Source organism: Geospiza fortis, unplaced genomic scaffold (genome assembly GCF_000277835.1).
Source record: "Geospiza fortis unplaced genomic scaffold, GeoFor_1.0 scaffold95, whole genome shotgun sequence".
Taxonomy (NCBI): domain Eukaryota; kingdom Metazoa; phylum Chordata; class Aves; order Passeriformes; family Thraupidae; genus Geospiza; species Geospiza fortis.
In genome coordinates, this window is record NW_005054333.1 from 6,016,146 (window position 1) to 6,088,234 (window position 72,089).

The 72,089-nt window shown below is 38.8% G+C and overlaps 1 protein-coding gene across 1 annotated transcript; it reads right to left on the reverse strand.

Moving 5' to 3' along the window:
• Positions 1 to 9,340: 9,340 nt before the first annotated feature.
• ABCB5 (ATP binding cassette subfamily B member 5) lies at positions 9,341 to 42,787 on the reverse strand. Its single transcript, XM_005421759.2, has 28 exons — positions 42,697 to 42,787; positions 41,585 to 41,672; positions 41,402 to 41,450; positions 40,436 to 40,580; positions 39,933 to 39,999; positions 39,511 to 39,702; positions 38,178 to 38,349; positions 37,074 to 37,198; positions 34,566 to 34,740; positions 34,151 to 34,264; positions 33,168 to 33,278; positions 30,683 to 30,808; positions 29,242 to 29,445; positions 27,854 to 28,024; positions 25,319 to 25,480; positions 24,624 to 24,857; positions 22,538 to 22,684; positions 21,926 to 22,030; positions 21,013 to 21,090; positions 20,425 to 20,508; positions 18,286 to 18,489; positions 17,487 to 17,587; positions 16,055 to 16,195; positions 15,408 to 15,564; positions 12,910 to 13,107; positions 11,787 to 11,993; positions 10,694 to 10,840; positions 9,341 to 10,175 (listed from the first exon to the last, which is right to left on the reverse strand). Exons 1-28 carry the CDS (start codon positions 42,743 to 42,745, stop codon positions 9,978 to 9,980), a joined length of 3,951 nt encoding a protein of 1,316 aa, XP_005421816.1. The 5' UTR covers positions 42,746 to 42,787; the 3' UTR covers positions 9,341 to 9,977.
• Positions 42,788 to 72,089: the final 29,302 nt, after the last annotated feature.

Consider the following 72,089-nt stretch of genomic DNA (forward strand, 5'->3'; position numbering starts at 1 on the left):
AGAAATTTTCAGGGGTTTTTGTTCTCTCACCAGGGGTTTGTTTTCCCTTACTTGCCACATCATTCATCCTGGCCAATTCCTTTTCCGCTGCAGCCCCCAGTCATGCTCCTGCATCCGTGGTTATGTAGCAGGGGAATCACAGAAAATGTTACTATAATTAATGTGCCACTGCAGGATCCTGTCCTGCCTGTGCTCTCATTCTTGACTAGTGACTCAGCCCTTCTTTTATTCCCCCTTATGGCAATCAACACACATCAGTGCCTTTACCCCAAATGGAAATGTTTTGATTAAGGACAGCTGGTGCACCCTTTGCTTGGCAATGCCAGGTAGAGCACAAGCAGTTTTGATACTACCACCACAGCAGAAAATGCTGAGATTTTTCGGCCTCCTGAATTTCCTGTGTCTCATTAGACTGTCCAGTGCACATCTGTAACAGTTCACAACCAAGACTGTCAGCACATGGTTCATTAAAAAGCCAGGGCTGGCAATTTCTTTTGGCTGAAATCCTTCCCTTCAGCAGTAATACAAACACTGCTCTGTGCACTGCATACCTTCCCGGGAGCTTGGAGGGAAGGAAAGCAATCTCTTATCTGACAGTTCACTTCTCTGTGGGGGGTCCGTGTGTGCTCATGTGCAATAGCCTCTGCTCTCCTCAAGAGTGGGGAAGTTGAAAATCCCCAAAGATGAGACTCTGACCTGAGGAAGTTGCCTTGTAAATTACACAAAAATGCCCAATGGGTGAGAGGTCTTGCTCTCCTGAATTTTTTGTTTGTTTTCCTTTTCTTTCCTCTCCCCAGTCATATTCTATTTCATTCAACACACAAGAGATATACTCAAAGATAAAAAAAGGAAAAAAACAGATGAGAATTTAAGTCAGGGCTATTATATCCAATTATCCTTTTCTCAGTCCAAGTTAAAAAAAACCTTTCTGGTAAATCATTGGAATTTAATTCTTAGAGCATGTGAGCTACTAAACTTACATCAGAAGCCAGAATTCCTTAAGCTTAAGCTGCCTTGAAACCTTTCTCATCCCAATAACAAAAGTTGGACATGCAGACTGAGTATCATCACTTTGCTCTGTTAATGCTGCTATTCTTCAGGAAACTCAGATATATCCTGCATTGAGGATCCAGACAATTTCTCATGAAAATGTAGCTCAAGATCTATTTTGGGTAAAAAACATTGATTTATGGCAACTTAAAAATATTTGACTATCTGCTGAAGCATTAAAAAGTACTGAGAGTTCTTGGACCTGTGTTAAGGAAGGAAGAAAGGTGGCACTTCATCAATAAGGGGAAATTGGGTGTTGGTTTTTTAATAGTAAAAATGCTAAAATCAGAAAATCAAAAGGAGTCAGGATGAAAACACAGGTGACAGCCTTCCTCCTCCAGACCAGGGGCCAAGGCTTGCTCAGAAGGTCCATGCAGGCACTGCCAGCAGCCCTGAACCCCAGCGGTCTCCCAAGGGAGAAGGGTGGGGAAGGAGCAGCACTGCAAGTGTTCCCTGGGACAGTGCAGGTGGTGGCTGTGCTGGGCAGGTTCAGAGGGGCACAGAGACCCTCATCATGACAAAACCAGTTTTTGTGTGGTGAGCACCGGGAGAGGCACACTGAGGGTTGTTATTTTGTTTCTTGTGCTTGAAAGCATTCTGACAGGACTGAAGCTGGATGGTGCCATTCGTTTCACAACCTGGGGAAATTCCTCCCCCTCTCTTGACATGCTTGCCATTTATTCTGAAGCAAGATGGGACAAGAGAATATGATGAGCTGAAAGAAGGAAGGCCACGGGAAAGATGGATGGCTAATGTCCTTGTAGAACATAATTTATGCCTCAAGCCTCATGAAATATTTCCAGAAAACACCCACATCTGACTACCATTCAATTCAACCTTGAATGGTTGCCAAGTTTTTTAAAGGTTAAAATAGTGCAGAGTTCTGAGAAGGATTTGAAGACGCTTCTGTTTGTGCGTATTTACCTATCCACGTACTTCAAGTATTTAAGGTTTGGGGTTTTTCCTGTTTTATTTTTTTGTTAGATTGATCTAATTTGGGACAGGATTTTCCTTGCCTCATCAGAACAAGGCTGGTACATTTTATAGGCAATTGTCCAAATAATAAATATGGTAATGATTATAGTAAAGTCCCATCTGACTCTGACTTGCCATCAGACTAGGTTTACATGCAGTAACTGCATCTCAGTACTGGGAGTTCCCAGACATTTCCAGTTCTAACAGTTGATCAGGACATCTTTATCTCCCTGCACAGTAGATAAAACAGAGCAGGTCACTTTTTGTGAGCCTCTGTTTCCAGAGAAACATTATTTCAAGTAATGTCCAACTAAATGGGGCCATGCTAGTCTTAGTGAAGGATGGAGCTACCAGGATACCTTAGTTTCTTCCTGTGTGGCAGCTTTTGCCACTGAAGCACTGACTAAAACCTGGGGCAGTCTGAGAATAAATAGTAGAGATGAAGGAAATTCCATCAGATTTTGGGGAAAACAAATAGAGCTACTGGTATTAAAAAAAACCCCAAACGCCTATGTATGTAATGCAGTAGGTTATTTTTCGCAATGTTCTGCTATTTACAAACCACTTTTAATCAAAGAACACAACCTTTTATATCCAACATTAAAAAATCAATGTCTGTTCCTGTACTTTGTGGTTTTTTTAATTAAAAATCTGAGATTCAGACAAGATATGACTAGTGTTAACACAAGTCTGTTATAAAGACCTGTGGATGTTTATGCAAATATGCCACTCCTAGGAGCATTATGATTGAGTGTACTTAACATGAAAGAGGATAAAATGCAGTTTTATGTGAACTATGCTCCCCATCAAGATGAAAACAATGAAAAGAAGTCACAGAAAAAGCTGAACTTTAATGAAATGCATTTAAAATATCACTACACAACACATTTCTTCACTGGTGCTTGGCAGCACTGTGTGATGATGACCAGGGCGCTGCCATTGGCTTGACACAGTTTTTAAGGACACTCAGTGTGAGGGTGTTGGCCATGGTGGCTGGCACTTCTAGGCTTCTTCTGTGCTGAGTATTTTCTAACATTGAGTGGGGTCCTGAGCAGCAGCAGGGCATTTCTGTTTCCCAATTGTTCAAGAATTATGTGTAACTGTAGGATGGATGGGAAGAATAAAATATGAAGCCTTCACAGGAAAACTATGCTTTCTGGAAGAAAGGAAGCCTCTAGCAAAGCAGAGAGATGAGGAAAGGTTTCATTTTGCTGTAACTATTTTCAGATAAGCTGTTTTGAGTTGTGTAGCATTTTCATAATACTTTCTGTCATGAAAGCCGGGGGCAGCTGGACAGACCCTCTGCTGCTTTCATAGTCTGAGCTGTCTGGGCTTTTCAAGTGCAAGGGGTTTAATTGCTTTCTCAGGAGGCACAGCTAAAAGGCCTAGACATAAAACTAACAATGGTTCATCTACTGAAAAATTGAATAAATACGTGTGAGTCACTGGCATCATGCAGGCAAGTGCAGTATGTGAGTCAAGGGAGAACTTCAGAGTCTGACTAAGCTGAAAAGAGAAATTGCATCATCAAAGCTCGATGAGAGAGATTTGCAGGAGAAAAAGATTGTTTGGACTCTGCAAAATTGAACTAAAATGCTGACAGCAAATGGAATTTTCCCATGATTAATTTGAATTTTTTCCTGGATAATTTTCAAACTTCATATCATAAAGCAATCTACAATGTAGATAAGTATACAGTAATATATATTATATATATAGAACTATATAACCATTTAAGTATGCTCTTGCATATATTTGAAAAATTTCAGCTTTCCTCTTTTTTATAAATGGGGCAGATTAGACATTTTCCTGTTAGAAAAAGCATATTCATAATGGTGTTTATTTGTTAAAAACAATTATGAAGTGATAGATCCAAAGATTAAATGGTGGTGCTGGGTGCAGACAAATTTATCAAAATCAAAATACACTATCACTGTATGCATCTAAATTTATGAGTGTGAATAATTGCAGTGAGGCCCTAAGATATACCCTAAAAAAAGAGAAAGAAAGAAAGATAGATGGAGTGAGAGAGAAAAAGAGAAAAATAAAATAAGTATTAAAACATGACACTGGTTGAGTCCCAAAAGAATTGTCATCATCTCATGGAAGAAGTTTTCCCAGGTCTCAAAGTACGTGTGATATAAGAAATTGAAGAAATAATGTAAGCTTATATTGGGAATCCTATTTATTCCAACTAAAACTACATTACTGAATACTGAAAAGTAGACCAAATTACAGATATCTCTTCATATTGCTCTGGAATAATAAAAGTCACCCATTATAATTTTGTTTCCATATTCAACGTTGCTGATATACACTTCATTTGTAATAAACACATATAGTGGGTTTATAACCACTATTAGTGCTGTATAAAGTGATAGTTTTTTGGTTGAGTTTGAAGAAACATGCATACTGCATTGTCGGGGATATGTTCATATGAGTAACAGATGTGAAAATGGGAACTCTACTTATCATTTTTAGTGTGATTTCATAAAAGGCATTATATGTAGATGTTGGTGACATCAACTATTTTGATTCCTGAAAATGTTAACTCCTTGTTTAAAATTTTCCACATGCCATGCAAGAGGGAAACAATGCAGATTCTCCTAATTCAGTCATGGTTAAAAGCTGGTTTGGGTTCTTCTGCAACCTCTATGCTTCCTTTCCATTTTTACACATTCTGAACAAATATTTCCTGGTTCCTGAATGTTCTTCCTTCACTCCAAAGCTTCTTGCACACCTAATATCTAGATGAAGAAAACCTGGCCGTGTTTACTGCATTTTTGCTCAAAGCACTTGGCTGCAAGACTGGGCTCCCCAGTGCCTATCTGGAGAGGCCTGGAGATCCCAGGTAAGGATCTCCAAGAATTATTTGCAGGACTGATAAACTAACCGAGTGATCTCTTTAAGAAAGATAAAACATTTGGAGTTGAACTCCCTTCACATGACAGAAATGTAAATGCATACTCTGACTAAAAACTGATACTCTTCTTTTCAATTATGGTAAGAAATAGGCACTTCCCTGACATAGTTCACTGTCTGTTCAGGCAGACATTTGGAAACAGAAGAGTCATGTACTAGAAGGGCTTTAAAGGCAATCTGACTGATTGCTTCAGACCCAGATGTCTGCAGTTAAGTGGTAAGTGCCCCACAGCCATGTCCCTTCCCCCTTGTTGTCCTCTTGGATAACATGTGTATTCTCCATGAATGCTGGTCACATTGGATCAAATACTGAGAGGATCCTTTTCTCCTTGGGGTGAATTTGAACAATTATTTCCACAAAAATGGCCATATTCATATGGTCGTTCTTTCAGACTTCAAGGACCATAACAAAAGGGACTCTTCCAGTGGTGATTGACTGCAAGGTGGTTTTGCTTTGGATAACACAAGAGAGAGAGGGCAGTAAAAACACATTCTGTTCATAAGGACTAGAAAGAAATGAGAATGTTACTCCTATGGAAAGAACAGTGCCATGAAAAGTATATTGGTCAATTTAAACAAGTCCACAAAATCTATTTGTTGAGCAAACATGACTTAAAAACATCTTTCTGTGAAAGCATCCAGTAAAGACTGGCATCATCAGGAGAAATACAGGAAGGCTCAGCAAGTTTGCTTTGGACCTTGTGATACTGATGTCACTGAGCAGGCTGGGGATAATTCCAGCGGATGTGTGAGCTTCCATAAGGGCAAAAAAAAATATTTCCAAATGGAAAGATACACTTCAGAAAATAGTTCCTGGACTTAACTGCTGATGAACCAGGTAGGCAGTAAAATGCTAAAATGAGCTAATTGCTCGAGTTTCAGATAGGTGGGAGCTGCTTGCACTCTGGATAACAGAGCACAGCACAGAGGCAGATGAAAGCAATCCAGTGTAAGTGATTAATTTACTGAATGCAGTGACTAGTTTTCTGCTGAGAAATTTTTGTTAATTTTAGAAAGTAATCCTTTAGCTTTGCTATTGTTTTTGACACTTCCCCTCTCAGTCTCTCTCTGTGTTTTGCACATGGTGCAGCATCTGTTGTGTGTGCTAGGCAAGGTGCTTGAGGAGGAAAAGCAGTCCAGGCAACAGGAAGAGAACAGTCAGGGAGAGCCATAACTCTGGAAAATGTCAGGGCGATGGGCAATGTGTGCTGAAGCTTATATATAGGGCAGCTGGAAGGTGATAAGCCATAACAAGGCAACTGGATTTTTCCACCTTTACATCTAAAACTACCAGTCATTTACAAGTACCTAAGGATTAAGACTAAAAAATATAAACTCTTCAAGTACATTTTGTAAGCAGAAACTACACAGATGCTGTTTGTGACCTTGCTGCCCATCTGTTTCTCTTCATTACTATGTTGATGATCTTAGAAACACTTTAATGCCTCAGACATGGAGAAGATGTGTTTTACAGAAGTCTGGTTTGTTTACATGCAGCAGCAGGGACACACAGAAAGAGCTAAAGCACAGGCTTTTATCCATTGTTTTGTCCAGTTTATTTGCAATTTGGATATAGTTCTAGTGATGGCCAGACCACATTCCTCTAATATTATCCAAATCCATTAAGAAACAGAAGAGTTCGGAAATACCTTGGAAAAGCTGCCACTGTATTTCCTGCTTCAGCAAGACGTCCAGATAAACTGTGGTAATTTTTCTGCTCTCCATGGAATCACAAGTTGGTTTGGGTTGGAAGGGACATGGAAGATCATCCAGTCCCAGCCTCCCCACCATGGGCAGGAACACCTTCCACAGACCACTTTGTTCACAGCCCCATCTACCTTGGCCTTGAACACCTCCAGGAGAGGGGCATCCATTCTTCTCTGGGCAGCCCATGTCAGTGCTTTATCACCCCCATAGTAAAGAATTTCTTCCTAATATCTGCTCTGAATCTACTCTCTCAGTTTAAAGCCATCACCCCTTGGCCTACCACTGCATGTCCTTGTAAAAAGTCCCTCTCTAGCTTTCTTGTTGGTCTCCCTTAGGTAAGCTGTTTGTTTCTCCCTGGGCAGAAGCTGTTTGCTTCTCCCTGGTTTCTCCCTGGAACCAGAGTTCCTCCCATGGTTGCAGGCAGCAGATGAGCCCTAAATGGGGGCCATCTAAAGAGCTGGAGCATTGCTAAAACAAAACCAGTTACTTGTCCAAAAAGAACCCCTTCTTCCCAGAAGAAACTGTTTGCCCCACACCCAGCAATGATGATGAGGTGGTAAAGAATACCTTTTGGGTCCTGGCCAGGCCCCCTCCTTGCTGCTGCAAAAACTAACCCTTTCCTGGACAGAACCAGGACATGTTCATAATGACATTTTTTTTCTGAAATGTTTGCTCTGTGCTGCTTTACATTCCAGCTCAGAATTCAAAGTCTCCCCTAACCTTGCACAAGTGTTGGTGTTCTCCAAATGTGCCCATAATATGGTGAGTCACTGCTGGTGTCACTGGGGATTTTATCCCTAAAATGACTGCCACAAGGATAGGGGTGAATGGAACATATTGGCCTGTGCTTGTCAAGGAACACCAAAGGCTTCATTCATGAAGAAGAGAAGCACTTAGCTCAGAAACTTGCTTATTGCCAGCACTGACCTAAGTCTTCTATGGAATTATTAAGATACAACTTCCCAGAAAAGATAATGAAGACTTTAGAGAAAGCATTCAGACGGGTTTTTGAAGGAAAAATTGAGTGTCTACTTAGTGGCACCAACAAATCCTCTGTCAGGGTTGATTCTTTTGATATCTATATCATATATAGGCCCTGGTGCTGAAATAGGTGCTTTTGACGTACATTTCTCTCTTAATTTAGGTCTGCTTTTAATGAGTTTGCAAGCTCTATGGGCATACCAAACCTTAAAGGTGATTTGGATGGTCTGAAATCAACTATCAGAGCATAGAGTTTGCTATTAGTGCCTACAGCTGAACATATTTATCTCTTTAGATCTCATGTTGTCAGTAAAGTCACCCAGCTCAATCTGTGTGCCAGTGGGCAGGCACAGCAGTGTCCAGGGCCTGGGTGTGTGCGCTGGTCCTGCACCAGGGAGAGGGTTCCTTTCATGGCATCAAGGGTGCTCTCTGCTCATGGTGTCCCCGAGGCAGAACAAAAGAGCTATCAAAGCAGTTTACACCTCCTCAGCCCTTTGGCCATCGATGCAGCATCCTCAGATCCCTGAGGATCAGGCTGGCTATTACAGAGGTTGAGGCCTGGTAAGAGCCTCAGAGTGGGGAGCTGTTTCCAACCTCCACTACTGGAAAGCTCCAAAAAAATGGAGACTGGTAATGGAAAAGGGAATTGAACAAAAATTACCCACTGCTAAGAAAAGTAATGGTTACTTCCCGTTTTTATTTTCAAAACTGAGAATCAAAATCTAGTTAACTGCAGTGTAGGAAAAAAAAACAGGGCAAAGGGAATTAATTGGAGCCCACATTAGGTAACTGGAAATGTAATAAGGGCAGCAGTTCCATAGTATGTGCCTATCACAAGAAAATTAAGAGATCACACAAGAGGGATGCCTGAATGAGTAAAAATTCCTCTTGAAACAGTCTCTGAGAAAAACTCTTAGGGAGAACAACTGAATTTATTTTGGCAAATCTGAGATCAGATTTTTTTGTGTGTGTGTTTTATTCCCCTTGCAGGTCCTGATACCGGAAAATAATTGAAATGACCAAAGGAGATGGTAATTACTGTAAGTTTGTCTGCTGCAATCTGGAAATTATAAAGTAGTGCAGGTTGCTCCAGGCTATAAATCCTAACCCAAAGCCACGTGCAAAACCTTGGAAAATTGAAATGCTGCAATTGGGTTTAACCAGCCAAAAAACCCCAGCTGCTGAGTCACTCTGACTACATAGTACATATTCTTCAACAGTTAAAGGAGGATGTCTTGCAGCAGCCTGAGGAATATATCAGAGGACTAAAAAATTATTAGAGCACATGTATAAACAAGCTTTGCCAACACTTAAATTTTTTTTTGAAATTATTCATAGGATAATAAACTCATTTAGAATGGCAAAGACCCTTTAAATTATCAAGTCCAAATGTTAACCTAACACTATCAGGTCCGCTACTAAACCATCACCCTAAGTATTATGCCTATTAAAAAGAAAGGAACTTATATTGAAAACAACTTTTCCTTTTTTCTTTATTTTAAAGAAAAGCTGTTTACATGGCTGACAGGATTCCACTCCAATAGATGCCATCCTAGCTCCCCACAAAACTTTTGAAATTATCTTGATGGATACAAAGAATGACTAAATTCTGTTAGGTCAGCATTTGAAAAATACTAAACAAAACAATGGTATCTTTTATGAAGTTTATTTTGATATGGAAAGGTTGTAACTATTGTAATTATTGTCTGAATTAGAGTATTGAACAACTAAGAAGTGTGTGAAGCACAGTAATATGAGAAATGTGGCATAAAGTAGGGGAAAAACCAAACCCATGCATCAATATCTTTTTCTTTAATGTAATTATTTTTGGAATCTCAGTTTTCAGTGATAATCATCTTTAACTAAAGAAGACTTTATGACTTCATCTGGCTGATGAAGCAACCCAAAGAGCAATCACAAACATCAGCTTTTTGTTTATCCATGATGCTTAACTGCTCCCATACTCTGTTATCACCGTGGCCTATGGCAGCTGCTATGGGCCAGGGTTTGGGGGGACAGGGAGAGCAGGGTACCCACCTGAGCTGTGGCTGAGACTACACCAGGTATGACACCCTGCAGAGCATGTCACACACCAAACTGCTCAACACATTCAGTCCCTAGGACTCCTCTGTGCCCCTTCTGTGACCCAGCACCAGGAACGTACTGCTCATCCCCATGGATATGTGGGCCAAGGGCTACACTGGATACAGCAACCAGGCTGCAACACAGGTCCTGCTCAGTCAGCACAAGTACAGCCACAGTAATCCTCTGTAGAGATTTTAACATCTTCCCATAAAAAAACCAAAACAAAATAAAAAACCCCAACAATTCAGCAAGTAGTACTAATTAGAAACTTGTGCGTTTACAAGGGCATAGTAGTGTCCTTCCTTGGCCAGCAGCTGGCTGTGGGTGCCCTGCTCGACCACCCTGCCGTTCTTGATCACCACGATGATGTCGGCTGTCTGCACGGTGGACAGGCGATGGGCAATGACGATGCAGGTCCGACCTTGCCGGGCGTTATCCAGCGCTTTCTGGACAATCTGTCCATAGAGAACACAGCAATACTGTTAGCACCTGAAAAGCCTTCCCTTGTCCTAGGAACTACCTTTGATTTCCTCACTCTCTTATCACATGCCCCACAGATATATAGGTCAGTGCACATGGGAGACCTTTTCTCAACAGGATTTCTCGCTGAGGTCAGTGAGCCTGATCAAACAAACGTGAAACATGGAGAAGTGGGTTCTTGGGCTCCCAGCTTGGGTCAGAAGACAAATTCAGTATTTTCTATCAAACACATCTGATAGGAAGAAAACTGACATGTATCAGATTAATGTGGAGTTTTATACTTAAAGTTTCAGGTTTTTTCTACTTTTTATTCAGTAAATATAAACATCTTTCTACTAGAGTTCAATTCAAACCTTTCAGGTGAAAAAGCTACTGTGATACACCTGACTTGTTTCACAATTGAGCATTTGTAGCATGTTTGCTTTAATTTTATTCTACAGAGAGCAACTAGCCATGTACATAGGCATAAGCATTTCACATAACAATCACTCACCTTTTCACTTTCAGTGTCAAGAGCAGAGGTAGCTTCATCCAGAAGCAGAACAGCAGGATTACGAACCAAAGCACGGGCAATTGCTATTCTTTGTTTTTGACCTCCAGAAAGTTGTGTCCCTTTCTCACCCACCCGTGTATTATATTTCTGGATATTAAAAAAAAAAAAAAGATCACCAGGGAATACTTTTAGAGAAGGAAGATTAGAGAAATAAAATTTATTCCCGGCTATAAAAGTTAAGCATTTTCATCTTGAAAGAAAGAATAGTGCAAGTGGTTTTAAGAAAGCTAAGGCTTTATAAACATCTCTAGTACAAGCAGTTATATATACAGCCACACATACTCATAGCCAGTCTGAAAATTTACTCCCTCAAAGGCTGGAATAGGTTTTGAATGGTACCAGAGTGAGGCATCCAAAGAGCGTATGTTCATAAGATTAACTAACGATTTAATTCTTACTGACATATTCACAAAGAATTTGAAGTTGCATTGCCTGTGAATTAAGAATCTCAAACATTATTAGTAGTAATGAAAATGAAATATTTTTCAGCATTATTGCCTCAGTTTCAGGTACCTAGAACTACAGTGAAAACAAGCTATCAAAGCATTTTTCCTTGTTAGAACCAAATTCTTGTCAAACATGAAGGTCAAACGCCATGCTATTCACTTTTGATTTACTGCCCCTTTGTATTTATTAAGAAAGACTCTCTATGCATATCCATTCAGTTAGAAATAGACTATTTTACTAAATTTTTTTAGAAAAATAAGATGTCTTTATCAGAGTAACTTGAAGAGTTTCTGCTGTCAAAGGAAAAATATGGAAAAAAATTATTATGAGCACTTACTTATACATAGAACATCCTCTCATTTCCCTCTCCTCACTTCCTCAAATATTGTGGGCTGTATACCACTGTAATTATGAAAACATTGGCTTTTTTTTCAACAAACTAAAAAGGATTTTAAGCTTGAAACACTGACATTTAAAAACATAAAGGTTATTATATTAGGGAAAACAAAAGTGAGCACTGCCTTGATATCTCTATATTATTTCAAGTATATGATCTCACTGTGAAGAGAAGATCACTGTCTCTTACCTCTGGCAGTTTTTCAATGAAGGCATGAATATTTGCTGCTTTAGCTGCTTCTTCAATTTCCTCCTGACTAACCACCCTACTGTTGTCTCCATATTGGATATTTTCAGCAATGCTGCAGTCAAACAAAATGGGCTCCTGTGACACCAGGCCCAGCCTGGACCTCAGCCATTGTAAATGTAGAGATTTGGTATCAAATCCATCTGCTAGCTAGAAAAAGCAACAGAAACATTATGCCAAGCTGGCTACTGAGCTCATCCACACATATCTGCTGTAAACAGGAAGTGTAAATTCTAAGACAAAGCCCATTATGTGTTATTTTACCAGATGTAATCAGGTAAAATTTTGCATGCTAAATGAAAATGAACCAGCGGAATAGACAAAATAGTTTCCTGCATTAGTTTTTAATTTTGTGTTTTGCTTCCATTTGCTAGCAAGCAGAAACAACCTGCAGATAACAGGTGGTTCTTGTGGTTCTTCCAGCCCTACTGACCACAAGGAGCACCAGGAAGCTCATGGGAAATGCTGCCTCTTGCCCCTTAAGGAGCTGAGCACAACAATAAATATCCTCAGCTGTAGGCCTTTCGATCTTGCAACCTCCAAAGGAGGTTTCTTTCCACTTTTTTATACCCATTAACAAGGGTTGTATCAAAAAGCCCATTGGGACCTCCTGATGATGAAACAATGACATCTATTACATTTGTGTTATCTGAAGCATATATCTGTCCCTAATGTGTTAGTTCATATCAGCAAGAAAACTTACACACTGACAAGCAAGATACATTAGTGTTATGCCCCTGTCTGACCAGGGTGTGAGGAGCCTTGGGGAAGAAATGCAGTCAGACCTGGTCATTCCTTTCCCAGGCAAGATCTGTGACCTGAGGATGCACCCTGTGCCAGCATGGATGCCACTGCTGGTACATGCGGCAAATGCCCAGGCCAGGCAATGACAGCGGTTTGGGGATCATCTACAGATCCACTGGAGGCACAGCCTCTAACTCACACCTCTAAAAAAAGGCATCTCAACAGAGGGACTGACAGGCTTGTCAAAAGCCTCGGAAACCTTGGCACATAAAGAGCTCTGTAGATCTAATTACTATTAATAGCCACACAAATCTATTCTTACCACTTGTCCTTCCACAGGGTCATAAAATCTCTCCAAGAGCTGAATGGATGTACTTTTGCCACAGCCGCTGCTTCCTACTAATGCCAGAGTCTGTCCTTTTTTAACTTTCACATTAAGTCCTTGCAAAACCTGAACTTCTGGCCTTGTTGGATATACAAAATGGATGTTTCTGAATTCAATGTTGCCTTCAAAATGGCTCTGAAAAGGAGTAGAGAGTTCACATGCTCATATTAACATTATTAGCCTTAACTATAACAACACTTGTTAAGACTTGGTTATTAAAGTGAGAGATCCAAAAAAGTTTGGGAAGGTGTTTTCAAAAGTGCTTTTGAAATTCTTTTAAATGACATATTGGACTGAGCATAGTATCACTAGTTATAGGATGATCTTCAAGTCACAGCATTCTTCTGGAGAAGTTTTCTGCATCTCTTGTGTCTATTTTTTCACTTAATCTTTGAAAAGAGTATCACAGAAGCACAGAATAAACTGAGGTGGAAGGGACTCTCCAGGATCAGAGTCCATCTCCTGGCCCTGCACAGCACCATTCCCAAGAATCACACCATGTGCCAGAGAGCATTGTCCAAACACTTCTTGAATTCTGTCAGGCTTGGTGCTGTGACAGCTTCCCTGGGGAGCCTGTTCCAGTGCTCAACCACCTTCTTAAGAAGATTAGAAAATATCCAGATTTTTCATTTCTAATAGATTTATTTGAGATACTTCTTGTGACATAAACTGTATCATTTGCTTTCCTGATCTTGCCCTGCAGGTAGCACAATTTGAACAAATGTAACACATGGTCAAAATTAGAGATTAAGATAGCACAGCTAAGTTCTTCAGTAGGTTATTCACGAGCACAAAGGACAAGCTGTGTTTAAAAAAGCAGTGATAGTTAATTAGACATCCTAGGCAGGTTGATATTTAAGCACAAGTAGAAGAAAGGGGGAACACGCCAAGGCTGTCCTGTTCTTTGGGGTATGAGCCAGCCCCCTGTACATGCCAGCAATACTACTAACATGATGTTCTCACAGCAGGTATTAACCTAATTTGATGGACTCAAACATTTTCTTTGCTAAGTCATAGTCATCACTGGCAGTTAAGTCCAGTCTACAATAAAAATGTTTTCACTTCAGTTTTATTTTACTGGAGACCTTCTGCCAAATCTTTCAATGTCTGTGTCAGAGAAGCCTGGTTCAAGAAAATATGCAAGCATGCTCAGAACTTTAAAGGCTGAAAATCCTGTATATGAGCTTGAAGTTATAGAAAACTGGATTATGTCTTCCTGAGTAGGAGCTACCTTCTAAAACTGCATGAGAGGTTAATTTTAAATTTAGATGAACCTGGATATGCCATTGTAATCCTTCTAGAACATGTAATTTGAAAGCATTACATGCAGAAATTTGACAAGTGCTGAGGTCAGGCCCCCTAATGACAATTTTGGTTTAGAGGCAAGGCTCACTGGGGATTTTTGAGTATTTTCTGATTTTCACTTTTTATTGGTTTTTGATTGTTGTCTTTCCTCCCCCAACTTTAGAGCAAACTAAATTATTCATTAAGCTTATTTTGACTTCACAAGAGCATATTTTTAATTGTAAAAGTTTCCACAGATGGAATAGGATGGCTTTTGGCAAAGTGCCTGTCTGTAAAGGAACTAATCTATCTTATTTACATAATAGTTAGGAAAATGCATTAGTATTTTATTTCTCCTATAAACTCTTACAAAGACAACAAAACTTTTTATTGGAAGTAACATTATCAGTGTTTTCCTGAAGCCATTTATACTGTGAGTCAGTAGAATGAAAAATATTTTTTTAATCATTTAGAGAAAAACTACCTTAAAGGCCATACACTTTTGTCTAAAACCCAGAAATAATATGGTCCCTAAATAAGTCAGTGCCACTATATAGTGTCTGCCTTTTGACAGAACCATAGAATGGTTTGGATTGGATGGGGCCTTAAAGAACATCTAGTTCCAACCCCCCCTGCCATGGGCAACGACAGCTTTCATTGGACCAGATTGCTCAGAGATCCATCCAACCTGGCCTTGAACACCTCCAGGGATGGGATATCTGCAGCTTCTCTGTGCAACTCATCCCGTCCTCACAGGAAAGAATGATTTTCTAGTATCTCATCTGAGTCTACTGTCTTTCAGTTTGAAGCCATTCCCCCTTGTCCCGTCACTACATGCTCTTGTAACAAGTCCCTCTTCATCTTTCTTGTAGGCTCCTTTCAAGTCACAAGTAGGTCAGCCTAATTCAGAATCCTTTTGTGACACCCTAAGAAATAGAGGTGCCTATTTCTTAAGGTGTCATGAAAGGTGCCAGTTTCTTAGGGTGTAACCTGTGAATACAATTCCTGACAATAATTGCTAATTTAGTTTGTTACAACATTTTTTCCTGTGAAATAAAGAACACTCCTTCCAAAAAAATTCACCCCAAACCCCAAAGGAACAGATCTCCAATATCCTGCCAAGCTCCCATGCAAAATAACACAACCCTTACCAATTTTTCACCTTGTTCACTGTAACTGTCAATTAGAGGTTTTCTGTCCAAAAGCTGAAAGATTCTTTGAGCTGACACTCGAGCTTTGCCGTAGTCTGGTGCCATGGAAGAAGACTGCCCAACATTCATAGCTGCAAATATGACAGAAGAGAAGACTCTAAAAAGCAAAGGACAAAGCATGATTCATTCCAGGTGGAACAATGCATTCGCTTTCCACTGCATAAAACATACCTTCAGAATAAAGCTTTTTAGCATCTTTAGGTTATGATGTTTCTGGAGTTCCTCACACTCCAAGATGTCATCCAGTACTAGGAAGGTCAGCTTGCTCCCATAGCTACTGTATAGCTGGACAGCAGTATCATATCACTTTTCTTTTCAACACCCTCTGCCTGCAAGGGACGTCAAAGGGCAAAGGCTTCTCCAGAGTAGATATGCTGATCTTGCTGCTCACTTTTGCTGTTTCGCTGTCCAAAGGAGCACCTTTCCCCAAAACAGCCCTTATGCCCAAAGAAATCTTCCAACCAGACTGAATTCCTGGATTCCCATACCCCATTACCTCTGTAATTTGATAAAATAATCTGCATGCATTGAAATCACTACACTGCGTACTAATTTTGATCTTTTTTTGTTTTATAAAGTATACTCACATAAAGACATTTTCAAAGTTGGTCAGACCATTAGCAATGAGCCATGCTCCAAATCTGAAGACTGCTGCATTAATAAAGTACTCTGAACATTGAGCTATTCCATAGGTAAATCCATAGAAAGGAGCTTTTCTCAGAGATTTTCTGATAAAAGAAGAGACTTTCCATAAATGACTTGTAAAAGAGAAACAACAGACACTGGTTGGGGGATAGCCAGACTTCTGGAATAAAATCTTCAAGCAATCCAGCTCACCCCCAAAACCACAACAAATCAGCCCACAACACACACACTCACAAACAATCCTTGCCAGACCCTAAGAGCCCCTGGCTTCAGGACATAGAACCACCCTTAGGACAGAAAGCAATGAAAACCTTGATCCTCAGTCATGTTAAATTGAATCCCCTTCCTTTGCTTTTATAGCAGGACAGGTCACTAGAGCAGTTAGTTAAAATGAAATAAGTTAATAACTACCCCATATGACCCATTTTATTAAGAAAACAATTAGGCTTAAGCCTGGCCTGAGAGCTGCCTGCAGGCTTCCATCAGCTCATCCCATCTGAGCGGAGCACAGATACATTGCTGGGTATCCCCACTAGAATTCAGACTATACCATGATTTCTCAATCTATCCCTCTGGAAGCATTTCATTCTGTGTAGCTAATTGAAAACACACCAAATAACAATCTGGTGAACTCTCTGTCCTCATTGTTTAGGATGCTCTCAGAGGAAGAGGAAATCTCCTTTCTAGTTTGAGCTGTAAATCAGACCTGTGACAGTCCAAGCAAGCATCCTGCCCAAATCTGGGCTCTTAGCAGCTCACCAGACATTGAATTTTAACACTATTTTGGTCGAGGACAGATTGTGCAATACATCACTTTCAATTCCTTCTTTTACATTAGAAGCAATTTCGATTTTGGGGTATTTTATTTAAATAAAATGGAGCTAGAAACATCTGGCAACTGTAATGATTCAAATGCATTTCAGCAGAGAAAAGACAGTGGGATGTAGTGGATCAAACAAGGGAAATGTATGAAGTTCTTTTTAAGGTTTCAAAGTCATATGAGGGGAATAAAACTTATTTATGCTATAAAGGGTGTGATGGAACTGTTAGTTCCTAAGTTAAGTAGCATCAGTGCAATACACTGACATAGAGTGAACATATATCCCATATTGTAGGCAAACACAATATTCTATAACACATGTGCAGAGAATGCAGCTTCTTAAGTGTTTGCATAATAAAAGACAAATCCTGCAAATATTTTTTTCACTCTACACTTAATAATGTATATTAAAAGATAGAGATTATACAAATTCCAAAGATATGTGAACAGCTGTTGATATTCTTCCCAGTCTTTTGGGTATTGGCTAGGTTCCAAGAAAGGTATTTACAGTAAATCTGAAAGACTAAAGTGCACTGTAAAGAAAAAAACCCCACCTATATGTATGATTCAAACAAGCAACATATCTTTCATAAAATGCTTCTTCCTTGGTCAGTGAAGCTACAGTTCTTATGTTTTCAACGGATTCTGTTGAAATCTAAACAAAGAGATTAAACAAATAAGAGGTAGTCTCTTACAACTGCAATCTTCAAGCTATCTTCTGAACACTAGATTTCTTCTCTAGCATTTATTATTTTAGATCAGAATGTGCTTGTTTAAGAGTAGTGATGAAGATGAAGAAAAGTCCTAAGCAATGAAAGTATTCTTCAGCAGTGTCTTTATTAACCATGGGTTGTGGCCCTCAAGAATTAAACCAAATTTAATAACATGGGGACAAGCACTAGTAATCTGGACACAGCTTGCTCTTTTGCACGGACTATTTCTGTCTCCTAGAAGAGCACTATCAGGTGAGTGAAGGCAGTGCCCTGAAACTCTTGAGCACATTAATGGCTTGCCTTTATGACAGAATAGAAAGGTATCAATGCTGCAAACACTTCTGGCTGCAGCAGAACAGTGCAGAGCCACATTGCTCACCCTAGGCACCAGTGCTGGGGCTGCTTCTGCTGCATCTGCCACGGCCCAGAAATCCACTACTGAGGCTTTCAAATACATTTTTATATTCTAATTTGCAGATGGTTTGTGTTATCTGTATTTTGCTGTTCTTGAAGATATATTAATATTCCTCTCAACACCCTTCATTTATCTTGGACAATTGAGTCAGCTATAGTATAACTACAGTGTTGTCCTTATAGGTGATCTCACACAGTACTCTGTAGTTAAAACTGAAGAACTTACTCTTCCAGCCTCTTCCAAAGCTTTTTGGTCTTCTGCAGCATGACCAGACATAGAGCTGGCACTCACAGCATTTGCACCAACAATAAAAGGAATGCAGGCCAAGACAAGCAAAGTTAGCTGCCAGCCGTATGCAAATGCAATAATGATGGCAGTCACAAGGGTAAAGACAGTCATAGTCATCAGTGCAAGTCGGCTTCCAGTTGCCTAAGAAAACCCCAGAAACCCCCCAAATATATGTAATTAGATTTTTTCATTTTTGTTGCTTAAATTACAACTTCAAATTGCTGTAATCGAGGCCAAAGGTTGGGCTGAGAAATGAAGCCATGTGCAATCACGTGTGTGGGCATTATGCACCAACTTCTGTAACCATTCCTAGGGATTCCTCACACCTGCCAGCATTCAGGCCTTCAGGAGGTATTGTAGTCTGGAGAGTTGGACATGACAGTTGTTTAATGAAATGCATCTGGGACTTCACACTCTACCCAAGGTAGAGAAAATTGTGACCACTGTGAGAGTAGGGCGAGTTGGCAGTTCGATGTCCAGCAGTAGGCAAGAGTGGCTTGGTTCTAACAGCAGCCAACCACTGAGACCCTCCACACTTACAGTGGTGAAAAATTCATCCTCAGCTTCTTACATTGCTGCACTTGAGGTTGTGTTCTTAGAGCAAAGAAATCCGAATTTGGGCACCCTGCAGAAATGTTTTATCTCAGGGGGGAAATGAGTAGGAAAGACTAACTCCGACTGAAGAATTTTCACCTCCTCCCAGCCTGTATAACCTTTTCACCAAAACCTTTTTTAAATGAGCATTGATTAGCATCCAGCATCCAGGTGGGCTCTGATCTGCAGAAAGAACTTCTGCAAATAGTCCTGTGGAAATAGTTCATCTTCCAGACCTTGGCATGGTGGTAAAAACAAAAACTCTTGGGTAGGAAGCAAATATTCTTCTTTCTTTTGCCAAAGGGTTTCCTGCCCTTAAAAGACTTTTCTTGTTCCATAAATTTAAAATATTATCAATTAAACCAATGCCAAGGTGAATTGTTGCCATATGTTCTAGGGGTTGCACATAAAGATGGATTTGGAAACATCAACCAGTGCGGCATGAGGCATGGTACTGACTTACTGATGTCTGGTATTCCAGACATCACAATAGCTCTGGAGATCCATTCATGCCTTAGTTGTTTTTTGTAGTTAGGGAGCTGTGTGCACCCCTCCTTTTTACTGCCCTGACAGGGTGATAGACTTCATTGCCACTGAAGCAAACAATCTTTAAAGATGAAGATGACTAAATTTTGTCAAAGACTATTTCATTCCTGCAAGCCCACAATGAAGGAGGGCTGGAGAGAAACAAAAACCTATGGACACTGAAAAGTGCAAGGATTAAAGGATTAGTGATGTACAAATATGAAGGGGAAAAAAATACACTAGTAAACCTTTCCCCACAAGTCTTGCAGTGATTTGCTTTTCCCCACAAAGAGACAGAAAGAAAGAGAAATGTTTGGCAGATTGTCAGGTTCTGTGGGTGAGGTGAGAAGTTGAAGGAACTGTGCAGAATTTGCCATATTCTCTCAGCAGTGTCCAGTGGCCACCTGTCTTACACCAGCTTCTTGAGTAGTTCCCTTCCTTGGCCATTGTCCTCTGTGGTATTTTTAAATTGTGCTAGTCTATTTCTTACTGTTTGTGAAGCACATTTTGTGGCAATGGGAAGAAGAATTCTCTTCACTCACCTTCAGGTGAGTAAGGGTTTGTATCCTTTGCAAATGCAACCTCTTTGTGGCATTCAGGGGACACTCATAAGATGATGTAAAAACCTAGGGTCCAGTGACTGTGGTCCAAGCATATATATGCAGATTTCACTTTGCACAGTGAAATGCTCTACAGTTGTTATATATTTAGCTTAAAGACTTGCAGGGAGGTACATGAAAGGTACATGAACATCAGCTGGATTTTTGATAGTTGTAAATTATCAATGAGAAACCATTTCCATTGTGTCTGTAGCATGCTGTGTAAAGGCATTTACCAGTCTGTGGGGTAGATTTCCTACTTTGTTTTCTGAAATAATCTTGGAGTTCCTTGCCAATTGCAATTAATATTTGTAAGGAAAAAGACATTTGAAAAATACACATAAAAGAATCAACATACGCCTTTAACTTGGGAAGCATCTGTAGCAAGACGAGTTAGCAGAACACCAACAGCATTTTTCTGGTCATCATACCATCCAATCTCCTGCAAGAAAAGATATTGATTTTTGTTTCAAAAAATTACATGAAAATACAAAACAGGATGTCTAATTGAATATTCTGTCTGTGTAATCAGCATTTCCAAATAAATTAAAAGAAAAAGCTTAAAAATATTATTATTTTGTGGACATCGAATTGGTTGTAATCAAAGTGTTCTTGGCTATGATATTTTCCTGAACATACCTATTAAGAAACTTTTATTATAACCTCCATTTACTTAGACATTCCTTGGTCCTGAAGAGGTTAACTATTCTCTTACAAATTACCTATCCATCAGCTACAGAATCATAGAATATCCTGAGTTGGAAGGGACCCTCAAGGATTTGTACATACAGAAAGGAAAAGAAGATTTTTTATTTGCAAAGGCTATGGTAGGGTTCTTTTTTCTTCCAGTCACCAATTTACCAGTCCCTTTCATATGTTTCTACAAACACACAGGTTCTTGTCCACACCCATTTCTCTCTTGATATCGTAACTGCCTAATTCATACCTGCTGAAGTAATGCTCTGAAGCACAAAGAGCGCAGTCTCATTGTTAGGGTTTCCCCAGACTTCCCAAACATGAATCCCTGGGGGAGGAAAACCAGTCACATTTTCTTATCTGATGCTGTAACTGTTTATAAATCTGCACAACAAAAGCAATCATACCAAGAAGCTCAACAAAAGCCATCACACCTGCAACCCCCTGTGAATATGTATGTCCTGGGAAAAGCGTCATTCACATTCCTGAACCTGAAACTTGATTTTCTCACAAGAAGGAAGCAACATAGCAAAGAAGGCATCTATATATTACATTCTTGTATCACAACCACCCCAAGCAAAGGGAGATTAAACTTTTCTGGTCAATCATGCACACACAGACAGCAGCACTACAGTATAAATCAACCTGTCTAGTGATTGGCTTCCCTATCCTGTCTGTGACCAGAAACATTCACTCACAGCAGTCATTCCGATGGATTTTTATGATGTGGACATCAGAGAGCACGCAGTGCTTTCTGCAAGCTTTAAGAGTGCAGGAAATGATGGAATTTACTCAATGGTATGAAAAGCACTGTCTGCAATGGAAAGATTGAGTCTGCTTTATACTTGCTTTGGCAAGACCCTATAGACTAGTCAGTGAGAAATATCAGTATTAACTTTGACTTTTAAGGCTGGACCCTCAACTTTGATTTCAATCATGTTGAATTAACATTTCCTTCAGTGGATTATTTAAACCATGAGCAAATATAGATCTATGTCTTTAGGTAAATATTAATCCTACGTATCTCAGGAAGACCCTGGCACTTGTGCATATTTTTGTAAGCTCTGATTGGTTTTTTACTTCTCAGATTGTGTTGATATGAGTTATACCTGCAGCCTGCTGGAAGGTCAGAGCTTTTAAGATTTCAGTGTAGTGACACTTACTTGGATTATGTACGCTGCTAAGATAATCACTCCAAGTAAAAGAAATATTAAAGAAAGCAATACAGTGTTTTTACTCCTTTTTTCTGGATCTCTTTCTTGAAAAGCCTATGAAAAGAAAAAACCCACAAAAATGAGTACATAGACAAGCATCCATTACATAAGCCAGCCTTCATCTCAAGAAGCTTGTCTGCCTACTTTAATTTCTTTTAGCAAGTATCCTGGATTCTAAAATCAGTCTGCAGTCAACTTTCTGCTGAGGACCCAAAAGATAGTCCAACTTTCCATTTAACCTACATTGCACTAATTTGTTCTCCCAGATCCATCAACGTGCCTCCTTTCCCCAGCTAGTTAGACGCAGTTCCACCATCCTCTGCTTCTAGAGTCCCTTCAACATTTTTCAATGGATGTATTTATACGAGTTAATCCCACTCAGAGACTAACATGGAAAGAAGTGAATGGTTGAGCATGAAGAAAGCTCAGGACTGCAACTTCTAGTTGCAAAAAACACCCCACCCAAACAAAAAAGAACAAAAACAAAAACCACCCCCCACCCAAAAACCCCCAAAAGAAAGAAACAAAAAAAACCCCAAAACCCGCAACTAAAAAACTTACCCCAATGATTTTTCCAAATATAACAGCAAATGTAGGGTGGACTGCACCTATGACAGCAGCAGCAATCACTCCCAGCAGTACATAGAACCACTCAGGTTTGTTCAGAGCCAAGATTTTTAAGTAAGGCACAGCAGGGAGATTTTCTTCCTACAGGAGAAAGTTGTGAGTTTTCCTTGGAAAGAGAAAATAAAATTCTCCAGACAGTGGGTGTTCATTAGGCCTTGAGCAGTGAACAGTCTTCGTAAAATACTGAAAGCCCTCTCTGTGCACTCAGATCAAGCAAACATGCTGGAGATTTGCTGCTTTGCTGTTTCATGTCCTAGAACACAAACTGCACTGTAAAAATGTGTAGGCAAAAAACTTAACAAAAGGCTAAGTCATGAGGGGAGAGGGGCCAGGACAGTTCACTGAAAGTCAGAAGGACTGGTCACCATGAATGGTAACTAATATTTCAATCATTATAAAGAACTGAACATCTCACAGTTCAGAGGACAGAAAAGGCCCCTCCAGTTCAGCTAAATACCAGTGGGCTGGCAGTAGAACAATTGGGTAGAGAGGTCATTTTTCTCTTTGGCAAACTATATCCAATGAATCATTACCAAAGCCAGGAACGAGGCATTTGTTAGAGTCAGTTAGCCTGTTTGTGTTTTCAAGGCACAAAAAATGTTCTGTCTTGCTCTACCACTTTATTTAAGTGCTTATGCCTCCAAAGGGATATTTCTGGAAAAGTAAATAATGAAAGCATCAGAAATGAGGCAAAATATTAGTCAGGATTATAAGCAATTTGCTCTTGCTTCCTGGTTATTTTATCTTGCTTTTTAGATGCTGAATGAAGGTGGCTAAATCTCAACTCTAAAAGTGGGCTGATTTTTTTCTGAAATAATTACAGCTGCTGGATGTTTGACTTCATTTCTTCTGAATGTGATGAATATTGTATTCTTGAGCATGAACACCCACTATTTCCTCTAAGGTCTTAAGCAGTATTAATATACAGCCAAAAAGTATCTTTTGAAGTTATACAACATTTTATATGATAATGGGAATGGGTCCAGCTTGTTCTTGCTATTTGAAATATTCATTAGCTGGAAGATGAATTTTAGAGAGGAGGAAAATCTACAGATAAAATCATACTAAGAATTTAATAATTATTTAAAATATTTATTACAGATGAGATCCTAACTACCACAGACTTAGAAGAATTAATGCTTTTACTTTGGAATTTATATTTTAGTTCTTCACTGCAAAGGTCTTGAAATCAGGCAAAAACCCCCAAAAACTAAACAAAAAATGCAAGCAACGTTAATATATCAAATCACTCTTCCAATATGTTTAATGAAAAAAGTACTACAAAATAGAAAACAAAATCAAGTTTCTGTTGAGCTGCTCATCTCAAGTCTGTTCCAGAATGCACTAGAAATCTGCTCTTTTTGACGCTATGAGCAAGTTTTATTCAACTTTGAAATAAAATAATTTTTCTTAACCCCAAACTTCCTACATGACTTTTATTGATTATGTCAATCAAGTTGTTTTATCTGTAAATACCCTGCAAAACTGAAGCATATACTAAACCAGAAGGAGAAACATCTCTTTTAATGGAAATGTTCTTCAAAATGACAGGGGTTCAATTCTTTTTTGTTTTTTTGCTTGACATAAATGTAATATGATACTCGAAAGTGCCCTCAATTTGGGTACGCACACTCCAGGGATTATATTATCCAACATATTTGCAACAGTAAGTACCAGGGAGTAAAGAATCTTGCAAATGAAATCTCATAACTAGCTTCAATTAGATAGAATTAAAATAAAGAACTAAAAAAAATCTGTACCACTGAAATAATTCTCTTAAAATGTACAAAGCAATGTACAAACCAATAGCAATTTTTTTCAAGTTCCACATTAACTCAGTAGCATTAAAATAAGGTCTTTGTTAAGACAAATTATCCTCAGTCTGGTGAGTACTGACTGCAATATCACATGAGTAAATGTTGCAGAAAAGACAGCTATCTAAATGTAATCCAAGTTATGTGGGTTTTGTTTATGCTTACATCTTATAATTAAAATTCTAAACTGAAGTTCTAATACCAACCTCCACCTCCTTTTTTTTCTTCTTTTGTCCAAAGGGATTTTTAGATGAACTCCTCTTGCTCTTGTATCGGCTGGATCTTCTTCGTATGCTGCCTTTCTCTGGCATCACAGAGATTTCAAAATGATTTTGAAGACTCAACTCTTCTACAGGATTTATGTTTTCCTCATATTCCTCAGCTCCTGAGCCTTCACTATCTTCTGATGTGCCACCATCCTGAACATCACTGTTATAACCCTAGTGAGAATTCAGGATATACATTTACAAGGCATTTTGACTAGAAAAAAGACTTTTTTTTTCTCCTGAATACTACTGTTTCAATTGTGTAACTGTAGTTGTCTATAGGCCACATATATTTCAGTCTACAATTGCAGAGCAGTAGACTATTTGATTTTGTCCCCCTCTTTTCCTTTAAAGCCATCTATGGAATCCACCTGGAATCTAACACCTCTATGGTTATGCCATAAATATGCAGTCTGTGCCCTAAACTCACTTATGTTTTTGTCATATTGGATTGCATAAATATGAAACATTATGGGTAAAACCCCCAAGAATTCCAAGCCTGTGCCCATGCCCAGACTAGAGTAACTGAGCAGCTGCCAGCTGGATAACATGCAGGAACTAGAGAGAAAATTACTCCACCAACCATTTGACAGCTTTGTGAAATGGAGAAAGAAAGTAAATAAATTTGCCTTTACCTGCTGCATTACAAGGGAATAGTAGACTCCTTTCTGTAGCATCAGTTCACTGTGTGTCCCTTGTTCAACCACGACACCTTTCTCAAATCCGGCGATAGTGTCAGCAGTCCTGATGGTAGACAGTCTGTGAGCAATCACGATGGTGGTACGTCCAGCCCGAGCCTACAGAAACACACAAAACCCAGTTACAGTTAAGTTGTGCAAGAAAATAGCACAGAAATAAAGTTATTTTAGTCAACTGTAATACATAGTAAATTGAAACTTTAAAAATACTTTTCTTTCTTTTAAAAGCAAAGATTGTTATTTTTGCCTGGCTTCGTGTCCTTGTTTAGCAGTGCAAGGACAGTTTTATTTGACTAATTTAGACAAAGAAAGCCACATTAGTCTTTTAGACAGGCAACAAAAATTAAAGACCATAATTAAAGTTTATTTATTATTTGACTTTTATAATATTTGACCTGTTTGAGCTAAAGTTGCTCACAAAGTGTTTCCATGTGCATGCAAGCATGATGGGGAAATGCCATAAGAATAGTTAGATCTTTCTGAAAATAAAGCTTGGATCACAAATATATAAAGAGCAGATATTTTCTTTGTCCCTGCAAACTTTTGGAAGTACAACATCAGCATAATTTCTGACCAGACTTAGCAGGAAAGCATAGAGGAGCAAACTTGCATCAAAAATGGGTTTGAGCCACTCCCTTCTGAAACAAATTTATCTGACAATAATTCTACTGGGATTTGGCAGGAGGAGCTGCTGAATTCTCAGTCAGCAGGTTACATGCTCCACCTCTCTCCAGCGCCCTCACACAGACCAGAGGCATACACAGCCTTCATGCAGCAAATGAACACAGGACCCCTTGTGACTGCTGGAGAGGCTGGCTTCCCTCCACCCTAATGCCTGGAGCAGATGGCAGCTTGGCAGGAGGAGAGATCCAAGGGAACCTCAAGTATGTTCTGTGAACCTGGAACCTGCTGGAAGTTTCTTGCTACAGAAGTTGTACATCATATGGGCACAGGAACAGGGACATGAAGATAATGAGGCCATCTGCAGTAGGGGACTGCTACCATGGAGGTTTGAATTCTTCCCCCCCAAGCAAGTCACTCCCAGGAAGTTTGCCACAACGCGGTTTTATGCCTCTGGCCTAACACACAAAGCCTCACCACTGCAGCTGGGAGCTCTGATCAGAACTAGCAAAATGCTTTATAGGGTGCAAAGTTATCTAAAAACAGCTGGCTACAAGGAGCTGCACATGAATGCCTTGAAACAGTGAGTGTTCATGAGGTTAGTATCTCTGCTCCTCAGCTGTAAAAATAATGAACAATAGTAGCACCACTTTTTCCACTCAGGGATGTTGAAATGAAATTTGGAAATCTCATTAGGGGACTGCACTGATAGACATCAAAATGCTGTGAAAACATGACTAAGTTATGATTCAGGGCTCATTTTGGTGTGTTCTGAGAATATGAAGGATGAGAAAGAGTTCACTTAATTGAGTGACCTCCCTCTGTTATGCACTCAATGAAACAATAAGCTTCTGGGAAAGCTAAGTACTTGATTACAAAATTAAAAAAAAAACAAACAAACAAAAAACAAAACCAAAACATGCAGAAGAAAGATAATATTAATATTATTTTTGCATTCTACATGTTACCTTAATATTAATCACCAGAATTACATGGCTATAACAAAGAGCTGCACTCTACCTCAGATTTAAGCTCACTAATAAGTGAAGATGACAAATTCTGTGTTTCCCTTGAGCCGTAATGGGAATTCATATTTCTCTGCATAACTACTGAAATGAAAGGCAGGATTTTTCACCTCATTTAAAAAAATATATTAAAATAAATATTAGACAAAAGAAAAAACATTCAAGCCAAGCCATGAAGATGTTTTTCAATCAAAGCCTATGAGTTCTACTGTATGTTGATGGGAACAGATGATGAAGAAGGTGGGCTGTGAGGAAGGTATCATGTGCTGATCAGAGACATGGGTACAAGATCTGACAGCCCTGCTCTGCAGTAGCACCCACCCTAGAGCTGTGGGGCTGCTAAAAGCAGGAAAAGAATGAAAATTGCTAAATATCAAAAGCTTTCTTAAAATTATGAAGCAACTATTCTGTAAAGAAAAAATACTAGGGATATCAATAACATATACTTTTCTATTAATCCACCTGGAAAAAGCCATTCTGTCCTCATACCTTGCTTTGATAAGATGCCATCAATTTACCAGCAAATGAACAATTATGATTGGAGAAAGGGAGTGCAGGAGACCTAAGTTACAGTTCCACATGACTAAGTGTCTTCTTGATTATTAGTAAGGCAAAACCAAAACCCCTAAAAAATTAAACCAAATTTTCACATAAATTTTTGATGGTTCAAACTCCTTGTTAAAACACTGAAATTAAGCATCCATCCAAATTTTATTTTCCAGTGTTCTCGATTCTGATGGAAGCTTGCACTGAAAATTGTACACTAAGTTTCCTTAAGTGCTTGTTGCACTTTTTCATGGCAGCTGCTAGCTTCAGTGAGTCCTACCTTATCAAGAGCTGCTTGCACTATGGATTCACTCTGAGTATCTAATGCAGATGTAGCTTCATCCAGAAGAAGAATCTTGGGATTTCTTGCTAGGGCACGGGCAATAGCTATTCGTTGCTTCTGTCCTCCACTCAGCTGAGCCCCTCTTTCACCCACCATGGTGTTAAATTTCTGATAAATGAGACAACAAAACAGAAGTTGTGAGACACCTCAAATCCTCACTTCTCAGTGCAACCCTAAGTACTCATCTTCTAGAAGATATATCTTCTGGCAGCTGACTTGAGCCCAAGCAGAGCAAACATGGAAGGATGTCCATCCGACCAGCCCTTAGCCAAACCCTCCTGCCCCCACATGTTATGCCTGTTCAACTTTGAACTTATGGCTCTTTAAAGATCTTTATTGCTCACACAGTGCTCCAAACCCTAGGGTTTCTCAAGGCAAGCCTGTAAAAGGGATCTCTATATTTTCCGAGGATTGCCTATCTTTCCAAAAGGGCTGGAATTATAGGGACACACCAATAGGGTGCCTCCTTTGAATCTGAGACACTCCCCCTTGGAGCCATGGTTTAGTTCCTACTGACCATATCACTTACTGCAAAGTCACAAGTCTCAAAGTCCACTGTAGTTTTTTATTACATAGCTATTTAAGAGTAAATATGAACAAATCACTCTTCCTGAGAACAAGGAACCTTGGAACAGATTGACATGTTTGAAATGGCGCATGCTTGAGTGATGGGGCCAAGCTCTCTAAAGTAGTAAAAGGTTTTGAAATCAAATCCCAGGTGGGCACTTTTCCCACATTTTTAACTTCAGGAGCAAAGACAAAGACATATTATCCATTTATGAGGATGTGTTTAGAATTCTTGACCTCGCTTCTCAGTCACATCCTGAAAGGAGTAACACACCTACTGCTAAGAGAGGGCTCAAAGCTGTGAATCTCAGGCAGAGGAAGATCTTTGTAGCTGCTAAAAGGGCATACTTATTTACTTCAGGGCATATTTATTTACCTCCACCCACTCCCCGCTATTTCCTGTGAATGTACAGTTAGCTCCTGACAAAGGGCTCTGGATTTCTGGTTCTTCTTTCTAAAAGCCAACTCCTCTATGCCTCATGGGATGGGTAGGGATGGCAATACAGCTGTGAAGCTTCCTTTCTCCCTAGTTAAGCCATTGACATTTTTTCCCAGACTCCATCACAAGTCCTTTGAGAGCAACCAAAGGCACAATATTTAGTTGAAAAACTCTCTACTGGAGGCAATAAGGTGCTGGAGGCAATAAGTGTATTTTGAGAAGTTGTAGTATAACTTTCATTCCCATGCTCTGCCTCTCAGAAACAGGACACCAGCGTAAATGGATCTTTCATTCTTACACTCAAAGTTCAGGAACTTACATCAGGCAGTCTAGATATAAAGTCAAAAGCATTGGCTTCCTTGGCTGCTTGCTCAATTTCAGCATCAGAAATGTCTTCTCTGCCATAGCGAATATTCTCAGCTATTGTGGTTGCAAACAAAACAGGCTCTTGGCTCACAATGCCAATATTTTCTCGTAGCCACTTTGTATTAAGGGTCCGAATATCCCGACCATCTAAGGTAATCTGAGAGGAAAAGAATGTGTCAAAGAAGTCAAGTAAATGCACTCTATTCATAATAAAGCAATTAATTACTCTTACTTGAATGAAGTATCAGCCACAAGGTCAAGGAAAAAAAAATTCTTTAATAGAGAGCTATGTTGGGGGAGAAGCTACAACTGCAGTTTTTCCATTTGTTGCACAGGATGGAAAACTATGATGAGTGGCATAAACAGAGAAGACATCAGGGGCTTTTTTTCCCCCCTGTTTGTTATCCCCCAATCACCATTACGTCTGAGTTGGCTTAAGAATTTCACAGCTTCCTTGCACACTTTGCACATGATTCTCGTGCCCCTGTGCCAGTTTATTGTCCTCATAGTTGCGGCTACACAATCACCTCTCTGGCTGCGCTTAACACCAGATCAAAGAGAGTCCAAGTTGACTAAAAGGAAAGTTATTTTTTAACGTAGGTAATTTGCAGTGTGGTCTTATGAACATTGGCGTTGACACAGCAAATGAGGCATGGGGGCAGGAATGAACAGCCACAGGAAAGCTAAATTTAAGAAAGAACTGTGTTGAAAACAGCTGCCTTGATACCTTAAATACTGATAGTTCAATTTTTCATATTTGAAATGTTTACCTACTTTCAACTAGCAGTAGTAACTATTAAGTAGCATCCTTCAAATATCAAATTTTCTTAAAAATACATTGTTTCATTTACCTAATTTTTTTCCTTTGGAAATTTCATGTGGGACATATTTGCCATTTACCAACTGGATTTATTGTTTAGTGGTAAAACACATACAATGCGTAATGATGGAAACTTCTGTGCGTTAGCGGACAGTGAAAAACAAGCCAAGAAATCAACCATTTAAAATAGGAAAACTCTCTTCAGGTTTTAGCTTACATTCAATGAAAAGGCAGCAAAATACAGCAGGACTCTGTTGCATTATGCTTTGCCCAAAAATGTTTAGGGAATTTAAAAAATGAACAGTTAATAATTATTTTAAATTCAGATCTTGCAAGTCTACTCCAAGACTTGTGTCATTTGCTATTTGTGATGTAGTACTGTAAGAAGGAGCAGAATAATGAAGTCAAGCCAACAAGAGGAGATAGTTCATTTGAAATTTAAATTGTGGAAATATGAACTATACAGATATATGGTGAAATTCAGCCAAAATGGAAAACAAGGTTCAGTCAATATGGGAAACTCATGCATGTCCTAATAGCTCTGAGTTTTTACAATTCCTTTGCAGACACTCACTTCTCCCTGGTCAGGGTCATAGAATCTCTGCAGCAACTGAACAGTAGTGCTTTTTCCGCAGCCACTGGCACCAACTAAAGCAATGGTCTTCCCAGTTTGCACTTTCAAGTTTAGACCTTTGAGGATCTGGAAATAAATAAATAAATAAATATATATATATATCTTAGTTTTACAAGTTTGATTAGAGAACAGTCTGTCAAAGTAAGTGTAGCTGTTGCTATCAAGGTCGTAGTGAGTGCCACAGTTTGAAGGTATGGCAACATTAATAATATAATTATATTGTATTATTGACAACAATAATATAATAATTTTACCTGGGAATATCCTGGAGCACTGATAGGAAAAACTCTTCACCTATGCTTGTGACATGTATTAGCCTTTGAAGCAGGATGGCTGCATGCAACCTGCCTTTTGGGAATGGCCCCTAGATCCTTCTGGCTACCAAAACAAGCCTGGGAAATTTTTGAGAAGATTGATAACTGGAACAGGCCAAGTTCATGCCAAGAAACATTTTAAGAGTTCCCTTGCATAGACCATTGCATTCCATTGCCTGGGAAAATTCCCCAGCACACTCAAACTAATATAGACACAGCCACACTACTCTGAACTTCATAGCTAATTTTCTCCAATTTGTGTGATTTAGTAGGAGGCTTGGGGTTTTAAATTATCCTGCTGTCCTCCATTTTCCAGAGCATAATTATTACGAATCTCACAGAAAATTATTTTCAGGTGCTAAAAGGTATCACTGAACCCAAGCCTGCTTTCCTCTATTTTTAAAATATAAATGGCTGTTTTGATGAAGTAATTGCTGGGAAGCCCTTAATAAGTCCCATTCCTTATTTTTAACAGTCTCAGCAACCTGGAGAGTAGCTGCAGTTAATGATATAATTTTTGCTATTTTCACATTTAGAGAACATCTTACCTCAAAAGATGTCCATGTCATTACAAGTAATGCTGTGTAGTTGCCAAAATATTTAGCTGCTATGGGAACTCTTCTTGTTTATACCAGGCTGATTTATAAGTTTGCCTACACATGTTTTTGCAATGAGAGATTAAAATAGCTGCAATATTCCTCTCCTCTCGCATTATTACATCCACGCAGCTTTACATCCCCAGGAAGCTGATATCCTGGTGCCTGCATTAGCAAGAATGAACTTTATTCTAGATACCACAATATTTACAGATGCAACTAATTACTACCACACACTAGGCCAGTTCTAACTCTCTTTCATCAGGCAACGTATTGCCAAGATTAAACTAATAGAAACTGTACTCCTTAGCTCTCTTTGATTTGGTTTAACCTGGACAGGGAAGATTATAATATGTTGCATTGACTGCTTGAGAGATTGTGGGTAACTTCTACACAGCTTTGCTGATTCCTTTGGCTCTACTAAATAACATTGATGCTCTTAGTAGGGAGAGCTGCTGACTCAGATTTGGGAAGGATGAGAAATATTTCTTATTTCCCTCCCATCTGGTGTGCTGACCCACAACATAACTCAGCAGCCTGAATAGGATTTTTAGGAAGAAAAATGAAGACTCTGCTCTGCGCCTTCTGATTTCTGAGCCAAGAGGGATAGAAAATGCCTTGTAAAAAAATCAGTTAAGGAGAAAGCCCAGCTCTGAATCTGCCCTCCAGATATCCCAGTGTCCTAGAAACAGATTTGATGCACAATGGGACAGACATCAGATGACTGAGTTGGGAACAGCCACCTGAAGAAACAGCCAGAGAGGTATAAACATTCCCATGCTCACCACTTAATCAGCATGTCAAGTTCTTAATTGTTGACATTTGAAATCTCTATTTCCACCTTGTTCTTCACCAAGGAAGAAAGGACAGCAGCAAATTCCTTTCTCTTTCACTTTCATCAAGGTGTTTAAAAGATTGTAAGCAAATACTGTAAGCAGAGAGGTCAAACCAACGGTGTCACCACAAAAGTAATCACTATAACATGATGTACACAGGTCATTAATGGGAACTGAACTAGCAAAGAGCAGGCACAACTGTTTCTTGAAGAGCAATTTTAACATATTTCCAAAACAATGTTTGACTTCCAAATGTACATTTAGGATGATATGCCCACAAAAATACACTATCAATGTATCGAAAGTTTTTCTCTGATAATTTTTCACACAGGATGTCGTAACTCCAAAGAGCCAAGAAACTGGAAAAAAGTAATTTTCTGGTTTAACTGCTTAAAGTCTGGAAGCCTTAAGGAAAGATTTTGAAAAATCTTATTTGATTTATCAAAATTCTTTTTCATAAAAATTCAGATGAGAGGCAACACATATTATATTTGTCCCGCAGAAGAGACTGAGATACACAGTGACAGAAGATCTAGAGCTTTGTCTTTATGTGTCACTGGGGGGGAAATTATGCCCCATCCCCCAAAACAGGAATGCATTACACATTCAAGAACAAAATTAGACAAACAATATGGACACAAGTTGAATAAGATCAGTAGTAGAAACAGTAGAAACTTACTTTAACATCAGGTCTGGAAGGGTAACTGAAATGGATGTTTCTGAATTCAATTTCTCCTACGAGTTTGTCTGGCTTGTAACCTTCCTTAGAACTGCTATCTATGAGCCGTTTCTGGAAAGAGGTTTATAAAATATATTGGTGGTTATTTCACTTTTGGAACTGTTATTTCTGCTACATGCATTGTTCTTTACTTTCTCAGATGCTGGTTTACACTGCATTTTACATCATAGCAGAACTGCTGCATTTTACCTGCAGAATGCTGAATATCAAGGAACATCAAATTGTGAATTTTACTTGACAAATATAGTGAATTTCAAAAGCAACAAAATCCATAGCAGAAAATCTATAATTGAAGAACTTAGCTGCATCCTCTTGCAACCAAAACATGGGCCTCAGTAATCTGTATTGGAGGGTTTTATACTCACATCAAAAAGAATGATGTAGCCATTTCTTCATGAACTTTTGATTCCTACTTTAAAATATTTTATATACACAGATATGCAATTGCTGCATAGCACAGCAAAATCAAGATAATGATATGGAAAACCTTTTTTATAGCAACATCAGCATCACAGATTATTATTGTTATAACTTTCAATAGTGATATTAATCCCCTCTTCACCAATTCCCCCTCCCCAGTAAACCCCATCTCAGCTGAATTTGTGCATACATGCATTTTTAAAAATTAGAATAGTGCCATACTACTTTCCTTCTGGTGCTGAAAGTCTAATATTAGAGAAAAACCTCAACCATATATCTCAGACACACATGCCAGGTTTTCCAGCTTTCACTGTAACAAAGAAGCTGGGTTTTTTTAGATCAATGAAAATATTATGGGTTTCTGTAGTAAACATCTATAGAGTTGATGATTTGGGGCTTTAGAGTGCTTTTGTTACATTTCTCAAGAGAAAAAAAATAAAAAGGAGAAGGAGTGGAAGCTAAGTTGGTTGAAAGGCTTCTATCCTATATAGTTAGATGTTTACCTTATTGATAATCTTATATACTTCATAGGCAGCCCCACGTGCATTGGCCATACTCTCCAGGTTAGGAGCTGCCTGGCCCAGGGAGAAAGCTCCGACAATCACAGAGAAGAACACCTGTGGGAGACAGAAAGGAGCATTGCAATTAATTATTACAGTGCCACCAGTGCCTACATGGGCACTAGAAAGACTTAAGCACCAGCTCTAAGTTATTCACCCCACCTTACATAAATAGAGTCGAAGACAATCGAACTTGTTTTATTGAAAGCTGGGCAAGATGACTACCATTCAGTTGTTTTATACTAAGTGAGTCTCTAACAGCTAATTTAGCAAGCATGTGGCAGAAAACAGACACATCACTTACATAACTTTCCCTGAAGATACAGAGCATTTTTCAAAGCTGCATTGCTGTACTTACAATTAACACACGGCCAATGTCATAATGTGGATCCTCAGCAGTGAGCTTGGTCCCATACCAAAATGCAAGGGCATAGGATCCAAAGATAAAAAATTGTGAAAGGCCTAGGCATGTGTTAGTGGTAATGGATTTTTTCATTCCAACACGTTTAGCCATCTCTAAGTTAGCATCATATCTGAAAGTGAGTGAAGAAACCATTAATTTGACAGGTACCACATGCCATTCTGGTTAACACTTCCCAGGGCCCTTTTCTTAATTAACAGGATTTATGTAAGAAAAACAATTAAAATCTCAAAGGGAATACAGGGGTTTTTTGTTAGTTTGTTTGTTTGTTTTTTAACAGACTATTAGGGAGGCAATTAATTTGAATAAATCTGCTCTGACATATGCCAACAATATTGCCATACTGTTACCAAAGACATTCAGAAAACAATGAAGCATCACAACTTTGTTATCACAATGGAAGACATAATAGCACTCTTGAACTCATTGTTTCCATTAACCCTGAAACGAAACCTTGAAAAAGTTTTAGCAGCACTGTTCATCACGAAGGTAAAGGTTAGTTGTCCACATTTAAAACAAGCAAAATAAAAAAAAAATCCTCCAAAAACCCCAGGCAATAGGGAAGGAGGTAAATGAGAGCTCCCTCCAAATGCAAAGTCGTTCCCTTACTGGCCATTTTGGGATGTCAAGTATTTTTCCCTTCGGTCAGTTTACTTATTAACATATATAACCAGTGAACACAGAAGATCAGTGTAGAGACTAACAAGATCAACTAGAGAATTATTTTTTCCAAGGATGGTTCAAATTCGTTCCATAGTTTTCAACAAATAGTTTTCATTTACTCAAGCTCTTTATGCAAATTGTAGCCTAGGAATAGTGTAACTTTCTACCCATAATATCCATAATCAGCATGGTCAGTAGCTTGCATTCTTTTCCCAGTACGTATTTTCAATAAAGTACCACCCTGTTACAGGAAGACATGCAATTCATTCAGCTGGGAAGCAATCTTAAAAAAAAACTGCATTCATTTTGTTCATGTAAATTTCTAAGATGCCACCAGTGCTGTATTTGTTAGTCAAACATATTGAAATATTTTGACTTGATTGTACTCTTAAAACCAGGCCCTAACTTTGAGTCAGCGGCATCATAGGTTTTCCAGGGAAATCGGTACTGCATTTAAGTAGTGTGATAAATACAGGTGATCACTCAAATGTTGAGGAAAAGCCAAGCTACTGCCAGAAACTAAAGGTGATTGAAGATCCCTTACAAGAGTAAACTTTTGCTGTCAGTGGAAGCACTGTGCAGTGAAAGGATGCTTTTCCTAACTCTGAGTTCAGCACTCCCTGGTAGGAGCTTGTCCCTAGTAGAAGATATTCCTAGGGGAGCCACTATGTTTGTTTGGGGTTTTTAGATTAAATGGAAGTAGAACTGTAGAAGAGGCTGACTGGTCAATCATAAAAAGGAAAGGCCTTACTTGACTCAGGTATCAGTTATTTTGTCTGTAGACAAAGTATTTTGAATGAATATTGACAGCTCCTGTCATTTAATTTTCAGACACTGGTAATTGCAGAATATGGGGAGAAGGGCAGAGGGCAACTTATCTGGGTCATCCTAGGGCTTTTTTTTTGCCTTTACTGTGCAAACACGAACAGTCCAAATACTGTTACATGTTAAAAACAAATTCCAGTAAGCACAAGATAGGGCTATAAGATAGTCAGAGCTCAGTCCCTGAAAGCAAATATAGGAGCAGGCCGTAGGATCCTAAATTAGGGTTGACACCACCTTAAAAATTCTGCACAAGACAAAGGCAAACATGAATTGAAAAAGATAGAAGAGTTTCATGGGGCATATGGATCGGGTCATCTGCTTTGCATTTCCCAGCTGCATGGAATCAGTGATGCCTGGTATTTGTATAAAAAATTTATTGCTTATGCTTGTTGAGTTATCTGATATGCATGTCAAAAAAGTTTGTGGCCAGTCACAATCATTCCATCTTGTATGTATGACTGCAGCCAACACTGGGCAGCTACACATGTTGTTTGCAAATCATTAAAGCTGCAAATCATTGTAAAAGCCAGTAATGTGTTTTTACCCAAGGCTGTTATCCAGTGTAGCTTAAAAATAAGCTCAGTAATTAAAGATCAGAGCAGCAGCACAAATGCTCTAGAAGATAAGCCACTGATTGCATGCTTTGCTGCATCTGACTCATGGGTAAAGGTAACCTTCCCACCACTTTCACATTCAGTTCAACTCTAGATCTCAATCAAAGGAGAAATTTTCATCTCCGCTGCAGTGAAAACACCAAGTAGTCTGTATTCACTGACTAGGCCTATTTGCACACCTTCATTTTCAGCTGATTTGTCCACTTATAGAAAGACAAAATGACACAAAGGAGAATCTCATCCCTCTGCCCCTCCAAAAAAAATCCCCACAAAAGAAATCCCCACAATCCACAAATAAATGTCCTTGCCATATTTTAAATATAGTTATTAATTTTAAACTTACTTCTCTAATGCCTTTTGCTGTCCATTGAAAGCCACAACAGTCTTGATTGCTGTCAAAATTTCTTCTGCCACAGCTCCTGCTTTGGCATAAGCAGACAGCTCTTTAGCAGTAAGGGATGCCAGGAGCTGAAAAGTTGGAAAACAGCTGTTATTGCAGCCTACTGAAAGAATACTCACACAATCTTGGTGAATAACAACAATCCCACAAGGTGCACAAGACCAGACTGAGCAATGTGGGGGTCAGCTCCTCCCCATGTCCTGAATTTCCCTCAAATAGAGTTCAATTTATCACTGTCTCCTCATTACAGTCAAAGGCTACACAAACATCAGGTGAGCTTCCTGACTGATCTGCTTTCCTCCCAAGCCTACAAACTACACTGGGAAGAGTGAAGCAGGGAGTGCTGTGGCTGCTCTGACTTTCTGAGGTGTTCAGACACTAGAACACCAGCTGATATTGAAGTAAGCAAGAAAATCACATTACAGCCTCTAACATTCTTTTTCTTGGCTTATGTGTAATGCTTCAGGTTGGAAAAACCCCATAAGATCATATAAATAGCCATTCAGGAGTAAAAGCCATACACATTAATGTGGAAAATAGTGCATAAGGGGAAAGTTTTCCTATCTGAAAGGGAAACTTCTCCAGCCATTTCACTGATTTATATCACTTCAGTTTTCAGCAGCTGTTTGTATCTGCATAGTTGTATAGATTTATTCTGTACACAGCATGAAACCTGGTAAATTATTTGCAAGAGATGTGGTACAGGCATGTGCAGATGGAAAGAGGTTGAAAGGTATTTGTGCTAGGAGGGAAAAACGAGGGCTTGCCATGAGGAAATTGCTGCGCCAGAAAGATGCTCTGATGGAGATTACCCTCATGCAACATGGCATGAGGACAGGATATGCAGACAGAAGGAACACAACTTACAAGAGTGTGCTTGGGAACCCAGAAAAAGGCTGCAGGAGGAGTAGAAATCAAAGTAAGAGTGGGGCCAACCTCCCAACTTAAAAATCACATTAGGTCTCTCCCATTCTCTGCCCCTTTTAGTGCGCATAAGAATTGTAAGGTTTTTCTGGTCTCTTAGTTTAAAAATCCCCACACACTTACAGTTGACCAAATTGCTGCTGATGCAGCAAGAAGTGGGCTGACTGACATAACCACCAGAGTCAGCTTCCACCCATAGATGAATCCTATAATAAGCCCTGACACAAATGTGGACAAAAACTGCAGAAATATACTGATCTTGTCTCCGATGCCTTCACGGATGGTGTTGATGTCACTTTAAATAACAATAATAAAAAAAAAAGATTTGTTAGTATAGAATGAGTCTCATTTTGCCTCCCTCCCCCTTTTCTTGCTGTGTGGCCTCATCTCAGGAGTTTTGCCATTTCCTAACCAGCAAAAGAAAATTTCTGACCACAGCTACTGAACTGTACCATTAGGCTCTTCTGTAGCCAAAACACAGCAGAAACCTCCTGTTTTTAAAGATTCATTTTCTGTATTCTCAACATTCTCTGCTGTTTCTGTGCCATGTCACTAGGCCACCAATGACCTAGTTTCCTCATCTGGCATCCAAATGGAGGAATATAAGTAAACAATCAAGCAGCCTCTTAATCCAACCTGACCATCTATAAATGATTTCTTCTGCTCAGCTCTCTGATGCATTTCATGTTTGTAATTTTGGCTACTGACTCAGATGAAGAGCTACCTCCATTCCATCATACCATTTTTTGGAATAACCTCAATTTTTCTTACTAATTTCCTTCCTTATTTTCTCTTCCCAGAACACACAGATGTTAGAGTTGAGAGTGGTTTCATTCAAGCTTCTCATACGCTTTTCAGGGCAGATCTGTGTCCAAAGCTACTATAAAATCCAGAAGAAAAGTACTAATAAAAAAAACTGTAGTGTTCACACATATAATCCCATAGCACAAGGGCATTACAGTCCTCACCCCTAAATCTATTTAAGTTTATGGAATAACTCCAAAGACTTTAACTGGCTAGATAGAATACTGCCTGAGATACAAGTACAAGCCGTACTTGTACAAGTACTGATACTGAAGTCCAGGCTCATCTCCATTTAATTAAGCATCAGCTTTTGGTGTGTATAAACTAGGTGGAGACAGTAGAGCTGTTTGTTTAGCAGTGGCTGAACATGTACTTCATGGACTTCAGAAAGCCAGTGTCAGGCATTTCATGAAAAAAACTCCTTCCAATGCACATACCACAAACAGTACAAATGAAGCTGAAAAGGATAATGAATTTCTCACTTTGAGATGTAATATGTCACACTTTACGTTTGGTGGATTTTTTTTGGTTTTGTTTTTTTTTTTTTAACTCTCTATAGGCTATTCTGCTGAGATAAATTGTCAGTTTACTTTTAAGTGCCATACTTGGGGGTGTGTGTATGTGTGTAAAAGAACCAAAACAGAACCCTCACTCCGTCAGTCTGGTGTTCAATGCTCCTATTTGGGTAGTATCAAACCAAGCCATCTCTTGATGGAGCACTGCAAAGAAGAACTTCTGCCGGATCCTTGTGGTTTGTCTTGTAGCAGTAACCAAAAATGTCCACACTTGGATGATGCTCAGGATCAACACAGCAAAGCCAATTCCCACGTAGTAGTAGGCAAACCTGGGATAAGGGAACAAAAGCTCATGTGATCCCACTGTAGCTCATGAGAGCAGTTAGACACACAGAGCAGCAACTAGTCTTCATTAATCACACCAAAGTAATCAGCTTCAGCAAATACTGAAGCTTGTGGTACATTATTGGGAAGGCAAATAAGGCTTCTGCTCAAACAGATAACACAGTAAAAGAAAACCCTCTAATACATTATTAACAGGATAACTACAGACCCTTACTTTGTCATGTCACCTTCTATATCCACACCTGGATCTGATGGGGAGCTGGAATTGTTTACTGAAGTATCTGTGAAGAGGAAATAAAAAGTAGGAATATTTGTGGAAGTGCTATATAGAGGAACTGATTCATGGCAATATGGGGCCATCAAGTTTGGGAATGTTTTGTATTTTGCAAGTGGAGTCTTGCAATACAAACTTAAATACAAAATTATTTGGCAAATACACATTTATTTTTAAGCAATTAGTGATAACTAAGGTTGATCGTACTCCCTACTATCTCAACAAAGTACATTTATAAAGTGCACATCCAATGCTTTGGTTTTGCCCTGGTCTAGTCATTAAAGATGGATTGAAATGACTGGGTTATTTCCAGCAGGATGCGTGTTGCTCATAATATGCTCCCTTAGATATGTACCAGTGAATAGTCTGGGGAGAAAAAAGAATCTTAGCCTCAGTAGCAAAGCACAGCCAATATGTAGAGAAATTTAGTTTAAACGTTTTACCATTGGGTTGCACGCCACTTAGCACAAAGCTGTTTGTCATCTCTCCAAAGATAATGATCAAAAGTGGCATTCCAGTACCATTTGCAGCCGCTGCAACCAAACCAACTATCATCAGCAGGAGATCCAACCCATCAGCATAGCGAAACTATGTAAGCATTAGAAAGAAAAAGAGAGAAAAGTGACATTACACCTGACAGTTCATGCATTTGCTACAGTACAGCAGACTTGCAGAACATGCTCCATCCACATATTCTAAGTAGCAGCACGCCAGTTGAAGGTAAACTCAGTACATAAGGATTTTTGTGGTAGTGCAACACATCTTTAAATTAGTACCCAGGCTGCTAAGAGAACACTGGCAGGACGCAGATTCTTAGTCTGGGAAAAAACTACACGCTTGCAAGCGAGGATGACCTTTGTAGAATATATTGTGTTTTGTGTTCCATTGAGTTACATATTTACTAAGATAATGCCTCTACTATGTAAACAAAAGCGAGTTATTGACCAGCACCTGGCTTATACCTACCAGTAGAAAATGTTTTCAGCAGAGATAGATTGTACCTTAAGACTTGCCTACCTCTGAAGCTTTGTTTTGTTTGACGAAGGGTGTGTATTTAAACTGCTATAGATACCCTAGGATGTGGTTAATCTGAAATCGGAGCATCTTATTCCTGACTGGTCTGACCATCTCATAAAGTGTAAACATACATAGAATAAACCACAGAAGAATAAAACTTCTCTTGTTCCAGAGTAATCAAGTCCACATGCAAGAGCTATTTTGTTTGGGAATAGCTGTCCTACAGAAAACTGCCACAAAACCATTATCACTGGTTCTCGGAGAGCAGGTGTAGAATCAGTAGTCCTCAAGATTCTTCTCCAATGTTTGGTTGCCTATGAATTGTCATTCATAACAAACTCACAATGTCAAATAAAGAAAGTATAAAGCAGATCATTAGACAGGACACTAACCAACTCAAAAATGCCAACCATTCGTTTCTCTGCCTTCTCATCTTCCTTCCTAGAATAAAGTACAAAAGACTAATTAAGATGAGGGTTTTTTTTAGCAAACCTGTATTAAGCTCTTCTCCTCCTTCCCCTGCCCTTCTGACATCCCCATACACCCAGGTAACTTTAAGCTAAAAAAATACCTACATTTCCTTCTTGGGCTTTGACTGGTCAATTCGTTCTACATGTTCTTCATGCTGGAAAGAAGGATCATCACACCCCTTGCGTCCAGATTCTGTGAAATAAAAAGATTTTCTTAGCATATTAATCCATCTATTGTACTACCTTCTTGTGTCTTTCACAGCGGATTCTTTTGCACTTAAAGACTAGTTTTCTCATGTTCTTGGGAGGAAATTTCAAGAAAAATTCACCAGGCTCTTTCTCTTCAGTTCATCTTTATTCCCAGGAAAAGCTTCCATTTCTGAGATGGAAACAACATTTTTATAATTACAATGTAATTATACGGAAAGATTATCAAAGACTAAAAGAAAAAGAAAGTTAATTCTTCCTTCATATATCTGCACAACTCAATGCAAATTAGTAGAAGTCCTCACAAAATTGCTTATAGTGAAGGTTATAATCGCTGTAGGTAACACAGAATAGGTGGCAGTTAACTAAAGTATCATGTCCTTGACTCTAATAACCATCTTCACTATTCGATTGCAGTAGTTGTTACACGTCCCACTTCCTTTGTGCTGGCTGGGAGCTCAAGAAAGTTGGATGAAAGCATAATCCTACCCATGAAGCTTATAGTTCTAAATGCATCAAATAAGAAATAAAAATATATCTAAAGAAACAGATGAGTAACCACAGTGGGGAGCCACCTATAAAACAAAAAAGAGACAAGGTGCTTCCCATACCAACCACTCCCAATTTACATTTATCTTAACTTTTGCTGCTGACTCACAATGAATAGAATTTTTTACCCACTGTGTTAAGGTTAGTTGGCCTTCAATGGCTGTTTGAGCCAACAATTTGAAAGCAATAACTTTCTTCCAGCTTACCTCAGGAGAATTTTCATGCCCGGGCTAGGACACTCCTGAATAGTTTTACAAATGCAAATCTATTTTGTTGAACTTGATGGAATGATTCATACAAAAAATATTGTATAGGTGTGGCTTCAATTCACTCATTCATAGGAAACTCATCATGTTATCACCTACAAAATCACTATGGCAATCAGGAGAGCTTTACAACATTCTTCAGATTCAAATCTGTGGAACATATTCTTCAAAGACACATGTGGTGTTCCTTCTTACCAGGATCAGAGAGGTTCTGTTCTGTGGAATTTGCAGAATAGTCCTTCATTGTTCTTTTTATTGTGTGCTTATGAGAGAGTCACATTAGAACCTGCAATAAGCACCCCCCCCCAACAAAACACTTTGATTTAGTAAATATTTAAAGACTTCATACCTGTGGGTTTTTCCATTACTCATCACATTTTGGTCTAAACATGATTCTACTTAAATAGAAAGACTAGGAAAAAAAAAGGTAACAGCATGAAAAAATAAGTACTATTAGTGAGATATTAAGAACAGAGCACAGTATTACTAAGCAACCTAGGTCAGTAGCCTGTTTTAGTAGTCTTTTATGATAAATCCTGAAATTACTAATATAAAAGTTACTGAAAACAATCTATTTCAGAATAGATGATTTCCCTCATTACCTTATGTTTGATTAGAACTAAATGAAGAGCTATAACATGGTCACAAGTACAATGATAATACACGCACTTGTTATGCCATGTTATGCTAGGATGCATTTAGAGGCAGTAAAGAACTGATGCTCTTAGTTCCCCCCAGGCTTTTCTCCCCAATCTATCAAAAATACTGGTTAAAAAGAAAAAAAAAAAAAAAAAGAACAACAGCAATAAAATCCCTAGCAAGAAGCTGCACATGAATCCGATGAAGCCTAAAATAACATTGATAAGAAAATGCGTAATCAATCTCAGATAAAGTGGGAAAAAAAAGAGAGGAAAAAAAAAAAACCCAAAACCGACAACAAACACCTGTTCGATTTCTGACTGTGCGTTTCCCCTCTCGTTATTTCAGCTCACCTTCACAGCCCAGGAAGATTCCCGCCCGCTTGGGTGGCTGCGGCCCCGACGGCGCGGTCCCCGCAGGGCGGGTCCGCAGCGCCCGTCCCGGGCTTTATAGCGGGCGAAGTGCGCACGGAGAGCCCATCAGCCCCTTGCCGCAGCACCGCTTCTGTCCTGACTCTCACAGAATAGTTAGAAGGGGACCACTGGATGTCACCCGGCCCAACCTCCCTGCTCCAGTGGTCATCTAGAGGACATAACGTAGAATTGATTGGTACAGACATATTTTGAATATTCTCAGTGAAGGTGGACTCCACAGCCTCTCTGGGAAACCTGTTAGAGTCCTTGGTCACCTGCACAATGCAGAAGTTCTTCCACATGTTCAGTGGAACTTTTAGGTGTTCCACTTTCTGCTTGTTGCCCTTTATTGCCTGGCATCACTGAGAAGAGATGCTCTGTCCTCTTGGCACCAGACACTCATAGGCAGTGATGAGATCCCTCTCAGGCTAAACAGGACCAGCTTCCTCAGCCTTTCCTCATAAATGAGGTGCCCAAGCACTCTCATCATCCTCATAGCCTTACGCTGGACCTGCTCCAGAAGCTCCATGTCTCTCTTATGCTGACAAACCCAGAACTGGACACAGTCTCTCAGCATTACTAAAACTAGATGAATTTAAATCTAGAAAACTCAGCTGCTAAGAAGAGATGAAGGGGTATTTGGAGAGCTGCTTGTCCAGGGAAACATTCAGATTTGGGAAAGTTATCTGCAAGGTCCTGTCACGTTTGTGAAATTGTATCACTGCACTTGGAGAATTTCAAATAAGACTGAAGATATGCTGGTGAATTTCAACTAAGAATTGTTATTAAATAAAGGCTTTTCTGTTCCACTTCTAAATGACATGACAACTGAAACCGGCTAAATTCAAAATTGTTTTTAGAGAAACTAAGCAATGTCTTTTGCTCATTTGGTTCTCATCTCTTCCCCACAATTTGACTTGATTTGGGTTAGTTGAGAGGGTGGTGGTTGGCTTTGTTGATGTCATTTATTTCTGCCTTCTGAAGATATCAGATAAAGAAATCAGGTTTTCTGCACAAGCTTAAAAAATAACGGTTTTTCAGCTCCCCTGCTGGTACATATTATAATCCATACAATTTGCTTTCAGTAATGCCTCTAGGGTTTACGGTATATAAACTCCTAGTTGTTCTTCCATCCACCAAATGCCGGTATCCCAGAGAAGACTCCCAGACATTTAAACTAGTTACTCAGTTGAAATTTTTCTCAAGTAACAAGTTCAAGACTTGGCCTAATTTAAATTTCTCTTGGCTATCTCCCACTAAGTATTCAGATTATGTTTGTGTTACGTTCATTGGTCATGATGCTCTGAAAGAACCTCAGAAGAAAATGTGTTATTGGGTATTATTGTCTCCTGCCCACTGGAACCCTGTATGTTTAGGCAGAGTCAAACTCCTGCATGTCAGACCTATGCCTGTTTCTGTACTTTCTTATCTCATTAGAATTACCTAGGATTTATATTACTTATATTTTATATTACTTGCATGTATATGTATGTAATTTATATTAGCCTGAAGAAAAGGAAGTGCAGGGGAGCATTGTCTTTCTCTACCTGAAAGGAGGCTGTGGCAGGTGTGCATCTGCCTCATTTCCCAAATAACAAGTGACAGGATGAGGAAGTGGCCTTCAGGCGTGCCAGAGGAGGTTTAGTTTGGATATTATGAAAAAAGATCTTCACCAATGTTGTCAAGCATTGGAATAGGCCGCCCAGGGAAGTTGTTTTGTCACCATCCCTGACAGCATTTAAGATGTGTGCAGCTGTGGCACTTAGGAGCATCGTTTAGTGGTGGACTTGACATTGCTGGGTTAATAGTCTGACTCAATGATCTTAGAGGTCTTTAGGTCTTTTCAAACCTAAATGGTTCTGTGATCCTATGGCTCAATGTTAAGCCTACATTACGCACATACATATCTGTTCTCTGCTTCAAAAAATTAAGAAGGCCTTTGGCTTCTGCTGCCATGAAGAACAAGAATTTACAGATTTTTGGAAGAGACAGAAACACCAAGGTGAAATTACTTTACTGTCCCAGCCTCAGGCTTCACAATTTTATGGAGTATTTCCTTCACCAAAGGTAACAAGTTTTCTTGTTACTCGCCTCAACGAGAGCGACAACATCTCCTTACCACATCTCAGATTTTTATTTAAACTGGTCACAAACTATTATCTTCAGAAGAAGATAATAGTTCAGAAGAAGATCTTTGCACATAAAATTTTTGACAGAGGGACATCCCACCTGGAAAGCAAACTCCTGGTGTGTGACTGAGAGCACATAGATAGCAAAGTAGATGAATGGAGGTAGCATGAACCCAAACAAATCACTAGGACTCTATTTCAGAGCTTTGCAATACTCACAGATGGTACTCAGCTCACTGGCACCTAGGGAGTGTTTAATACCTCCAAAACACAGACACTTTCACTTTTCAAAGCTTCATTACTAGTTATTCACACACAGTAACAACAAAGTTGTTACAATCACAATTCAGATCCATTGCTCTGTACTCCACAGGCCTGGCAAGAAAGAGTCCGAGTTCCCCTGCATAGAAAAGTTGGTCCAAAAAGGGGGTGGGAGAAGAGCAAAGAACTGATCATGCAGAAAAAAGAATCACAGGGTCTTGAGCAGGCATTTGTTTCCTTCTCTCTCCCTCCTCTCCCCGTTTCTTTCTTTGGAAGGGATAATATGCTCTATGCAAGTTAATGAGCATCTTCAAAGGGGGAAAAACCCCACCCAAGCTATAAAAAAAGAGATTAAATAGAAAATTAAAAAAGGAAGGAATAAGAAATGCTCTGCTGGAAATATATTCTCCATCAAACCTACTGAGAAACATAAGCTTGTAGTCTCGTTACAGCTAACCCCTCTATGCTTAAGTTAAAAACAAATCAGTGTATTGTAATATCTTTGCTGAAGCAAAAATTTGGACTAAAATGCACATGTAAAACAGAGAAGACTCCCATCAATAGAAGGGAGAGGAGCAACACAAAAAATTGCAGCTTACAATTTTGCCTTTGTAATTTTGAGATGAACACATGATGATAAAAATATTATAATGCAATTTGGAGAAGAAATACTATTCTTCCTTTACCCAAAAATATTTTCTATCTTTGGAAAGTAATATATGCATCTGAAAAATATTCTATCCCAAATAGCCAATATACACCCATGTCTCCATGTGTTTGGTCCATGTGTTTGGTTAGTCTGTCCAAACATTGTCACTGACAGAAAGCGCAACATTAAACACAATTAAATATAATCAATTAACACAACCCATAACAGACTAGAAAATGTATCTACTTAAAAAAACTATTATCCATAAGAACATCTTTAAAAACAGGCAAACCAAACACCCCACCAGAAACACCCTGTTACACAAGTTGAAAACGAGGACTTGTTTCCCCAAGAAAACCATTAACCCTGAAAAGAATGCAACATATGGTGTGCAAAACCAGATGACACCCAGCTCTTCTGAAATATTTCCTCAAAATGACAGTCAAGTACAAAGGTGTACTTTATTATGCAGGTATCATAAGCACTCCTAACCCCTCCTAACCACAGTGGCTCCTAGCCACTTTGTGATTTCTCCAACAGACCAGAAGAACACCAGCAAGACATCTCTCTGCACTCAGAAACCACTACCTTAATCACAGCTGATTACCTTCATATTTCGTTCTTGTAATTCACAGGCAGGACCTATAAAAGACTGTGTTGCACTTTGGTTTTTGTTGCTTTGTGACTTTTGTTTATATGACCTGAGATTCAGCCAGAAAGGACTTGACAGAATCACTTTAAGATAAGAAAGTCCTGGTTTCTCATTTATTTGATGCCAATCAGACTAAAAATAGAAAATTGTTATTGTAGGGTTTGGGGATAATTTGACATAATCCCCTCCCACATATCCACAGCAGTACAGTGACATTTGTATTGTGCTGACGCTCAACAGTAAAACTATTAGTAATCACTGGGAGTAGCTGTAGTCATGGCACAGTGCTTGGAATTAGGAGACTGGATTTTGGTGGGCATAAATGGAGTGTTTTAATTAAGGGAGCAGCCGGCGAAATGTTGTAATTCTCCAAACTGAAACAATGTTGCAGTTATTCTGTCACACTGGCAACTGCTGAGCTATTGGAGATTTGATGCAGTGAAGGGAGAAGTTCTGGGTAGAGGTGAATGTCGGAAGGACGAAAAATCAGATAAAGAAATATGTCCCAACACTTGAACTTTACTGAAAAAAACTGAGCTATGTTATCCAAAAGTCCTAATGGTGTAACCAAGCAAAACTATTATTTGTGGTTTCCCAGAAACTGGGGAGCAGGAACACATCTGATTCTTTTAACTAAACATTAACATCAAAGATAGCTATTTATTTATAACAGTTTCTAAACAGAACAACTTGCAAGAATTCATTAATGCTGAAATAGTTTTACAAGTTCTCTAGTGCATATTTTCTCAAAGAATAAAAACAAGGAAACGCATTTTATTCTCGCCCGTGAAGTTTGTAGGTCTGTTTTAGGTGACATTTAAGTGATAAGTGTCAGAATTTGGCAGGATTACTATAATTCCTCTTGCCTTAAAAAGAAAGTCAAGCCAGTGTGATTCATTACTTTTTATAAAATAGAGATGTTTTATTCTTTTTTCCTTCTAAGTAATAGAGTGAGATAAGCAGTAAGATCATATCAAGCAAAGAAGGCGGTCATTCTGCTGAAAACTTTGTATGCAAACTTTGTATGCTCTGAGCAAGACAATTTCATACATTATGGAAAGGTGACTTAAGTTGGTAAAGATCTGTGGAGATAGCTGAGGGGACTGGATGTTGTTATATTTCAGAAAGACAGGGAGGAAAGAAAGGGAAAGGGAGGAGGAACTGCCTTGTATAAGCAGGTAATTAATTCTAGGGCCTTCCATCCTGTATTAGGAGAAAGACAAAACAATGAGCTATCAGTTCAGGAGTATTAAGGTGGCAACAGAGACCAGAGGTAAAAAAATGCCCCTTAAATTCTTGGAAAGTGCCAGGAACAGAATTTTCTTTCAAGAGTCAAAAGAAGTAACTGGAGATGGGCATTTCTTAATTTAATCCTGAGAAATTGAATGAGATCAAGGAAGGAGATTTCCATAAAAGAGATGGTGATATTCTATAGTTCATTAGAAGTAGCAGTACTAGTAGTATTCAGAGAATAGTAGTTCATATTTAGTAAAAAAGAAAGGAATAATAACAGAATAAATGAAAGCTTGAATATAAGATTATTTTTACTCAATAGGATTATTGTTGCTCATGGAAAGGCAGCCTAAATGCAAAAAGGATAAAAAGAGTTGGTAATTAATAGAAACTTGTTATGAACTTGAAACACAAATAAGAGAACATTTCATGTAGAAGCATGAGATTTTTGTGTAAGAATAATCTATCAATAAGCAGAAGCTGGGAAGGAGTTTACAGGAAGCTTTTCTACAAAATAGCACCTGGGAGGTGTACTGGAAGGAAAACTGAATAGAAACCAATGCTGTCAAACTGGGATGAAAAAAACCAAAATTCTCAAAAGCTCAGAAGAGTCACATGTGAAACATATGGAGTAGTCTTTTCTCTGCGTAGCACTGTCAAGTCCTGAGCTGGAATGCTGTGTCTAATTTTGGTTTTTTCAAGACAGATGTGGTTGATAGGAATTAAGGAAGAAAGTGAAACTGGAGGCATATGAAAGATATGACCCTTGAGGAAAGACAGATGCAATTTGGTTTAGTATAGTGGAAAATATGCAATGAATTCTAGGAAAATATGAAAGGCTTTTGCAAAACCAGTATTATCCAGTGTCTTCAGTATCTACTGTGTTACCGAATTACAATAAGAAAGAAAAAATTAAAATGTGCTGGGCCAGATAACTAATGAACCTCTTGGTGTCTAGATTTTTGATTCATTTATTTTGGTGTTTCTTTTTCTTTTAAAGCCAAGCTATTTTGTCTATGAGGAAAAAACTGGTATAGATTATTTTGTCTTGAAGATTGGGAAAAGATGAAATTGTCTTCTGAGATCTTCATCAGCTCCATTTTCTCTGTGGTGCTGATAAACATAATGCAGGGCAAAACAAAATGAAAGTGGTATAATCAGAAACAATTTGCATTGTAATTAAAGACATGAGTTTAGTAACAAACTGAGCCTGTGGAACAGTTTTGGTGAAGGTTTCTTTGGCAAAAGATGGGAAAGTGGACAAATGGCAGTGACTTCACAACCCAGTCTGTACCCTGGGGAGGGTCATTGACATGGCCCATTGAAATTAAAACAAATTTTCAGTCTTCTTTTTGGAGGGCCTCAGTTATTTCACTTTCAGATGAAAAGCAGGGTTGGGTTTTGGGAATATTTATTTCTGAGTTTAATCCCAAGAGTTTATTTCTATAGAATACTTTTTGTTCTTTTCATCTTCTGCCATCCTGGAACACTGTCCTTGTGGCTTCATTTCTGCACAGACATGATACATTCTAGGGAATGCAATGTATATCCTTAGCTTTGGCCAACAAAAATGCTTTTCTGTGTTTTTTCTTTCCATATAACATCACAGCCAAGATGCCAAGGAAACTCAGCCTAAGCGGTATTCCATAGAAATGTGGCCATTCAGAGGCCACATTTCTGAGCAAAATGGATAAAAGCTGTTAAAACCATGAAGTCCATGGACCTTTTCTGCAGGTAATGGATATATTTTCAGCAGTGTAGACAAAATTCCTGATGCAATTTTTTCACTGGTACAATTTCCTAGTGTTTCATGAATATAAACCCAGGATGACCAAAGCTCTGTGAAATGAAATCTTTCTGGGTCTGAAAGGTCTTATTCAAGCACTCTATACCATCTCATACAAAAAGATAGGTGATAGTGAATTATCAACAGTTCATAATAGAAAAAATGTGAAGAAAATATCAGATGTCTTTACTACAGGGATGGCACCAGCCAAGCTCCTGTCTTTGAATGTGCTACATATTGCTGGAAAGGATGTAAGCAGCACAGAGAAAGTTCACTTTTTAGTCTGAGACTCTCAAAGGAAATTACCAAGTGAGAATTACTTGTCACTTTCTTTTAAATATTTGTATTTCTCAACATAATGTCAAATCTTGAGGGCAAGGACCTCTGTCTTTTACTTTACCATTTCACCCTCCAATAATAGAGTGTTTTGTACATATATATAATTTAAATTACATAACTGAATCAAATGGGTGTTATTGATACATGTACCATGTGTTTACTACTGGAAGATGTTCTGATTAAATATTTATATACTCCCAAGGGTCAGTGAATGTGGTAATTTTCATCTAAAGCAATCATTGTAAACATCTCTTCTCTCTGAGCATGCTCTTCATGAATCACTGAATCTTTGCCTTGTTAGGACAGGCCATGATAAAAATTAAGATTTTAAAAAAAATTTAAAGATGTAAGCAGAGAGTGACCTTCCACTGATACTATTTAATCCAGGAAAAAGAAATTTAAAATGCAGAGGCAGGAAATAAGTGATGAAGACACATCTAAAACATTTAACCCTACCTAAAATATAACTCTTAAGACAAATAAGTGTGTGTTTCATATTTAAATAATATATATGGACAAGTCTTGACTAAGAGTGCCTGTCTCTGGATTGATCTGGTGCTGAAGTTTGGGAGCATAGTTTTTTCTAAATCATGGTTTTTCCTATTTGCTCCACCACCCAGCTCTGCACCCCAGCTGTCCCCTCTTCTGAGAGACACAGCAGCTGCCTGTGCAGCTGGTATCACCACTTCCCTCACTTCAAACCCACATTTTTCCTTTGTTTGAAAGTTCCCATTTCTTTTGGCATGCCTCAGGTGTTGAAAATTTCAGCTATCCCCCAGTTTTACATTTCATAGTCACCTCCAAGATATATGGTCCCTGAGGACATGAATGGGAAAAGCACCCTAGAAGTAATAAGAAATTGTCTCAGAGCAGAGGAGATGGGGAAAATTTCCAAAGGCACCTGCCTTGTACTACTTGCATGCAAATTACAATTGATCAACAGAATTAATTTGGTTTTTTACCCTAATTATAGACTTGGCTTAAATCTTTCAGATTAGAGAAGTTGTAGTTTCTGCTCATAAAGTTGTGTTATGTGGTCACAATATTGTTTTGCCTTGGGGTAGTTAGGTTTTTTGCATGACAGACCATTCACATGTACTTGGTTGCATTCTCTTCTGAGGAAAAATGTTTTGGCATTTCAGAAAAAAGCAGTAGGATTCCTGCCAGCTGATGGTTCCTGCATTTCAGACTGCAGTGTCTGGTGGCTAGTTTTGATGCTGGCTAGGATGGCACTGATTTCTGGTTCAGAGGTAGCAAGACTGACAGGGCTGAGGGGAGGAACAAAGTATCACGCCTGTCTGTCACATAGGTAGGTAAATTGTGGTGAGAGGCGGAGTGAGAGCTCCATGTCCCAAAGCTGCCTTAGTCAAACTCCGGTGCTTAAAAGGATGATGCTGGCATCTTCTGAATTTCCTTTCCTTTTGAGTAGGTATTCTCTCAGGTATCACTACAATCTTCCTTTCCTACTTCTTCCTTCTTCTGCTTTGAGAAGTGACAGTATTCACTGACCTTGGTTGTTTGCATACTCTGCAAACTGGGATCTAAAACTACCTCTGTTTCCCATAAGTTCCTGATCCAGTCCTTCAGCTGACAGGTGAATAGGGTTTAGGAGTATGTTTTGTCCAGTGTAATCTTTAGCAATTTACACTCCCAAGAGTGAAGGAAGCCCTTTACATGGACCAAGGAGTCCTCAGGTGACTAAAGGAGCTAGTGAGATACAGATCCTAGTTCCTGTTGTGATGTAAACTCTAGATCAGGACTCTGTGCTGTTTTCATGCAGGGCTGAACTTTTAGCTCTAAATGTGTTTGCAATATTAAACTAGTTATGTAAGTGTACATTTTTGTATGCATCACTGCACAGTCATGTCTGGGCTCTCATTAAACTTTCCTTCTGTTGTACCACTTTCTAAACAGACTACAAGAACTCTAAAGAACTTCTGGTTGGACCGAAATTAACATGGCTGACAAAAAGGTCTGATGAAAGATATTTCCTTTAAAGTAGAATTCAATGCATCCAAGGCATGCACAAGAACATGCCTGAATAGCTCTCAAAGATTCAGGAAATGATTAGCCTTTTCAAATTAGCAACAGCATAAATCAGTTTTAATATGGTTGCTACTTAAATATTGCTTTGATTTATTTAGGGATACAAATTTGTTTAGGTAAACAAAAAAGAAAAAAAGACCTTTTCCTCTTGTTCCCCCTTATAACAATCTGTGTCATTCACTATGATCCAGTTGTACTGTTCTGATGAACTAATACTTATGGAAATAATTAGAAGATCCCAGCAGCATGCACTACGCATTACCAAATATCCCTGAAGTCAATATGTGCTGTGTATCCCTTTCTAAAGTCATTCAGAAAAGATCTTAATGAATTACAAGGAAATTCTTACCATATGCCCAAGACAGCAATCAGGAGGAACTTTCAGCCAGTAACACTGTAAAAGCACTGGATTTTTTTTTTATGTTTGTATTGGATTCTATCCTATTACCAATAAGAAGACACAATCTGAACATTCATCACTTTTACACCTCCAAGGCATTTGTACTGTAATGCCATGCAATACAACATTCTGCAATGTTGCCCTAGCTATACACACGATAAAAATGAATAGGCTCAGAACCCAGATATTTCTCCTGAGATCATTAAGATTTATGTATTTTTTAATCAAGAAAACTATTATTGTGTCTTTTCCAGCCAAAGACCCCAGAATAACCTATTATAGCCTTAACCAGAATCCAACAGGGAATAATCCCTCTCTTGCCAAAAGCACATAAAAGTTCAACCGTGGAACAAGACAAAGCCAAAAATTACTGAAGTGCTAAAAAAAGTCGCGACTGAGGGCAAGAAGCTCTTATCCACCAGAAGCCCAGCATTCTGTGGGGCGCACAACATTTAAATTGCTGCTCTGCTGGATGCAGGTCGTGAGTGTGGCTCTGGGATTGGGACATCCCTACAAGCAGACATCTGAAGTGACGTGTCTGAAGGTGGGAAAGGTGTCCCTTGGTGAATGGAAGTGAAGATCACTGTGTTTTTGCAAGTGTTAATACATTTTTCTCCAGGGGAAAGCCTGAAAAGATGATGGTTCAGGATGGTCAAAACTTTCAGTAAGCATGTTTTTTTGTTTAAATAAACCAAAATCCATAATCCATTCTGCTCTACCATCCCCTTGAAATGTTACTCTGGAGGAATCCCAGTAATCCTAGTTGTTATTCTCTTGGAGAACAAAAAATTAAGTTGAGCTTAGGATAACTGTGTTTCTTGCTGTCTGATACTTGGTGTATAAGGCTCACTCCTTCAGAAAAAAAGAACATCTGACTTGGTTAAACCTTCCATTATAAAAAGCTGTGCTTATGGGGGTTTCCTGCTGATGATTTTCATTTTATGTGCCAGCGTGTTCTGAAAATAATGTGAGGTTAAAGTAAACAACAACATTGAAAAATATTTGTGGTATTGATAAATATTATGTACTTATATTTAGTGATTTGAGTTTTACATGCAGAAAAACGATGTGGTTTGTTGTGAGAATGGTCACAGACATGAAAAGAGATTAGCTAAGTCCATAGTTTAAAAAAAAACACATTAAATTGTCTGCTTTGATGACCTCTTTTATAATAAGCCAGAAATGTTACTGTTTTTGGATAAAATTTGGTGTCTTCAATAACATATCCTCATTGAAAGACTGCACTATTACAGTCAAGACTTATCCTACCCATTAAGAAAGATTTAATACAAGAAATGAAATAATGAAGTTTATCTACACCAATATAGCATAATATTTCCACTGTAACTGCCAAGAAAGAGTTACTCATTGAGCAGAGTCAGGGTATATCTTGCTTTTCTTTGCTTTATTTCTAAGTATCACAGGGACAGTATAAAGCATGATATAACTTTAAAATCCCATACGAGTGAATTGTAGGAGTGAGAATCCATGAAGTGTTTCTCAAATGATGCTGTCATGACAAACTTAATATTTCTCTGATGTGAAATAATGCTCGGGTTATTTCCTGACAGTTCTTGCTTTATGAAGAAGGAATCTCTTCCTGTGGATTTTGGTCAGAAGAGCACCTCGCGCTAAATGCAGAATTCAGGGAAATTTTCAAAATGTATTTAAAATTAGTTTGTGGGCAAAATACAATTTATATAGCTACAAAAGGCAATATTTAAAGGAAAAATTAATATTCTCCAAGTGGCTATATTATTTTTTTTATGCTCTTCAAATTACCCCATTGCATAAGCTTTCCTAAAGATATTGCAAAACAAAGGTTCAAAGTAGCTTCCAAAAGATAGTATTTTAAACTTTGGGTACTGAGGATACATGAACATGTAAATTAAGAAGTATTATTTTATTACCAACCATCTACTTTTATGTGCATAACCTTCACCATGGAGCCAGAAGGTTCGCAGGAGAGGCAAATCAGACATTGAAGGGGTTGATTGAACCTTGATTCAAGAATACTGATATGGGGAATTAAACTGGAACTCCACAGAAAACTTTTCTTATGTGATATCTCTTATTCCTGTAATGATATAACTCCCCTGGGCTTAGAGCAATAAAAACTTTGCTCTAAATATTTAAGAAAATTATTTTTAGACATGAAATAGTCCAGAAAGTGGTGATTTGTTTTCTTTTTTAGCTCTTCAACCTCTAATTTGTGTGATCTTGGGCAGATAATTTTCACCTATTTATGTAAAAAAAAAAACAAAAGGAGAGCTTTTACTGAAGTTTTAAATTATTTATATATTTATGGAATGGAATTTATGAAATACACCTTTCCTGATCCACGGAAGTGATCAAAGGGTGAAAGTCCCAAATTCTACAGACAGAAAGGTCAGATATGTACATAGTACTAAAGATCAGTCAGCAGATGAAAACCAAAATCCAATAAAACTTTATTTTCTTCTGAGAGGAACAACTGTGTGGGCTAGAGATCAGAAATTAGGAATGGCATTTGCCCACAAACGAGGAGCTAGGATTTCTGTGGCATTAGCAGATGTGCTAAAGCCAAGCTTTCAATTTTGCAGAAGAACTTATATATTAATACGAGTCATACCTGTTCAGGTTTTGCTTATTTTTATGGTGTATGAAAGAAACTGATGACCTTTCTTAAGGAAGAACAGAATGGTACCAGGCTGGTCAGGAAATCTTGGCAAACCTGGAAGGCCACAGCAGGACATACCTTCTGTTTAAAGCTCAGATATTTTGTAAAGCATTGTGTGGGCTGTAAGCAGAAGAGGTACTACTGCATTTTATGAAAACATCACGTATCTTTTATTTACTCTCCTGCGTGACTTATTTAAAAGAGAGGGAAAATATCTCAGTAGCTGAAGCTGTATCTTAGCTCAGTGACCATGCAAGCAGTAAGGATACACTGGGGGGAAGATCGTGAGAAACGGCTGAAGAAGTTGGTGAATTATCAGTATGCAGGGTCACGCACATGTACAAGCCTGCTCAGCCAGCATTCACAGGCAGGGCTCTTGCTGAAGCACATGATAAAGAAGTGAAGGGCATTGTAATTAAAAACTTGAAATGCTATGCTGAGGCCATTCCTGTTTAGCTCCCACTATAAAAGACGTGCCCTCTGTTGCGCGCTACACAGTAATAAGCAACCCTATAGAAAGGCACTGTGGCAAACAGGATACCTCCTGCTCTGCTTCCCAGGGCTGTTCTTTCTCCCCTCTGTCCTTGACCTTAAATAACTCCTGCTTTCCTCCACCACTGGCCTCACCAGCCCTCCTGGGCACTCCTGGGCCCTCAGCTGTGCTCGTCCCTGCCACGTGCCTCCCACAGGTCACCAAGGACCGGTGCCCTGCTGCTGCTCTGTGTGCTGCCAGTGAGTAAAGGCAACAAAGTCCCAGTCCTGGCTCTGTAAGAACTTGCAGAACTAAATGAAGAATCCCAGGACATCAAAGGAAAATCCAGATGTTTCCCTCCCATCTCTGGTCATGCTTAGGATTCATCCATTACCACCTCACAGCAGGAACAATTTTATTCTTGGAGCAGTTATTATTTAAGAGCCCTGAATTAGTAATACCTTGAGTTTGATAGTGGCTGTCATCTGAGACTAAGGATGTTTTGGAACAATATTACAGCATTGACTTGATTTCAGCTTCCTAGTGAAACAGCAAGACCTTTTATCTCCTTTACTTTTCATTAAAGAAAAAGGGAAACATGGAAGCATATTTGAGTAAATGATCAGTTAAGTTGATCATAGTAAAGCAAACCTAGCCAAGACTGGCTGACTGTTAGCCCTGAGCTCCAGCTACAAAACCAGGCATTAAAATCTGAAACGTTGTGGTAAAAACGTAATTTCTAAGAGACAAGTGAAATGTTGAGACATTTGACCCTTGTGAGTGTTATAGAAGAGATATAATCAGTGATCAGTTCAATCAATTCTTACCTTGAACTTTGTCACTAAATCTGGTCTCCATTTAGTGTGAGGGTTATCAGAAGTAAATTATGCTTAAAACTTTTGGAAACAAATGACTAGCAAATAGACCAGAGATTCATGCAGTGGGAAGCAGATAACTGAATATAACCACAGTCAGAGAGAGATAAAATGCTTTCAGTCACCAAAGGGTCCATAAATGCACAGGAAGCACTACTGATTTGTTGGATGGGTCAGAAAACATTGAAATAAAAACACCAGTTCCTGTTACTTCTTATCACTTATGGTTTGTAATTATTCAAGGGCTGTAGTGCCCCTCACACTTTAAGTTGGTTACTTAAACCAACTTGGAACCAACCCACAGACCAATTTTTTATGCAGGGATCAGGAAATTCCCTTGAGCCACAGGGGAAAATTTAAGTCAAGTTTCTTAACTGCCTTATCTGCTTTACAACTCCTTTACTAAATGCATTATCACTGTTTATCAGAGGGTGGTTAAGATTTAATATTTTCAAAGAGATAAAAGGTTATTAACCAGGAACCTGGTCCTGATGTTCATGCAATGTGACAGAAAGGGAGAGGTATTCATTTCAGCTTACCTTTCAGTACAGAGAAGCTGCCTCTCGCCATGCACATCACCGTGATGAGCAGGACACTACTCTTCCTCCTGTTAAATAGTTAATGCAAGCAAACACCACTGGCAGAAGGCAATCTGCTCAGCTACTTTGCTGTGCAGAATGTAAGAGGTACCCTGGTGCAAAAGATCAATATTTAGAAACCAGTCATTGCTGGGTACAGCTCAGTAGATCTTTTATTGTACCAGGTTAATGTATGCCAGCAGGCAGAGAGCTCCAAGAACAATCCCCACATTGTGTTGGATTTTTTGTGTGGTAAGACAGCCCAGGCAAGGTCCAGTCACCTCCTTGGGAGCAGGAGTCTGTAACATCACAACAGGGCATGTAAGGGTACAAAAGAAGACAGAGGGATATGAGAAATTTACAGGGGTATGTTTTTCTATTGTCTCAGTTGTTTTCTTTCCAAGAATTTTTAGGCACTTTTCTAAATTTGTGCCCATCAGAGCCCAAAGTTTTAGCTGCCACAGACATAGTCTTGCCAGGTAACAGGCGAAGGGACATGCTTTGGGAGCTGGGGAGATCAACATTTCAAATTGGTCTAACTTGTCAAAAACAAAACAAAAAAATCTAAAACTACCCATGAATAAGGATGGGTTTTTTTCTTACCAGAATCGTGCTTTTTTCAAGAAGGTCATGCTTGATATTGGAAAGTTGCTACCCATTTCATAAAAAAAAAAGTCTGTATAATATGGAATATTTCCAGCTTTAATGGTAGTGTGTGAGTGGCTTTTTTGGGCAGAAATGTAATGAAGATTGTAAAATAATTCTGATAAAAACACCTGCAACAGAATTTAAGTTTTTTGTTGTATAATTTACTATCTGTGAGGAAAAGAATTATTTTTTACTTCTTTATGATCAAGTGTTACTGATTTTCTGCCATGTCTATCTTTAAGAAATCAGCATCCCAAACACAAAATAAAAATGATTTTTCTATCATTTCCTCAGCACCTGGGAAAACTATGCCCAGGAAAGCAGAAATTTTTTCATGCTTCCCCAGAAGAGATCGACAAATCTGTTTCTTCCATGCTTAAAATAAAAAAAAATCAGTTCCCATTTGTCCTTCTGACCTATGTTCTCTGAACAAGATTTTAGTCAAATTTGACATCTACTTTATAACATTTGAAACATTTTTTCTATCAGAGTGGCACTCCATCCGGAATTTTCCAAAAGACATTTAAATTTTTAAAATTTCTATCTTAAATTATCTCCATGGCTAATTTTATTTATATCTACAGTGTCTGGGCTGGCAAGATCTTACCTCTAAGGCAGTAAGGTTTACTTTAATTTCAAAACAACTTCTAAATGACAGGGCTTTTAGACATAGGATTTCTGAAATGTATGCAACTTCCTGAAAAAAAAAATTAATATCAACAAGGGTAAGTGTATTATTTTCACCTGATAAAATTTAGATATTTAAAAAAAATCTATGAAATACAAATATATTCTTTGTTCCATTTCATATATATATATATAATATATTATTTCAATTATTCTATTTCAATTATTCCAGCTCTTTCTTCAGAGGCATGCAAGAACCAGTCCTTTAATATTTGCTTTTTATAGGACATGGGATGATGAAAGGCATAAAGAAGAGGAAGACAGCTGAAGACTGTGAAGGCGTTTTCACAGGTCTCACAGAAAAATGTTTGTTAGAACCAGATTTTACTGTGGGGTTACATGAACTTTGAATACAACAAATACTTTAGCAAAGGGAAAGCAGGAAAAATGCAATGAGATCTTTCTAAAATTAGTAACTTTTATCGATTAGACAATTGGTATCTTATGTAGAGGGAGATGTATTAATTCCAGTGTACCTGCCGTTCCTTAATGCATTTGCTTACTGGAATAATGCAAGTAAAACTGAAGCAAGTTTGCAGAAATATTATGACACAAACACTGGCCAAGCACAGGGGATCAGCATGAATCTTTGTCCAAAGGAAAAATGTCTAATGTGAAGCGAAAATATTCTCCAGGACCTGTTTTTCTTTGTGGAGGAAGCTGTTCCCCAAAATTGTTATCCTGCCCTAAACAGAGCAGGTTTGCAAATTGACTTAACACAAGGCTGACTTTACATCACACAAAGTTTGGGTGAGTATTTCCCTGCTGGTCAGAAACTTTCTTCTGCCTCAAGATCCTTTTCCAGGTGGATCTTATACTCCAAAGCAAAATTCTTACAGACAACAGTGACTTTAGCTGTAACTTGTACCAGTAGTTATTGGATGCACTGTGACAGATCTGAACAGAAGTGCTACTTAGAAATTCAATCCCCTCCTGATCCACTTTACTGCATTAAATGAGGTGGACTTAACATGTAAATGAAACAGAATTGCCCAGCTTTTTAGGTAAGCTTGAAACTTATATGCAGTTTACTTCATTTTTCTCCATAAGCTGTTACCAGTAATCAGCATTAGTGTATTTATCTGTTTCAATATATCAACCAAAAAATAATAAAATATTCATTTGCCCTCAGGGAAAAAAAGTAGAACCAAACATTCATATAAAGCATTAAGCCATGGTTGGCTTCATTTACTGTGTGTAGTTCCTGTCTTCTGCAACATTTGTTTCTTAGTATTTTTTGCTCTGTTCAGCAAAATCATAAGGCTCTCTAACTTTGTATTTATTATACATGTTTAATACCTGAAAGAAGATAAAAAATGTGGAAAACAGGCTCCATGGTGTAAGTCACGTGATGGGAAGATGGCCAATTCAGAGAACTTGCAGACACACTGCACATTTTCAGGAAACTAATTAAAAATATTCATATCCAAGGAATGGGAAAAAGCCCAACCCCAAACAAATCAAAACCAATGGCCCAGAAATGTTAAAGCAGATTATGCTTTTCCTGAAAGTAATCTATTTACTGCTGTTACCCTTAGTGAAATAGTGATTCCCTTCTCATGCACCAATCAAATGTTAGAAAATGGAACTGAATGACACAAAATAATGTGTTTAGGCTTGCACCAAACTTAGTATCCAGTATTTTTGGAGGATTGCTCAAGCTGGCTCTGTTTTTAGCAAAGTTTATTTTTTGTATCTTCTTATCTCAAATCTGAGGGATGCAGCTGGGACTGCAAGTGAAAAAGCCAAAATACTGTTGGAAAAATTTTGGTTTTAGTATTTCTAAATCACTAAGCAGAGTTAACTCTCTGAAGAAAAATTGTTTTGGAGAAGTGTAGATTCTGTTTTCAACCTGATGATGTCCATTTACAAGTGCTTTCCAGCTTTCACTACAGCTCAGGGTAAATTTTGGTAATAGTTATTTCAGAGAGATTTTTCCTTGTGGCAGCATTAATTGAAGTGGAACAGAAAAATATGGAATATTCCTAAGAAAAAGAAGGTCTTCCTTCCCAATTTAAATGATACAAGATTCTAAAGTCCACTGACTAGTACATTTCAGCCAAATCCCAATGTCTCCTACAACACCAGAGAAAAAACTGTTGAACCTACTTGAACCTTCTTGTACGTGAAGAGTGATCCAGCTGACAGAAATTGAGGTATTAGGGGATCCCCTGCCCTATGTGATTAATTAATTAGGCTGAGGTTGTTAATACAGTGGAAAGCATTCTATTAAGTAATGAGCATACATGAAAATTTCATAAGTACTTTGTCATATTTGGACTGACATTTCTGTAGATGATTTTTGGGGCAGTTTTTAAAAAGGCAGACCACATAAACCAGAAACCCTCTAGAAAGCCTGTGCCAGGAAGAGGAGGGCTTTACAGCTGAAGGAAAGAGGAGTGGAGTGCTGCTGGTGTGCAGAGAGAAGAGCTGCAGAGCGTTGGGGTGATGGCTGGTGGTTGGTGTGGTAGCTTCCTTGGGGCTGCCTTTTCAAATGAGTGGTTTTGTCAGGTTTTGCATTTCCCATTGCAGGCAAAGAATGCTTGGGATGCTTCACTTCATCTTTGTGTTACTTGAATAGTTCCAAATACACACTTCTTAGGTTTTTTTATTGCACTTCTGAATGTCCATTAAATGACAGAAAATAAACAAACCACCAAAATCCATATCTGATGGCTGTCATACCTTGCTTAGCTTGAGATAATTACTCCATGCTACTGATCTGATCGCCACTAAATGAGGGGGAAAAACACAGCCTGTTTAATTAGGCATTACAGTATGAAAGTATGTAAATAAAGAAGCTATCATTTGCTCAAAGTAGTTTGTCTAATACCAACTCACAGATCTGCAGGAGGTCCCCAGAAGCGCAAGGGGAGAAAGAAGCTTGGCCATAATAGAAGCCTTATTTTCCATGTTGAGTTAAGAACTCCAGATGGGCAGATGAAGTATTAAGTAAAGCCCAGAAGTAAGTAAATTTTCATATTGATTGAATTCTGGCCTGTAAAAACTGATAAAGTAATTAACTGAAAAATAATACTGAGTGTATGCAGAAATGGTGTAGCTTTTGTTAAGTAATGGATAAGTTAAATGGCAAAAAAGGTGGAAGGTCTAAGAGGGGAAAATTGTCCAAATATTGGGGAAAGTATAGAAAACAAATACATTTTCAATCAGAATTTCTAGTGTTCTATATCCATTCAGCCCATTGCAATAAATAGAAACTGTGAACTGAAAATATGAACAGGATTACAAAATCAAATTAAATTCATCACTCACCCTGATGACTTATACCTCTGTCTTGAATAAATATCTGTGGCCTGTATTTGAAGCCTGGAATTTTCCCAAAGCATTCCAGCTCCTCCAAACCATGGCAGGACTTGTTCTCTTTGATGAAGCTGGTTAGAAAGCCAATTGTGCAGCTGAACAGCCAGAGGACCAAGCCTTGTGCTATCTCTCTGAGGTTTGGACCCTTGCTGTGGATCACTGAGGTCTTGGAGCCTGATTATTGCTCTGGACTCTGCTGATTGAACTTAAAATACAAATGCAGACATTGAAAGCAAAGGATAGTCTGTAGACTGTGCCTTCCTCTACTGAGAGGGCACAGCTGCAGATGCTGGTGCTGGGCAGGAGCAGTGAGGTGTAGTTCATATGCTCCCCTTAATTGAAGAGATGGCTAGAGCAGCTCCCACAACTGGGAGAGGGTTTCCAAACTGAAAACAATCCTTCTCTTGCATGGAAAAAATGCAGCTTTCTGCTGACCAAACCAATTTGTAGGCTTTAAGCAAATCTTACACCTGCTTCTGATCAGAGATATTCAAATGGAAAGGAGTTCCATCACTGGCATTCAGTCTGTAATAGCTTATCAAAAATGTGTTACCTCATTCTAGAGAGCAAGGCTGGGAGTCAATTCATTGTTGAATAAGGCACCTGGTGTGTAAGAAAAACTCTTAATGAAAACAGATTGTTGTGGTTTGGTTTTTTTTCCCGAGTGCCTATTGACTGATGACATCGGGGGGGTGAACATTTTAAAAAGTCACCTTGTACTTGGGAGCAGACACATTTTGAACATTGTCTTTGGTACCTTCAAGTGCATTTTAAGGCACAGCAGACTGTACTGACTGGTATGAATGCCTGGATCTTCCTTTATTGCTCATAAATTCAGTGACAGCAGGGAAGGAGAGCTTGCAGAGCAGCTCTTCCAGTCCAGCTACAGAGCAACCTTCAACTGTGGAAATATCTGCAAGAAGCATAAATGGTATGAGGATAAGTTGCACATCTGCTTGCTCTCAGCATTTAATCCATCCTGAGGCAGGCACATATCTGCTCACTGCCAGCAAAGCCACGTCCCACAGCTGCCCTCAGCCAAGTGCTTGTTCCTTGGCCTTGCCTCTCACAACTCCATTGCTGTCTTGCCCTAATTTCCTTATTTTCTCTCCCTAAAATTAATCACTTTCTTTTGCTACCCTGTGTTAACAGATTTATTTTATACAGCTTCACAAATTGCATCTAACATGAAAAGTCTGAATTTCGGTCAGAGCAACTTTGTGCCTCTTTAATAGAAGTAAAGAAAATTCAGTAACACAACTCCATTGTTCCCAGCAAAAGAAAACTGGAAGGAGCAGCATTCAGTCTGATGCTGCTAGTTCCCAGATCCTGTCAACAAACACTCAGCAAAAACCTTTGCTCTAGTTTTTAGAAAGAAATTAACACCACACATTAAAAGATAATAGAAAAGTAAATGAATAACCAGTTAAGTCACCGTGAGTTCCCAAGTCTTTGGTTTTACCTCAGCAAATTCTGGGAAGGGTTCTATGCCTATTTTATTTTACAAAAGGAATTTTGAGTTAAAAATTGCCTCAGAACTTGCACAGCCAAAATTTACAGGGAGCAAAATTTTGTTCAGCCTGTTTCTGCACATGCATTATTTGCTAGTGACATGGCAGCGGGTCCAAGGCTCCACAGACAAACCGAGCCCATAATGCTACTCTAACATCAAAATTTGCTCTGCACTGGCGTTATGATGGTCGGGTCTAGCTAATTTACTGAGGCCAGTTAGAATTTACAGCATCAGGGTGAAATATCTATCTGGGCAGAGGAGCTCCCAATGATTTGTAAACGAATTGTAAGAGAGGGGACTGCATAGCTGTGTGATAGCAATGTCTGTCATTCATTCAATACTTTATCATTTTCCAAACATTTGTCCAAAAATGTATGTATACCTTTATTCAAAACATTTTTTTAAATTCACTTGATTCTTGGTGAAAATTAAGGGATTCACTCAGGCATTCCTACAGTGAGGTGTGCTAAAACAGATGTGATAAAATTTGTGTTAACTTTGCTCCTTTGTTCCCTGTTTCCATTTCTATTCCATAGATCTCATAAAAAAACTTAATTTTCTCATTGCATAATTGTATGACACAGTGTTTTGTGCCAATCCAAAGTGAAGCACTCTGATGTCTTTAAGCATACCTACACAAAAAGGTCTAGTTTTCAAACTGCTCTGCCACTGCCTTGACACAGCCTTGGCATTCTGTATGTGGTGTGACACAGTTCCTAGGGTGCAGGGTCTCTTCTCCCCTGGCTCACACAGCTGCATGTGCTGGCACACATCTGCCCCGCACCAGGGCTCCCCCTGGATGACCATAGCAGCCCTGCTCTCACATTACTCATCTGAGTGTGGGGACGTTGTGGTGAGTCATGCCCAAGCAGAACAGAGGTATTTCCATAAACCCTTCCCATAAAAGCTGTATGGAATAATGCTCTGGTTTAGGAATGATATTCCCAAATTTAGTCTTCCTGACAAGCCTCTCCAAACCACCTTCTGCTCACTCACATTACCATCCCCTATTCTATAGCATTTACATCTTGCCCAGATCCTACATCTCCCATGTACATGTATATATAAATAAAAAATATAATATATATTAAAAAAAAAATATATATATAATATTTATATATTAAAAAAATATATCTTTAAGAATGAGCATAATTTCCCATGATTAAGGGTTCTCTAGTTACAAGCTAGGACTATCCTGAAGGTAGTGTCTTCACCGTATACATTATATTATATTATATTATTACATTAATCAGCAATCACAGCAACAGAAATGTTTCTAGAAGAACAGGAATACTAGAAAGAAGTTGGAGAACTGTTGCATCTCCAAGACACTGTATCAGTACTGAAAGCAGGTAGTAACTGCTGTTTGGGTCCTGATCTTTAAGCCAACATATTACTGAAAAGTTTTAAAGTAAAATATTAATTTCACTAAAAGTGAAAATGAATCTTAGAAAAGTCAACTGGAAAACACAGGAGGAAAATGATACATGGGATGACAATACTACTAATGGGGAAAAAGTCTGTTTACCTTAACTGTAGATGGTGAGAAAAATTGAGTGAGCACAGATTACCAAGTAGCTGCAGATCTGGATATGAGCACGAAGCAGCGTGGCCAAAACTACACTTGTTGCTGAGTTTTTGTAGTTTATTTCTGATGCTGCCTCCCTGCCTGAAGTTTTAGGAATCAGAGTTGCATGCTCATTACTTGGGACTAATGAGACAGAACAAAAAGAGATTTGGCATCTTCCCCTGGGTGGTGACTGCTGTGAGAGAAATTAATTATTGAGAATTATTTGTGTCAGAGTAGCTCACAAATACTACTGCTGTAGAAGAATTCATAGCTGAAAGAAGACAAAATCATCTCTGATGATTGCCTTTAACAAAGTTTAATTATGAACTTGATAACATGGCAATTAACATGGCTCTTCATGATAAGTGGGAATGACCTTTGCACACAGCCATAAAGTGTCCTCGGAAGAGGTCAGGCATGGCTGTTATATTTTGTAATAGATAAGCCATAGATGGGACAAATATAATGCCCTCATAAAGATGAGCCTGCCTGCCTCATCACTGCTTTTGTGCATTAACATAACAGACTCTGGAAGGTGGCCCAGGCATATCAAAACTATCAGAGATTAGCTTTAATTGTGACAGGAGTTCATGCCTGTAGGGCCAAGGGCTCCCCAAGAACAAGTGACATAGGCAGCCAAGCTTAAGAAGCCAAAAATAAATGGGAAAGGAGTGGAGTGACTTAATACGTAACTGTCGCCGGTTGGCCACAAGGTTTTCGGGGTGAAGGAAGAGACGAGATGGGCTCCATGATCAGAAGGCTTGATTTATTAAGTTATGATATAAACATCTATTTTAACTATACTAAAAAGAAAAAGAAAGGGAGAGTTTCCAGAAGCTGCTAGCTACCTAAGAATAGAAAGTAAAGAAAGAATAACAAACCTTGCTCTCTCGGACTGTGTCCGAGAGAGCTCAGTTCCGGATTGGCCATTACCTCCAAACACTCAATCTGGGCCAATCCAGAACTGACCTGCTGCATTCCACAGAAGCAGATAACCTATTGTTTATGTCTGGTTGCTGAACTTCTCAGCTTCAGCAGGGAAAACCTAAGAGAGGATTTTTCATAAACGAAATGTCTGTGACACGTAACCATGAAAATCAAGCACACAGGAATCTGAATGCAGTGAGATATCTCAAGCTACACATACTCCAGTAGAATGAAAGCTCAGCTCAATGAATGCCTCCTTGTTTGCAGGTCCAGCCTAGATCTAACTTTACTTAAACAGGGCAGGGTTAGGAGTCAGAGGGCTAATAATCACAGCCTTATCTCCTCCCTACTGAGATTTGACTCAAAGAACTGTGTCAACACTTTTAGCAAGAGGGTGAAAGTGGAAAAATATCCCTACCATAACTTCCTTTCATTTGGCTTATTATTAACTACATGGCCAGGCTATAACACTAATATTTTCTCCTAATGTGTTAAATATGAGGATTGTTTTTTACACACTACCTTAGGTCCTCTGCCCAGTAAAAATTATTCACTAGAAATTCATTAATGTTTCTTCAAGACAGCTCAAACTCTTTTTTTTTTCTCCTTTGATGATGGTTATCACAGCAATGCTGATCTCATACACAATTTTATATCTGCACCTGGTCCCAACTTCAGCTGGATTTGGTAAGTGGGATTCATACAGGAAGGGTGGCAGAGGTCTGTCCAGCAGACACACACTCAGTTGGAGTGAAATAGTGACAATTGTCAACACTTCCCTTCTTCAAGGGGCTGCAGAGCAGTGAATTTTTATCTGACTGGGAAGGCTGGGTCTTGTTCTTGAGGAAGATTTTTTTTTCTCCAACACAAACATTCAAAATTGTCATTTAGTCTCTTTAGACTTTTGCAGGTGAGAAGCTGAGAAAAATTTAGTTTGAGAAGGTCTTGGTTCTTCATCCCTGCTGATATTTTGATGCTGGGCTTTGTGGTTTTTGATTCTTTGTTTCATTTTTTAAACATTAGCTTTTTGTAACAATTTAGAAAAGACAAAACCAACAAACAATCAGCAGAGAACACATGCATTTAGCTGTTATTCATCTGTGTTCTGAGAATAGATCTGTGTATACTAGAAGTTATACAATACAATACAATGGGCTGTATACTGTATAACAAAGCATAAGTCATCTATATATTTATTATGGTTTATATTACATGTATTATGGTCTCTATATATTTATTACATGTTACAATATGTTTGACATAGTTGATTATATTATAATAATAATTCTATTATTATCTCTCTCATTATGAAGAGCTAGTGATATCTAAAATAAAAGCAATAGTATGAATCTCATTTACAGGTGTGGCACAGTATGAATAAACATTGTTTTGTAAATATGAACATGTGTGCATAAGGAACAAAGCATCTCCAGCAACATTTTCAAAAGTGACCAGCGATTTTGCTGCCTCATTTCTAAGAAGCCTCAAAAATGCTGGATTCTTGCCAGTTGTTTTAAGTTCCTCTTGGACTGGCCTTCTCAAAAGGCAGCCTAAATCTGTAGATATTTTCTAAATTACAGGGTAAGATACAGTTTTGCTTAAATCTAAGGTTTTCCTTGTGGAAAAACCTTCCTGTGTCTCTGTAGCAAAAGGATGTCACTGTGTTAAGTATTGTCTCATATCTCATCATGGTGAAGTGCATATGGCACTGATGGGTGGTAATTCACATCCCTGACAGTCAGGGCAGCATTACAGACAGATTTCCTTGGAAGTCCTGGCATAGGGGAATTGCTGCTTGCATTCAAGAAATATGTCTGGAATGGCTTAATACTTGACAGAAAAGTTTGAGATTTAATGAGTCACTCCTGTGCTAGCAATGTGAAGAAGGAAAGTGGGGAGGGCATGCCAGAATGGAGGATGGTTTGGCAGCTGTACCTGAAGAGCGAGCTTTGCATGGGATCACAACACATGTTTGTGCTGCTCCTGGAATGACTACACAGCTGGACTACATGAAGAGCCCAAGAGCTAAAAACCTGCAATGAAACCCTAGTGAAAATAAAAGGCCAGTCTATCTGCTAGAAGAGTATGTTGCCACGGTCAGGAGAACACAGGGCACTTGCACAAGAAGGAAACTGTCACTGTGTGCTGGGGCTGGAACATGGCCCTTCATGAGTTGTACCCACAGCATGAGGCCCCCACTCTATTTTAATGATACACTTTTTCTCCTGGCGACTGTTTCCAGGATGTGCACAAGGATAATGTTTTAAGGGGATGGCAAACAACTTGAGTAAGAAAAGGAACCAGAATAGTCCATCAGAATCTGCTTCTCTCCCACAACGTAGCACTATGTGTAGCACCATACATGTTTGAGATTCTTTGATTGCATTTTGCCTCTATGGAGGAGCTGCTTGCTTTTTTTCTTTCCCACTGTCACAACCAACTTGGTAGAGAGAACAATGTTTGTTAAAAATTCCCATTAGACTGAACAAAGACACCAGTCCACTTGTCAGGGAACTCTCTTTGGCTTTATTGTATAATTGTCTTAGCTCTGGCAACCAGCCCAGTCTTTAGTCTCAAAAGTGTGTTCTATCAAGCCCTTAACTTTTACAACACACTTCAAAAACTTCCGAACTTCAAAACAAACTTGAGTGCAATGTACAGGGTAGAATATGACAGTTGAACTTTGTCAAGACAAAGCAAGAGGGGAGAGAAATAAAGGTGGAAAAGAGAAAGAGAAGCAAGAAGATCATCAGTCCTTAGATCCCGTGATGGTCCTGCTATGTGGATAGTCTGGATCTGGAGTAGTGAGACTAAGAAAAAGAGAGGAAAAAGTGAAAGAGTGAGAGGGACTGATGCACTTCCTTTCATAGCTTTTCTGGTGCAAGTCTCTCATGTAAAACTGATTTTTCCTCCCATTCCATGGCACACACAGCCATATTATTTGCATCTGAGCAGTCAGCCCTTCTGAGCTCTCCAGGAAGGGAGTCAGGGGAGAGTAAGAGTGAGTCTCAAGATGGAAAAAGAAGTTGGCTCAGCAACGTGCTGCCCCACCTTTGTGGGACTCTCTGTTCTGATCACGACTTTCCTGTCACAACAGCCAGAATATTTGAGACAAAACACACCTACATCCTACATGCCTATGCCTGGTCCTCCACACCCATGCACTCAGTGTTGTGTTTGTCCAAACTGCAGGTTTCATGTGGATGCCATAAGTTAATTTGCACAAGGAAACTTTCCCCAAAACAGGCTTGTGGAGCATCAACAAAATGTTGTAATTAGGGACATTCTTCTTCCTCTGAAGTGATCACTGTGGATTTTGGTTCGGAAATGATGACCTACTTTCAAGTTGTGACTTGTGACCACATGTCCTAATCTACTCAGTCGTCAAGCAACAGATCTCACATGAGGCTCCAGAGAGCTGCCTTAGAAATTATCCTCAAGAGATGTGTGACATTGAAGAATTTAATCATACTGTAGGATTATTTTGTCATATTGTCTGCCCTCTCCAAATTTTTCTTTCAAACAGCCACAGAGATGTTTCGTGAACCAATTTATAAACTCAGTTACAGCTGTTATTATAAAAAGTTATGTTGGAAACACCTAATTAAAGGTTCTGCCATGCTCCATGGTCAAGGGAGAAAAATGCTGTGTTTTTATTTGCTCATTTTTGCCAATAGCCCATGATATTTGACATAGGGTGTGTAATAACCTGTAACTTTAACTGATCCAGAAGAATATATGGCACATCTTATTCCTCTTTTGGGCCTTCAGTTTAAATAGTGTAGAAAAAAGAAGTTCTAAAAGAATTAAATTTTTATTACATATAGAAATGGGATACAGCAATGGAACATTGCATATTACAAGAATTACATATTATTTTGAGTAAGAAAAAAGAAACATCATATGATCATGTGGAAAGAGAAGACATGAGTTAACCTAGCTAGCCACTGGATGGCACAATTGCTTTATTTAACTGTTGCAAAACTGGGTTGTTTTTCCTTCAGATTTAATTGAATAAACAAATCAACCCAGATGCAAGGGAGTTATTTACAGTGTAACAAACCAAACTGGAAAACCATCATACCATAAGTAGGAAGTTCAAATTATTACCGTGCAATTTAAGATGTTCTGTTAACACCACTACTTTAATAGATCAACCAAAACAACTATATGAGCAATTTTCCCAATACTGGGCTTTGCTTTGTGTGCTGTTTATGCAGCTCCAGTGTAATCAAATTTGTGGATAAAAGAAAAAAAAGTAAATTGGCTGAAAATGTAAAGTATAAAGGTCTATCAAATAAAATTTGGCTTCCTGGTCAAAAACTTATTGTTTTAAAAATAAACTATAATTAATAGGCATAAATACTGAAGTTTTGGAAGTGTCCCTAATTTCCCCATTGATCTTTTTGGACCCTCAAAGCAGGTTATTCTATTTCAAGGCCTGTTTCATGGCGTCAAGTGTACTGAAATTGCGTGATGCTTTTTCTTGCTGACATTCTTTGGATCCACACCTTTTATCTTCCCTGGAGGAAAAGTGAGAAGATGTCAATAATTCATAACATGGAAGTCTATGACATATGAATTTTACCTCCTGTGGGATATGTTCCTATTTACCCAAATAGTATTTCAAGAAAAAAACAATCATGTAAGACTGATATTCAACCTTAGAAGTACAGTAATAATACACAGCAAGAGCAGCAGCAGCAGCATCTTTTTGATAGACTTTACTGGCAGCCTATGCTCTTATGGGACCTCTCCTTCCCAACTCCATCTTCAGCAGCGATTTTGGCTGGTTTCTCATGAGGAAATATAAACACAGCAAGAAAGATCTGCAAAGTGGGTGGGCACCATTGTTTGCCCAAATCAACCACAGGAAAAAAACTTAAGAACTGCTGATTTAACTCTTGTGGTTTCCTAAAAAACAATAATAAAAAATAAAAGCAGGAGAGAGATTTGCACCATCACTTATTTTTCAATTGGCCACTTGCCATTCATAACTTCTGAAAGAGGAAATCAGCCTACAATTCTTAAATCTAGAAATTTTTCCCATGTTGGTGTTTGGATAAAATGATACCTGGGGACACAAGATAGGGGAACAACTGTGTTCCTTTACCCTTTCCAAAGCTTGGTTGTTGCTGGCCTGCTGGCACACCAACCTGCCAATGAGCATATGCATTATTTCCACCCTTTGTCTGCCAACCAAATAAATGGGGACATGAAGGAGTGCGCTGGGGTTATCAGAGAGAGATGTGGAGATTTCTGGGAGATGGAGAGCAACCAGATTTCATCATATGCACAACTCATGCTTTTTAAACTTGTTTTAAAGGCTGAAAAGTACAGTCAGATACCTAGTTTCAGACAGATATCAAAAAAAGAGAAAATAAATAAGTAACGTTACCCTTGAAGGCTGTCAAAGCACAAAGCCACAATGGAAAGGCTGAGACTAGCTCCAAGGGTTTGCATGTGGAAATCATGGCACGTGGCCAGTCCCAAATCCCAGGGACGCCTCTCTCGCAGCAAAGCAAATTCTTTAATAGGCATAATTCAAAACCAGAAGAATAAACAGTATTTGTATGAATAGCTGACCAGTTCATCTGCGGAGGAGGGATCCCCTTGAAGGGGGAAAGAAGTCATACTCCTGAGACCTAAAACCACTGGATGAAACTGAAAAAAGCATGTACTTAATATTACCAAACACTCCTACATAAACCCAAAGCATGATCATAGAGGAAGAACTAATTTTTCTGTAAGGAGAAGTCCTGGCACACCACCAGTCTGTAGCACACAAGTC

Bases quoted from the DNA above. Each gene is read 5' to 3' on its own strand.
- ABCB5 (XM_005421759.2), bottom strand. From the start codon at position 42,745: ATGAAGGACTATTCTGCAAATTCCACAGAACAGAACCTCTCTGATCCT. The intron at 34,741-37,073 runs GTAAGTTTAAAA...ACTCACTTTCAG, and splicing joins CAGCAAAAGGCATTAGAGAA to ATATGATGCTAACTTAGAGA. The intron at 22,685-24,623 runs GTTGGTATTAGA...TTTCTCCTGTAG, and splicing joins AGAAAAAAAAGGAGGTGGAG to GAAGAAAATCTCCCTGCTGT.